This window comes from Oenanthe melanoleuca, unplaced genomic scaffold (assembly GCF_029582105.1).
Source record: "Oenanthe melanoleuca isolate GR-GAL-2019-014 unplaced genomic scaffold, OMel1.0 S001, whole genome shotgun sequence".
NCBI classification, from domain to species: domain Eukaryota; kingdom Metazoa; phylum Chordata; class Aves; order Passeriformes; family Muscicapidae; genus Oenanthe; species Oenanthe melanoleuca.
Genome location: NW_026612650.1, coordinates 2,763,764 through 2,834,933, shown reverse-complemented (window position 1 = coordinate 2,834,933; position 71,170 = coordinate 2,763,764). Strand labels below are relative to the sequence as shown.

At 47.4% G+C, this 71,170-nt stretch overlaps 3 protein-coding genes across 3 annotated transcripts; all 3 read right to left on the bottom strand.

The window, feature by feature from the left end:
* Positions 1–10,297: 10,297 nt before the first annotated feature.
* On the bottom strand, positions 10,298–11,274 carry LOC130266200 (olfactory receptor 14J1-like; the record flags this gene model as incomplete). The annotated part of the gene is made up of 1 exon (XM_056515569.1): positions 10,298–11,274. A coding segment is annotated over one exon (849 nt), but the record flags the coding sequence as incomplete, so codon positions are not given.
* Positions 11,275–34,280: 23,006 nt separating this feature from the next.
* On the bottom strand, positions 34,281–42,659 carry LOC130265967 (olfactory receptor 14J1-like). Its single transcript, XM_056515310.1, has 3 exons — positions 42,155–42,659; positions 41,769–41,794; positions 34,281–34,310 (listed from the first exon to the last, which is right to left on the bottom strand). The coding sequence occupies exons 1-3, from the start codon at positions 42,657–42,659 to the stop codon at positions 34,281–34,283; spliced, it is 561 nt and encodes a 186-aa protein (XP_056371285.1).
* A 6,327-nt stretch (positions 42,660–48,986) lies between these two features.
* Positions 48,987–65,192, bottom strand: LOC130266198 (alpha-1B-glycoprotein-like). The gene is made up of 8 exons (XM_056515567.1): positions 65,138–65,192; positions 62,081–62,119; positions 60,595–60,903; positions 56,959–57,257; positions 56,169–56,484; positions 54,727–55,020; positions 51,016–51,123; positions 48,987–49,569 (listed from the first exon to the last, which is right to left on the bottom strand). Exons 1-8 carry the CDS (start codon positions 65,166–65,168, stop codon positions 49,490–49,492), a joined length of 1,476 nt encoding a protein of 491 aa, XP_056371542.1. The 5' UTR covers positions 65,169–65,192; the 3' UTR covers positions 48,987–49,489.
* Between the last annotated feature and the right edge of the window lie 5,978 nt (positions 65,193–71,170).

The window sequence follows — 71,170 nt, the reverse complement described above, 5'->3', positions numbered from 1 at the left end:
CATATCCAGCCTGCTGTCCATCAGTGCCCCCAGATCCCTTTCTGCCTGGCTGCTGTCCATTCCCTCTGTCCCCAGCCTGTAATGCTGCAGGGGTTGTTGTGGCCAAAGTGCAGGAGCCAAGACTTGGTCTTGTTAAACCTCACCTTGTTGGATTTGGGTCCTGGATCCAGCCTGTCCAGATCAGTCTGCAGAGCCCTCTTACCCTCCAGCACATCTATACTCCCAGCCAACTTGGTGCCACCAAGGTTCCATGAGGCTGTAGAGTGTCACAATGATGTCCATGATTCCATGAGGCCTCCCAGTGTCACAATGTCCCTTTGGTCCCATCGGAGCCCTGCAGTGTCACAAAGTCCCCTGGATCCTTGGGCCCTGCAGTGTCACAATGGTGCCCTGGTACCCCAAGGTCCTGCAGGCCCTGCAGTGTCACAATGGATCCCTGGTTCCATGAGGTCTCTCAGTGCAGCAATGATCTCCTTGGTTCCACGGTGTTCCCAAGGGACACCTCGGTGTCAAATGTGTTTCCTTCATTCCATGAGTCCCTGAGGAGCAGCACTGGTCCCTTGGTTCCATGGGGCCCTGCAGTGTCACAATGGCCCCATCATCACACGAGGTCCTGCTCTGTCACAATGCTCTGCATGGTCCCACAAGGCCCTGCAGTGTCACTGTGGCCTCTTGGCTCCATGAGGCCTCCGAGTGCCACCATGAATTCCTTGGTGCTGCAGTGTCACAATGAAGCCCTGGTTCCACAAGATCCTGCAGTGTCATGAGGGACCCTTGGTTCCATGGGGCACCAGAGTGTCACAGTTGTTCCCTTAGTTCCAAGAGTCCTTGCAGTGGAACAATGGCCCCTTGATTCCATTGGCCTCAGGCTCTCAGAAGGCTCTCCTTGGTTCTGCAGTGGCACAATGGCCTCTGTGGTTCCACCAGGACCCAGACTGTCACAATGGACTCCTGGCTTCCATGTAGCCCCACAGTGTCACAGTGGCCCCTTGGCTCTGTGGTGCCAGGTTATACACAGTGTCACTCTGGTCCTCTCAGTTCCACGAGGCCCCACAGTGTCACAATGGCCCCTTGGTTCCACAAGGCCCTGCAGTGTCACAATCATCACAGAATCACACAGGCTGGAAAAGACCTTTCAGAGCATCAAGTCCAACCTGTGACCTAAAACCACCTTGTCACCCAGACCATGGCACTCAGTGCCACATCCAGTCTATGCTTAAACACTTCCAGGGATGGTGACTCACCCACCTCTCTGGGCAGCCCATTCCAATGCCTAATCACCCTTTTTGTCAAGAATATGTCCTAATGTCCAGCCTAAACATACCCTGGTGCAGCTTCTTGTTATGTCCATTTTTCCTGCAGCTGTTCCCTGGGAAAAGAGCCCGACCCCAGCCCGGCTGTGCCCTCCTGTCAGGGAGTTGTAGAGAGTGATGAGGTCTCAGCTGAGTGTCCTCTTCTCCAGGATAAACAACCTCAGCTCCCTCAGCTTCTCCTCATGGAACTTGTGTTCCAGACCCCTCAGCAGCCTTGTTGCCCTTCTCTGGACATGCTCCAGTCTCTCCATGTCCTTCCTAAATTGGGGGGCCCAGAACTGGACACAGCACTCGAGGTGCTGCCCAACCAGTGCTGAGCACAGGGGAAGAATCACTGTCCTGGTCCTGCTGGCCAGAACATTCCTGATCCATAGGAGTCCCAGGGGTTGGATGAGAGAAATGGTGGGGAGGTGGTGGGGACAAAGTGTGATTTGGTCGTGAGCCATGAAGAGTCTTGGCTTTCATGTCTATTCAGACTGCATTAGAAGGTCATGGGGGTCAACATCTACTGGACATTGCTGATATAAACCTGTAAACAGGAAAATAAAACAAAACAAAATAGATTTCTCTCTGCATTATGTTCAAGAGAGTATATTAGCTTGGAATACACTTTTGGAATCTTTCTAAGTAAGCACATATGAATTGAAAACTTAAATTATTCCCAGGGGCTTTTCTTGTTTGGGTGTTTTGAACAAATATTTGTGAGTCTTTCATTTAATTCCCGTCCTGAAGAGCTCAAGGAAGAAGACATCTCCAGAGTAGGAAAATTCATCAGAAACTTCCAAGTGGCTGAGGATCCATGCTCATCAGAGCAGAATGAACAGAAATGGGCACAGCTTTGTGGCTGCCCCAGCTCTGGCATGGGCCCTGGGCCTGGAGCAGGAGCAGCTCTGCAGGGCCCCAAGGCCAGGGCTGTTGTGCTGGCCTGGGCAGATGGGATGGCAGCAGGGGCTGCAGAGCTCTCAGGAGCTCAGGGAGAGGGGAGCAGGGCACACAGGGAGCCTCCTTTTGCCTTGGCCGAGCACCTTCCCAATGACCACCCCAAACGGCCACACCCACTGACCACCTCCACTGCCTGATCCTTCTGACCACTACCCATAGACCACCCAACTGAACAAACTGACTGACCACCCAACTGACCATACCCTGACTGACCACATGCCACTGAGCAAATCCACTGGCCATACCAAATAACCACACTCCCACTGATCACATTCACTGACCTCATCCACTGACCACCCCCATGACCATGTCCACTGACTGCACCCACCTACCACATCAACTGACCACTCCACGGATCACATCCACTGAGCACACCAACTGACCACACCCCAGTGACACACCAACTATCCACATCCACTGACTGCGACCCACTGACCACACCCACTGACCATCCCCAACAATCACCCCCAATGACCACACCCACTGACTGCACCCACTGATGGCACCCACTGACCAAACCCACTGCCCAGACGTCAATGCCCACACCCCATTGCCCACTCCCACTGACCACCCCCACTGACCAAACCACATGGACCTGCCCAATGACCACACCCACAGACAACACCCTTGGTTCACACACCACTGCCTACACCCCACTGACCACACTCGCTCACCGCACTCCCTGACCACTCTGTCACTGACTGCAGCCAATGACCCCACCCATTGACCACCATCCTTCACCAAATCAATTGACCACCCAACTGACCACACCTACTTACTACCCCCCCGACCTCCCAACTGACCACATCCACTGGCCAGACACCAATGCCCACAACCCACTTACCACAGCCACTGAAACACAACTGACTACACTGCCACTGACCACAACCACTGACCACAAAACTCTGACCACTCAAACTGACTATACGCCACTGACCACCTCCATGGACTACAACCACTAACCACACCTCTATTGCCCACACCCACACACTGCTCTCACTGACCATATCACAATGACCACCCACAGCCCATACCCACTGACCACCCAAACTGGCAAAACACACTGACCACTCTCCACTGATCACACCCACTGACCACGCCTTACTGACCATCCTCCAGCAACCATCAAACTGACTGCACCTACTGTCCACACCCCACTGACCACAGCCAGTGACCACACCTCAATGCCAACATCCTACTGACCACTCCTCACTGACCACACCCACTGACTGCACCCACTCATCCCCCAAATGACCATACCTCCACTGAGCACACCCACTGAACACATCCACTGACCACACCGAATGACCACCCAACTGAGCACCCCTCCATTGACCACAGCCACTGACCACACCTTCTGTCCACACCCATTTCCCATAGCCACTGGCCACATCCACTGCCCACATTCCCCTGCCCACCCAACTCACCACATTCCCTTCCCATGGGCCAGAGGACAAGGTCCAGCAGCTGTGCTGGTTCTGCAGTGCCAACACAGCCCCTGATTCCATGAGTTTCTGTACTGTCAGCAGCACTTCCTTGGTTCCAATGATGTCCTGCTGGGTCACAGTGGATGTTTGGTTTCATGAAGTTCTGCAGTGTCACCATGGCCTACCTTGTTCCATGAGCTTCCCTGGTGCCAAAATGGACTCCTTGGATGGGCAGGGTAACAATGGACCATAGGCTCCATGCAGCCCCACTGGGTCACCATGGACTCCTTGGTTCCATGAGGTTCTGGTGGTGTTGCCATGGTCTCCCTGGATCCACAGTGTCACAATGAACCACTGGATCCACGTGGCCCTGCTGTGTCACAATGGGCCCTTGGTTCCATGGGACCTCAGTGTCACAATTGACTCCTTGCTTCCATGGGGCCCCTCAGAGTCAAAATGGCCCCTTCATTCCATGAGGAATTCAAAAGCTTAGTAGAAACCTTGAGAATATCCAGGTTAACACACCTGTCTACATGCCAAAGAGGAGTTAAAGCTGTGAATGGAACCAGCAATTTCCATCTGCAACAGAGATCCAGTGTAAGGACTGGGACAGAGAAGTCAGCTGAAATACTCAGAGAATTCTGCTTACAGAGATCAGTTCTGCTCACACTATCCCTTGCAGAATGGTGACATCATTCCAGGCAGCCTCTACTGAGCATGTGGTTACTCAGTGGGATTTGTTGTTCAGGAAACATGCTCAGGATTTTCATTCTTTCCTCACCAACAGGAAAACTTCTGCTGGGCCTGTGTGCAGGCAGAGCCCTGAGGGGAGCAGGTGGGACATGGTGCAATGGGCTGGGACACCCGGATGCAGAGCTCAGGGGACAAGGTTCTGGTGCAGGGTACAGGGATGTCAGTCCTAGGTGGGCGATGTCAGATATGGTGAGGCTGGGGGTGAGGAGCAGGTTGTCCAAACAGGGTCAGCCAGAAAGGGACTCATTCTACTGTGTGCCCAGAACTCCTAAGGAGACATTGATCCTCAAGATCACTTGGAGAATACTTCTATCACCTCTTCTCTGAACTGTAAATTAAAAAAAAAAAAAAATTAATTAAAGAAAAAAGTAATGAAATGCATTTTGAAATATTCCTCCTTAACTGAACTCCAAACTGAATTCCATTCATCTACGTAAGCCCTGGAGACACTCGAAGACACTTGAAAGAAGACAAAGATCTCCTGAGGGATTTCTGTACTTTAATGATCACCACGGTGGATTTGGGGCTGAGTCCAGGACTCCCAGGCACTGAGAGAAGGTTGAAGTAGCTGCTCAAGGAGTCAGAAGCAAAACTCCAAGTCCCAAGGAGCATCAGTGGCCCCACTGAGGGCAGGGACTGCCAAAGGCTCCCCAGGGACTGGTGAGAGCAGATCCTTGAGGGCAGGATTGCAGGAGCCAAAGGCTGTGAGCAGGAACTGCAATGCTGAGCAAGGCCTGGGCTGGTTGGAGGCAGCAGAAAGGCCAAGGGCTGAGCCCAGGCCTGGCCCAGCAGGGCCTGTCCCTCACGGGTGGCTCGGGGCTGTTCCTGAGGCACTGGGATGGGAGGGGCAGCAAGGACAAATGGCACCAACCTGTGTGACACTGCAGATGCTCATGGAACCAAGGGCCAGTGTGACACAGCAGGGCCTCATGGAAACAAGAGGCCATTGTGAGCCTGCGGGGCTGTAACACTCCAGAACACTGAAATGCTGGGGGTGACCAAAGGTTCCTTTACTTGAGTTTGGTGCACAGGAGAAACCCCAGCCAGATATTCTCAAGAGGTGAAAATGGCAAAAATATTTTACTGGCAAAATATAGAAAGTCAAGGAATTTTAGAAAACAATTTAATTTAGCATTCAGATTATCATAAAAAACTTATCATGGCAGTGATTTCATAAACTTTGCCCATTAACCACAAAACCTTTAAATACTTTAGTAGTTGAGGTACTCAAAACTGTTTCATATAAAGAGCATTAAAAGAGCAAGAAAGAGAGACAGAATGAGAGAAGCTCTGTAGAAAGACACACATATTGTTACCATGTCCCACTGCTCTCTTCAGGGATCTGCCTGCACACAGGCCCAGCAGAAGTTTTCCTGTTGGTGAGGAAAGAATTGAAATGCCTGAGCAGATTTCCTGAACAACAAACCTCACTCAGGAACCACATTCCCAGTACAGGCTGGCTGGAGTGCTGTCACCTTTATACAAGGGACAGTGTGAGCAGAAATGATCTCTGTAAGCAGAATTCTCTGAGTCTTTCAGCTGGATTCTCTTTCCTTTTCCTTTCCCTTTATCTCTGTTGCAGATGGAAGCTGCTGGTGCCATTCTCACCTTTAACCCCTCTTTTGAATGCAGACAGATGTTCCCAGGTGTGTTAAGCAGTTGCTGCTCAATGTTCATGCAAAGCTTTTGTATCCTCATAGAACCAAGGACACACTTGTGACACAGCAGGGGCTCATGGAACCAAGGAGACAATTGTGACAGTTCAGAGCCTCACAGAAACAAGGCTCCATTGTGACACTGAGGGGAATTATGGAATCAAGGAGACCATTGTGACACAAGGCCACATGGAACCAATGGTCCATTGTGACAATGCAGATCCAAGGAGACCATGGTGACACTATGGGACCCCATGCATCCAAGGGGCCATTGTTACACTCAGGAACCTTATGGAACCCAGGGTCCAGTGTGACATAGTGGCACCATTGGAACAAGAGAACCATTGCTGACAGCACAGAAACTCATGGAACCAAGGGACCATGGGGAAACAGCAGGGCCACATGGAACTAAGTAGACCTGTGACATTTAGGAGCCCTATGGAACCAAGGGTCCATTATGGCACTGCAGAAACAAGGAGACCATTGTGACACTATGGAAGCTCATGGAACCATGCAGCCATTGTGACACTCCAAGGCCTCATTGAACCAGGGAGACCATTGTGACACTCCAGAACCTCATGGCACTAAGGGTTTATTGTGACACAGCAGGGTCCCATGGAACCAATTGTCCATCGTGACAGTGCAGATGCCAGGAGACCATGTTGACATTTTGGAAACTTACGGAGCCAAGGGTCCATTGTTACAGTCCAGAGCCAAGGAAAGCATTGTGACAGTACAGAACCTCACGGGACCAAGATTCCATTGTTATGCAGTGGGGCTTCATGGAACCAAGGAGCTGCTGTGACACAGCAGGGCTGCATGGAACCAATGTTCCATAGTGATACTTCAGATCCAGGGAGACCATGGCCATACCACGGAACCTCATGGAACCAAGGGTCCAGTGTAACACAGCAGAACCTCTTGGAATCAAGGCAATCATGGTACACTATGGAACCTCATGGAATCACAGATCCAATGGAACACTGAGGAGCCTCACTGAAACAAAGGACATGGTTTATGGGACAAAAGCTCATGGAAAATCTGGGGCATTGTGAGACTGCAGAGCCTCATGGAACCAAGGGCACCACTGTGACACTGAGGAACCCCATGGAACCAAGCAGCCATTTTCACACTGCAGACCCATGGAGACCATTGTTGACAGTAGAAAACCTCATGGAACTGAGGGGCCATTGTTATACAGCGAGGCCTCATGGAACCAAGGGGCCATTGGGACACTGGGGCCGTATGGGAACAAATATTCATTGTGACCCAGCGAGGCTGCTTGTAACCAATTGTCCATTGCCATACTGCAGATCCAAGAGACACTATGGCAGTTCATCAGCCAGGGGGAAGTTGTGACGCACCAAGGCTTCGTGGAAGCAAGGAGAGCATTGTGGCAGTGCAGAACCAAGGAGGCCATTTTGACAATATGGACCCCATTAGAACCAAGGGGCTATTGTGGAACATTACAAGGGACGTAATAGAGTCAAGGACAGCACTGATACGGAAATGTGCTGGATAGAAACTTCTGAACACAGTTTTGAGTATTCTTTATTACAACCTGGTGGAAACTCTGGTAATCCCTCATCCATTTGTGTGTACTGGGCATCAGGTAAACAGTGATTTATCACACACGCTGATTACACACTCATTAGCTATCCCCACTTCCTGTGACTTTATTTGACTTAGTGGTACCCATTATCACAAATCTTTATGTGGTTCATTGGTGTCTGTCTTCAACATCTGGCAAAGGTGGCTGTTCCTTGATCCCTGCTTTTGAATGATGGCAATTTCCTTGTTTTGCATAATTTCTGCTTTATCAGCAGTCTTTCAGAGCTGAGCTGGCATCCTGCTTGCATTTTGAATGACTTGTGTTTGCCTGAGTGACATCTTTGATCTGTTTCTCCAAGGCTATGCTCTTCTGTTTTACTGTCCTTGATAAAAGCAAATGTTCTCTTGTACTGTCCTTGTAACAGTGCTCACCTCACGTGAGACATGGCAGCAATTCGCTCCAACCCATGGGCTTGGGGTGGGCAAGTGTTCCTGAGGGAACAGGGGTGGGACAGCTGGGCTGGACCAATCTGAGGGATGTTCCATTTTGTGTCACATCATAATCAGCAATAAACTTAGAGACGTGTGGGGAGCAAAGGGAATAGGGGATTTATTTATTTCTTATGCTATTTTTCTTTGAGAACACCACCTATACTTCTGCCCTTGGGTAGTTAAACATTTTCCACTGATAGGAGATTTCCTGTGGATTTGTTTCCTTCTGTTTGTTGTCTTTGCTTTTTCTAGTTGGTTTGTTTGTGGGGGTTTTTTATTGTCGGTAGGTTTTGCTTTGTTTTTTATTTTTGGTCAGGTTTGTATTTTTCCCTATTTACTTTCTTCTGATGCATAAGTTTTTTTCTTCCTTTTCATGTTGCTTGGTTTGCACCAGATGGCAAGGCAAATTGACCCAACTCAGTCATCTTGCCCAATTCTGTTTTGCAGTCATCATTAACTGGATGAGTTTGGTCTCAGACTGCCTGTAAGTTGGGGGCATCCACAAAGGAATTGAAAGTGCATTTCATGCCATTATAGAGATAATAGAAATGTTCCCCATTGGTGGTCAAGGGCTGGTCACTGAAGGATGTCACCAGGGAGTGGCTGCCAAGGGGACTCTGTGCCTTGGATGACATTTGACCCTCACTGATCAGCCAAATTCCCACCCACCCCATGTTTCACTCCTGCAGCCCAGCTCTGTCCAGTCTGGCTCTGAGGAGAGCACAGCAGACCATGTTCCAGGCCTGGCTAAAGTCTGGGCACACAACATCCCCTTCTTTTCCCTCCCATGGGGGTTCTGCCATCCCTGCCTTGTGCTGCCAGTGCCTGGAATGGCTGCAGGAGGATTTGCCACATGCCCTTCCCTGCTGAACCTGACCAGGCTGTGACTCTCTCAGTGCCCCTCCCTGCCCTGTTTGCAGACTGGTTCCATGTCTAGCCTTCCCAAGTGCCCAGGACCCTCTGGGATGGCTCTGGCCTTTCCAAGGGCTTTGAGAGTGTTCTCGGAGTGACACTGCCCAGCCTTCTCAACATCCCTGACACTATAGGCCTTTTCCACATTCCTCAGTCCCAGGTCAGTGCCCAGAACACAGCACAGCCCTGACCAGGTGCTAAGAGTGGTTCAGAAGGGAGGCAGCTCTGATTTCTCCCCACAAACCCCTACCCCAGTGGTCTCTCAGTGCAGTCCATGGCTGTCCTGAGCATTTTTTCCTGGAGTCTCCTTGCCCAGGCTGTTTCTCTCTATGGAATCCTACCCACAGCCCAGCAATGAATTCATATGGTTTCCCAGAGTTCAGTGGCCTCAAGGCACCGTTTGTGCCACCAGAACTGTGCCAGCCCCGAGTGCTGATGATGGTGTTTGTGCTCACTTGGGTTCATCTCCCCACACACACACGATGCATTGCTGAAATCTCCTCAGTACAGAGCAAACTCAGACTGCTCACTGGTCACTTGGTGTCCCTCCATGCAGGGACAAACAACCTCCTGCAGGTGGGGCAGAGGCCAGTGATGGGTGTGGTGGTTGGAGGGGCTGGTGTGGGACAATTGCCCTGGGGCACCTTCCCAGGCTGTGGCCAGAACAAAGACACAGCCCAGGCCCTGCTCTGCTGCTCCCTCAGGTCCATGCCAGGAGCTCTGGCTGTGCCAGGACACTGCTGTGTGCCCCCTGCACGCTACCCCTCTGCCCCAGGCACTGGGCTTTGCTTTGCATTCCTGGAGCACATTGCTGACAGCAGCTCTGGAGGAGAGCAAAGCCTTTCTGCCCTGCCCTCAGGAGATGCCCTTTGCTGATGGAGCTGCTGTGCTGGAGCCCAGCTGTGTCCCAGCAGTGCCCATGGCCTGTCCCTGCCTGTGCTCACAGCACGGACACGCAGCAGGACAGTGACCAAGCTGCCAGAGCACTGTGGCCTTACAGCCACAGAAGGGCTGGCAAGGAGAGGGTGGAGTTGGGAAGAGCAGATGTGGGAAGAGCCAGGGCCATTGTTCCAGGCTGTGCTGCTGTGCTGGGAGACTCTTCACCTCCACCTCTGCCCACAGGCATTGCCCTGCAGAGACAGAGAAGGGCTGAGGAAGAATCCAGGACACACAGGTTAGGGCATGCGCTTGTTTTTATTTAAATGCATAGGGAAGAGACGTCTTGAACATATTTTTGTTTCAAAGGTAGATATTGATGTAGAAATGAAAAGAGTAATGTTACAATATTTTTTAAAAATCAGAGCAACATTAGAAAATGTAACGGAAGAAAAAATGAACAAATAAGGGGAGAAAATAGCTGAGATTGTAAAGAGTTACATTCTAAAGGCCCTGGTGCAGAAAAGAAGGAGTGCAACACTTCTGAAAACATAGAGTCATCAGTTTTCTTAGGCCACCTTTGAGCTCCTGGTTCCTCAGGCTGTAGATGAGGGGGTTCAGGGCTGGAGGCACCACCGAGTACAGAACTGACAGGGAAAGATCCAGGGATGGGGAGGAGATGGAGGGGGGATTCAGGTTAGCAAATACTACAGTGCTGAGGAACAGGGAGTCCACAGCCAGGTGAGGGAGGCAGGTGGAAAAGGCTTTGTGCCGTCCCTGCTCAGAGGGAATCCTCAGCACAGCCCTGAACATCTGCACAGAGAAGAAAACAATGAACAGAAAACAACCAAGTGCTAAGGAGCTATCAAAAGCAGAAACCCAAACTTCCCTGAAGTAGAATTTTGAACAGGAGAGGTTGAGGATCTGGGGGACTTCACAGAAGAACTGGCCCAGGGCATTTCCATGGCACAGGGGCAGGGAAAATGTATTGGCTGTGTGCAGCAGAGCAGTGAGAAAGCCACTGGCCCAGGCAGCTGCTGCCATGTGGGCACAAGCTCTGCTGCCCAGGAGGGTCCCGTAGTGCAGGGGTTTGCAGATGGACACGTAGCGGTCATAGCACATGACGGTCAGGAGAAAAGACTCTGCTGAGATAAAGAAGAGAAAGAAAAAGAGCTGAGCAACACATCCTGAGCAGGAGATGGTCCTGGTGTCCCAGAGGGAATTGTACATGGCTTTGGGCACAGTGGTGCAGATGCAGCCCAGGTCAGTGAGGGCCAGGTTGAGCAGGAAGAAGAACATGGGGGTGTGCAGGTGGTGGCCGCAGGCTACGGCGCTGATGATGAGGCCGTTGCCCAGAAGGGCAGCCAGGGAGATGCCCAGGAAGAGGCAGAAGTGCAGGAGCTGCAGCTGCCACGTGTCTGCCAATGGCAGCAGGAGGAAATGGCTGATGGAGCTGCTGTTGGACATTTCTTCACTCTGGGCATGGTGGGCAGTTAAAAGAAGACAGAGTAGTTGGGACAAGTTTCCTTGTGTCAATCCTATGCTTTTTTTTATATATTTACTCAAAATTGCATCTCTTTCATTCGGGAAATTTCTCTCACTTTGTTTTTTTATCTTTGAGCTCGGGGATTTGCTTTCTTTGAAGGGAGAGAAATCTTCATTAAGCATTGTTCTGAGCCTGAACACTGGGAGCCCAGGGGGAGCACAGGGGTACTTGTGCCCGAGTATAGTCAGACATGCTGGTCCCACACAGCTGCCCTTTGCTCATATACACCTGCCTGTATTTCAGAATGATTGCACGTAAAATGTGCTTGAAAAAATAAAGAGGACATTTTGAAAGATCCAATTTCAAACAAAATTCCTTTAAGCCACCTCCCTTTCCCTGTGTGTCTAGACAGGTTGTGATATCCAGGTTTGGTGTGGCTCTCAGCTGCCTGGGTTTGTGCCTACTTGGAGCTGTTTCTCTCTATCCAAGCCTTGTCCCTGCCAGTGCTCCCAGAGCCCAGCCCAGCCCTGGGGGCTCAGCTCTGCCATGCACACCCCTCCCAGAACAGGGCACTGCCCAGGGGCATCTCCTTGCCAGCAGGGCCTTAAGGGCATCTCAGACAAACTGAGATGCTGCAAGCCAAGGTGCTGCTGCTGCTGTCTGTAGGCACAAGAGGGTGAGGAGGCACTTTGTGAGGGAGATGTGAGGCAGATCTGCTGATGCCCAGAGGGACAGTGCAGGAGTCTCAGTGACACAGACACACCTGACAGCCGCTTTCCCTTCCTTTGAGGAGAAAGCTGAGAGCAGCCCTGACCATGCAGCACCATCTCCAGAGCAGGAGGAATCTTCTCTGATGGGGGTGTCTCCTTCCACTGCCAACTTCTCCCCACAGTCCATGGGGAGCTGCCAGGCAGGCTGAGAGCTGCCCCTGGCAGGTGGCACATGCCCTGGGCTGGCCAAGAGCCCTGAGGGCTGCAGGAGCTGCTCTGCAGGACAGCCCTGGTCAGCCCTGGCTGCAGCCCCAGCTTCAGCCCCTGCAGCCATCCCTGACAGCAGGAGCCATCCTGCCCTGTCCCTCTGACAGTGCCCAGGGCAGCCCCGCTCTGCAGCACATCCTCCTCTTCCTCTACCTCTGAGAAACTGGGAGAGTCCTGACATATCCCCCAGGCTGTGGGGTGAGCTGGCTCCCAGAGATCCCACCAGGAACACAAGGAATATTGCCCTGCACCCACAGACTCACCATATCATGAGCTGTAATGATGTTTCCCCAAGTGAAGTCTGCTCAATGTCTTCCCAGTCCTGATTGCCTCTAGCCTGTCTGTGCCTGGCTCCTGTCACCTTAGTGCTTGCAGGCAGTGCCCTCAGCCCTGCTGGGATGGGAGAGGAGCTGCTCCTCAGCAGAAATGTCTTTTTGAAAGTCTTTTTGCTTGCCAGTAGCAGCCTCTGTTCCAGGATCCCAGCCCAGCTCAGCAGCACAGACACAGCACAAGAAATTTAATGACTCTCTCAGGGCTTTGGTGCTGTTTACATCAGACTCAGTCCCTGAGAGAGTGTTCAAAAAACTTCTCAAGATTTTAAAGTCACAATCAAACTCCAAAGTTTCTTGAAGTTTTAATGAGTTCCAATGAGGAACACACCTGAGAAAGTGTCCCCAGGTTGAAGTTAGAGTAAAACACTGGTGGCAGTGATGACAGATGGGGACAAACAAGGGAAAGGTGTCTCTGATGCTGAGAAAACCTGGATGTGTTTCAGGAATGCAAAGGGCCAAGGCCTGAGCCCCAACCCCTGGCAAGGCAGATCCTGTCCCTCCCTCATTGCTCAGGGCTCTTCCCGGGCCACTGGGCTCTGGGGATGTGCAATGCCAAGGGCAGGACCATGGGGCGGCCCCCTGCCAGGCTGCTGAGCAGGGACAAGGAGGCAATGAGGCCCCAGCACAGCAAGGCTCACTTGTCCCCTGCTGGCCTCAGGCCCAGGGCCAGCAGCCATGGCCCAAGTGCTGCAGGAGTTGGCTCTGGCAGGGCCTTTCAGCTGCTGCCCATCCCTGTGCCCTCTGCAGCCCAGGCTGTCCTACGGTGTCCATGCCCTGTGCCTCTGTCCCTGCAGGCTGTCGTCATCCCCCGGCTGCCCCACCTCGCTGGCCCTTCCTTTGCTGACAGCTCCTGTCCTGCCTGCCTCTGCCTGGCCACACAGAGCCTTGGTCCTGATTCTAAATGATTTAACTCAAGTTGTACTGTGCCTGTGAATTTTCATCACAGGAACAAGGCATGCTAGGCCTGCTTTTCCAGGAGGGACAATATAAAGAGAAGAAGACATCTGGCCTAAGGGTGAGGTGATAGAAAAAACAAGGACATTTGATCTTGGGAATTTGGGCTGGGTTTTATGGAAATGTGTAAATTGTTATACACATGTGGTGACTGAATATAAACAACACACTTGTAGAATCAGTTTTCCACATAAGGTTAGGAGTTATCCCGGGTTAAACCTAAGGCATAAATAAATGATGTCCTCTTCAACAACAAATTGGTGTCAAGGAGTCTTATTCTGATACTTCAAGACTTGGCAGTGTGGCCTCTCAGAACTGAGGATTCAACTGTGACACCTTAGAACCTCATGGAACCAAGGGGCCATTGTGATGCAGGAAACCCTCATGGAACCAGGGACACCACTGTGACACGGTGGAACCTCATGGAAACAAGGGGCCATTTTGATACTTCCATGCCTCCTGCAAACAGGAGCCATTGTGACACCACAGGGCCACAGGGAGCCAAGGGGCCATTGTGACACTGAGGATGCAAGGAGACCACTGTGACACTGAGGAACCTCATGGAACCAAGGGCCCATTGTTACACTGTGGGACCCTGTGTACCAAGAGGACCATACAGACACTGTGGTGCTCCATGAAACAAAAAGGCCATTCTGATACTGCCTGGCCTCATGGAACCAAGGGGACAATTCTGACACTGTGGGGCCTTGTGGAACAATGGAGACTATTATGACACCGAATCACAGAATTAATGAAGTTGGAAAAGACCTTTGAGACCTTTAAGTCCACCTATGACCAAACATCACCTCATCAGCTAGACCATGGCACTGAGTGCCACGTCCAATCTTTTTATAAATGTCACCAGGTACAGTGACTCCACTACTCCCTGGGCAAAAGATTCCAGATCCAAATCACGTTTTCAGTGAAGAATTTTTTCCTGATGTCAAACCTAAATTACCCCTGGCTTATCTTAAGACTATGTCGTCTTGTTCTCTCAGTGGTGGCCTGGGAGAGAAGAGTGACACCCACCTGACTACAACCGCTGTTCAGGCAGTTGTACAGAGTCTCACTGGAGACCATTGTAGCCATTGGGGCCACTGTAGCATGGCAGGGCCTTATGGAATCAAGGGGACCACAGTGACAGTGTGGGGCTCCATGGCACAAAGGAGCCATTCTGACACCGGGGAACCAAGGAGAGCTTTGTTACACTACAGGGCACCATGGAACCAAGGAGACCCTGATGACTCTTTGAGGCCTCATGGAACCAAAGGACCATTGTGGCACTGCAGGGCCTCATGGAACCAAGGGCACAAGAGCGATAGTGTGAGCTCCAAGGGACCAAGAGGGCATTTTCACACTGCAAACCAAGGAGACCATTGTGACACTGTGGGGATCATGGAACTGAGGGTCCATTGTGACACAGCATGGCCTCATGGAACCATGGAGGCCATTTTTAGAGTTTGAGCCTTTGTGAAACAAAAGGGACATTGTGGCATTTCAGGGCCTTCTGAAACCAAGGAAACCTTGTGACACTGTGGGGCTCAACAGAACCAGGGGGCCATTGTGACTCTGTGGGGTGTCATGGAATCAATGTCTGTTGTGACACTTGGTGGCCCCATTGAACCAAGGAGTTCATTGTGACACTACAGGGTCCCATGGAACTAAGGATTCATGTAACAGTGTGGGACCCCATGGAACCAAAGGTCCATTGTGACACTGCAGGGCCTCATGGAATCCTGGAGGCCATGATAACACTTTGAGGCTTCGTTGAATCAAGGGGCTCTGCAGGGCCCCATGGAACCAAGGAGACCCTTCTGTCATTGTGAGTCCCCATGGAACCAAGGGTCCATTGTGATGCTGTGGTGTGGGAAATGCAGGCACAGAGAGCTCTCAGGGCCTTGTGCGTACAGGGTCAGAGATAGAGATGGATACAAGGTTTGACCTAAGACCCTGAAGAAGGCTTAGAGAACTAGAGCATTAAAGTGAAAGAGACATGAAACAAGAATATAAGTTTGTAGTTTAAATAAAAATATACAGAAATATATATTATATAAGCCAAGCATTATGTTAATAAGACAGTGAAAGATATTAACGTTTAGCAGTAGAACCTGTTATAAAGTTAGCTAAAATTTTAAGACATATCGATCTAAGTTTGTGAAATGTTTTATGGTTGGTTAAAAATGACGCATTGCAGCAGAGCCATGAAATGCAAAGCAATTAATGACTGGTATGAAAAGACACTAGCAAACTTTGTAGAAGTATTTGATTGGCTAAAAATTATATAAGGCATTTTTTTGTAACTAAGAATTAGGTGGCTTGTGATATTATGTCGTTGGATCTAACACCCTTAATGTCTCACCCTTTGATGAGGGTGATGCTGTGAGACAATAAACCATCTTTTACAACATCTCTCGTAATATTTCCATCCCATTACTGTGGTACAGAGGAGACCCCTGTGACACTGCAAGGCCTCATGGGAGCAAGGGACCATTGTGACACTGTGGAGCCCCATGGAAACAAGAGGCCAGTGTGACACAGCTGGGCCTCATGGAACCAAGGATCCAATATGGCACTACCATTGTGACTCTGCAGGATCCCAAGGAAACCAGGGGCCACTGTGACACTGCAAGGCCCCATGGATCCAAGGGAATAGGTAACAGGTCTGGTTGGCTTGGCCTGACTGCTCCAACTTCCTTTGGCATCTGGAGTGAGGAGAGAAAACAAAGGATTATTTTGTTACCAATTCAATGTGAATCAAACAAAAGCCATTTATTTTGCCTGTAAACATGGTTTATATTTACTTCCTCTCATGGGTTACACAGTCGCACATTATTTCATTGGTAGCTCTGCTTTGTCCATGTGTCTCTCGATTGGTAGCTCCACTTTGTCCATGAGGCAGGCACGCATCTTTTTCTTAATCTAACTGGTTGATATCATAAGTGTCATTTTACTCTGGTTGACACCCCTGTGTTTGTCAGCAACTTTCAGCTTCTTCTTTCTTCTTGCAATATCAGCTTTTTTATCCACTGAGATAACATCATGTGGAAGGTTAGGCTAGTTTATTTAGGGCATGTCCGTTTTCCTGTAAATATGATCCTATAATTCACCCTTCTTCTTTTTTTTGAACCAGCCAAACGTTCTTTATAGCATTTTCAATCATGTTCATAATTCCCCTAAGTATACATGGCACAATCATTAATAACAACACTATTACAATCAACACAGTATGTGCCTGGATGAGAATATCTATCAACCATCCAGTAATTCCCCAACCTTTAAGCCAAGTTTAGAGCATGTAGAGATTTGTCCCAAAACTGTATACTGTATCTTCACAGTGTGGGCCTAACTGATTTACATCTCTCTTTGTCCTTGTATTTTGTGTAATATTCCATATAATGTGATTCAGTTACTGCTTATGGTCTGACCTAAACATGATCAATTTTCCAATAGAACAAGGTCCGCCTTCGAGGTTACTTGGAATTCCAGCCCAGGCCCTATCTTCTCAAATCAAAAAGATTCCATTGGGTAATTTTAATCCCTGTGTCTTGTTGTCCCACGCATTGCTTTATACCTCGTTTCTGGGGCAGTAGCTGTTAGAATCATCCCTTCTGTGTCTATAAAGTACACTGCTAGGCTGTACAGAAACTTTTACTGATTTGTTATTGCCTTAGCTGCTTTGCCTGTTGTGCATTGCCTTTAAAATATGGACATCCATCCTTTGGCCATAAAGATTCTAACAAATTTAATTTTTGTTGCTCAATCCCTGTATGATTCAATTGCATTATTATTTGTCCATCCAGCAGGAATTCCCATCAATCTCAGGTTTCAGAGTTTGGCATGTTGCATTAGCTTGAGTCAGATTCATTGTTGCCCACGTTTTGTTTTTTACCAGGCCCCTAAATTGTGTAGCCTCAAACCATGGCATCCCAATCAGACAGGTCCTAAAAGGATCCTCCAGGGTGGCCATAAGAAAACAAAAGGATTGCTGTCCTGCCTGGTTGGCAAATGTGACCCATATGTTTTCCCTGGGGTTAATTTGCACTGCTGGATGTTCATTAGTTACTGTTACCCATACCCCACTCAAGAGCATCCTTAGCTGCCCATTGATTACCCACATTTTTGCAGCTTGTTGATTTCACTTAATAATGAATTGGAATCTGAATACACTTGCCACACTTCTTGGTTAGGGGTATTGCATCTTTAGCCAATCTCCCTGTAGCATGGGCTCAAATCAATGTTCTTATCCTTGGGCTTCTTGGATGCTCGTGCACTGTTAAAATTAGTAATTCAATAACTTGTTCTGCTACCTCTGATTCCTTTGTAATACATATTTTACATAAGGTACAAATCAAAAACTCACTATGTTTATACCATTGCTTTTTACACCCTTCACACTGATAGAAAATCCAACAGGCACAGTGGCAATTGTCCCTGCAACTAAATCCACTCATTTAACTTCTGGCTGACTGGTCCCTGGTGTCGTGCTTCTTCCAGTTATCCACAGTCTCACCTATTTTGCTGGGATCCATCTAGTGCCAGAATCACAATTGAAACATTTTAGACCTGTCACTGGATACTACTCGGAACCAGGGAAAAAGTAGCCTTGAGGCCTTGCCTTTCTCAGGCCTTTGCAAGGTCAAGGAATAATAACAATGACTATCTCACCTGCAGGGGGCGTGAGAGACGTGATGTTTTGCTTAAAGCATGTTTTCAAAGAGGTGTTGCCTTCTTTGACCAATGAGTATTTTTTATTTTGTTTTTCACGTACTACCTCATATATATATGTATAGTGTTTCTTTGAAAAAAGCTTTCTTCCTCTCTTGCTTCTCCATTACATGGGGAACTATGTTGCATTTTCCTGTTCGCTGCTCCTGTAGCCTTAAAATGCAACATAGACCTTGGTCACTATTTCCTTCTTGGATCAAAAGTTTAACAGCCACAGCAAATCCAGTAGCTGTGTATCTTTTTCCATAGCTTTTTCCGCAGTTGTGCCTGCTCTGGAGCAAGCCTCCATCATTTCCACCACTGTTGCAGTTCTGGGCATTTTCTACAGCTAAGGTCATAAGCAAGGCTTCTCTTACAGAGTCAGTAAGCAGACCTTTATCTAAAGCATTTTTCAGCTTATCTAGGAACTGCATGTATGGCTCTTCAATATCTTGCTGAATTTTCACATAAGAGGGAGTTGGTTTCCCAGCCTCTGATAATGTTTATAAGCTTCCCTTGCTAGATCTTGTGACTGCTGTAAAGCTTCTGAGTGCAGTCGTGCTTGTACGTGTGCATTGGCAAAAGATCCCTGACCTAGTAACGTATCTACAGAAATTCCCCTTAACAGATGCCCATCATTCCTTTCCAGATTGCTAACTGCGGCAAAGTGACACAAATCAGACCACCTTGTCCACCATATCAACTCTTGTACAGGTGTTAATATCAGTCTAGCTATCTGCCTGCAATCAAAGGGAGTTCAGTGTGATCCAGTAAAAACATGACTGTGTATAGGAGGAGATTAACCCATACTGCAAAGCTGACTGTCCAGCTTCTTTAATAATTTTCTGTTCTAGTGTGAACCGGGTATTTGCATGCCTTTATCCTTTCCCATCACTCTCCCCCCGAGTTGGACCAGATATACCACTGAAATAAATTCATACTAAATTATTGCATCCTTTATCAGTCCTTTCCAATCTTGGAATCATCGTTGTCCCTGGCTCCATCCATCTTTATGTTGTAAGTCCCGGTCAGCAAATCCATGGCTGCCATGTCGTCTTGTATGAATTGTTCATGCAGTTTTTGTTGTTGTTGCAACTCCTGCCATTTCTAAAATAACTCCTATGCCCCAAAAGGTGGATCACTCATCACCTGCCGAGTACACTGGCCAGTGGGTGATGGAGTTGGTGGAGGGAGTGGTGGGTACTTGCAGTGAGTGTGAGGGGCAGTTTGTGTTGGAGGGATTGCAGCTCCCTGTCCCTCGGGCTCAATTTCCATCAGCTCATTTTGTGCTGAGCTTGGTGCCTCTGAGGGATTAAAATGCCTGGGTCCTATGCTGGAGAAAAGTTCTGTAGTGTCTGTGATCCTCCTCCTTTTGCTTCTTCCAGTGCTGGTGCTGATGGAGGAGCAAAGGAAGGAATGCCAGGGTCATTGTCAAATACTTTTGTTGGATATACAAATTCAGCCCTAGAGCAGCAAAGGTTCCAGTGGCAGCACTGCATTCTACCTTCATTTCCTGGATTACAGTAATTATCAGTTTCTAAGTTGTTGCTTGTCCTTTTCCCTGTTTTGAACCATTACTTACTTTATCCCACAGGAGCTGTCCTATTTGTTCAAATGTCTCTATTTTAAATGCAAAATTCACTTTTGATTCACTTCAGGAGACACTTGTGTTCCCCGCTCCACAATAATAGTTTTCTTAAGATACCCTCATCATATTTAATCCCTTTTAGAAAGGATATGAAGGAGAAACTGCATTATTGCACTTTTGTCTTTAGTTAAATTCTGTCCCATCTCCTCCTCCTGGTTGCTCCCCTCACTGGGCACCCGTTCCAATGTACGTTAGTCAGTCCCAGGCTGTCCTCCAGCCTGCCAGTCTCAGCCCTGCTGAGCTGTCCTCCAGCCAGGCTCTCCTTCTGGGTTCTTCTGCCACCTTCTCTCTGACTCTGATCACATTAGGGTCACCATCAGAGGAGAGAAGATAAAGGACTGTGCACGATTCAATGTGAATCAAGGAAAAGCCATTCATTTTGCTTCCAAAAATATTGTTTATATTTACTTCCCCTCTTGGATTACACAGTCACTAATTTCACAGTCATTAATTCATTGGTAGCTCTGCTTTGTCCATGCATTTCTTGATTGGTAACTCCACTTTGCCTATGAGGCAACCATGCATCTTTTCTTAATCTTATTGCTGGATAATATAAGTGTCATTGTATTCTGGTTGACACCTCTATATTTGTCAGCAACACTCTGCTTCTTCTTTTTGACACATCAGCTTTTTTATGCCCAGAGATGACCTGATTCAAAAGGTTAGGCTGATTAATTTAGGAAATGTATGTTTTTCCTTTCAATATGGTCCTACACTGTGCTGCCCCTCTTGTGCCCAGCCCAGCTCTGTGTGGGGCAGAGGGAGAACAAGGGGCAGTTCCCTCCCAGCCCCAGCCAGGGACCCCTCCAGCCCCAAGGCTTGGGGCACTGTCAGCACCCACTGCTCCTGCCACTGCTTCTGCTGGCACTGACAGCAACACCCAAACTGTGGCTGATCCTGAGGGAGCAGCAGCAGTGCCTGGGTCTGATCCCTGACTCTGGGGCAGGGCTGGGCAAATGACCCCCACAGCAGCAGCAGCAGCAGCAGCACATGGAGCTGACTTTCAGCACAGCCCCTGCCACTCTTCCCTCCCGTGTGCAGTGGTGTCACAGGAGACCTTTCTTGGTCTAGCCCTCTGCAATCTCTCCCTAGCTTCCCCCACCTTTTCACCTTTTTAACTCCAAAAGTTTTCCAAAAGAATCACTACCCTGTTATTTAGAGTTAGAGACACAAGAGGGCAGAATTACCTCAGAAACAACAGATCTTCAGGCCCCCAAAAAAGAACAAAAAAATCCTAACAATTGTAGTTGTAATTACTGTTAATAACACAAGAGGGTAGTGTTACATCAAAGATATTGCAAAAGTCCACTACAGAAAACATAGAAAACATTACCCAAAACCCAAAATCTCCACCAGCAAAATTTAAATGACACAAACACAAAACATTTATCACCATATAACAATACTTCCTTCCACTACCTTACAATAAATAACAAGCACAATTTTCACAGAATATTTCAGTTATGGTTATAGCAGTGAGTTATGCTGTTAATAATACTGATAATACCTTGGTTCCTGTTACAATTACCCCCAAACTAGCGGCCACCCCATTCAGTCAACAGAAACCCCTTTGCTTCCAAATACCCTCCTCAAACCTGTCAGCTCTAGGGGTCGGATGTCTCTGACACGCTGTTACCCATGCACAGGTGTTGTAATTCAGTATTTGAGGTATAGGAAATTATATTAGGATCCTGTAACCTCCTTCCTGCAAACCCCAGTTCATGTCTTCCTTTCCGGTCCTGTGACCTTCCCCCACCGGGGGTCGGATATTCCGGTCCTTGTCCCCTCTGTGCCCTCATCCCATTGGCAGCTAGCCAAAGCCACTCCCATTCCCTTCTCCTGAATTCCTGGTTCGGGGAGAAACTCGCCCTCTTTCTGGCCACGCCGTCGCCCTGAAATAAACTGAGACTCTAAGAGCCTCTTTGTATCCTTCTCCATCCATGATGCGATACTGTGTCTGATCTTAAGTAATTAGGAAAAAGACACAGTGTAATCGCATCAGAGAAGATCTTTTTTTTTCCACATTTATTCCTTTCTTGTTCATACACTGATATCAGCAATATTATAGACTGAGAATGAAAACCGAATCAAGTCAGTCCTAATCAATTAGAGTTTATTCAGCAAGGGGCAGTAAGCAAAACTGCGCTGGGTGGCCGGGAGGCACTGCTCCACAAAGGGAGTGCAATTTCCCTCTCCCCCCATGGTCTTTTTATGCAGTTCTGATTAAGCTGACCTGTCCTTCCTTGGGGTATTCTGCATCTTCGAGGCCCGTTGCTGGGCGGGGTCTGTAATTCTGGTGGTTGCAGCAGGGGAGAGGTGCTGGGTTCATTTCTTGTTTATTCCTCCTAGTCTAGGGGAAAATCCTTAAAATCTGGTTAAACAATCGCTGGTTTTAGCATAAGTTATGCATACCATGCTCAGTGACTTGAAACTATGTGGTCAAAGTCTATGCCCATCTCATTCTCTGATGTATTCATTATTCCTTACTAGGAGTTTTAATGCTCAAAGTACTTATACTGTATCACAATCCCTCCTTTTCTCTTTTACCATTTCGTTAATTAAAACGTTTCAGTTCTCTATGACTCAGGGCAAGGGTTTCAATTACCTCTGGATCACTAGGTATTTGCTCATATTTAGCTCGAATAAGCATTAGGTGTGCTGCCTCTAGTCGTCTTTTTACAATTTTTATGATTTTATTAAAGATGAAGGGTCCAAAATTAATCCTAATACCGGAGAATGATTGGTCCTGCTATGGTTGACAACAGGGTAATGAACCAAGGAGAATTATTAAACCAAGTCTCATAGCAGCTTTGGTGGGCTTCCCTTTCTTTCTTCCTTCTCTCTAACCCCTCTCTTAGCTTGGCCATTGAATCCCTTACAATGTCTGTTTTATTCCATACATGCAACACCCTTCTCTTAAGGCAACACACAATCCCCCTTGTTGTAAAAGATTAGATCTAGACCCCTTTGGTTTTGTAACACTACCTCCAATAGTGACTGAACATCTTGCTCTAGATGGATCTATGGAACTATGGATCCCTCAATGTGGGGTAAGTCTGCATCTACAGCTACCCTTAGGGAATTGAATTCTTGGTTTTGTTTCACTAATGATGCTACTCTGGTGCCTGCCCCTGTTCCTCCTATTATCATTAAAGTGGCCACGGTTAAGGCTGTGAATGGTTCCCTTTTAGTCAAGTGATGTCCCTTAGTGTCTTGGAGATTGTAATCAGATTCTTCTGGGTGATATATAATTTTAGGGACTATCAATACCTGTACACAAACATTTGATGCTTCATTGAATAAGCTGAGAGAAATACAAGGAGTTATTCCTTCCTTTGAACATACCCATCTAGCATTTCTGGCAAGGATTAGCCAGGTAGTGGGGTTTCTCGGTTGCTTTGCTTTTGTTATTACCCCACACAGATGTTTTTTATCTTTCGTGACATTCCTGATACACCTCCCCTTTCCAGTTCCTGCTGCTAAAGTTATCCCTCGAGCTTGAGTACCTTTCCAATCACATTGAGGGGGGTTACTTCCATTTGCCAGCCTAGCCTTTTCAGTGACTCCTATTGTTTCATTGTTGGGGGTTGAGTGTTTTCCTATTACTGTGTCAATTTAAAGAATTTTTCCCATTATCATGCCAATGGAGCTGCCGGTTACACCTCGGATCTTTGATGGCTCTGGGCAAAAGGGGTAGGTGGGATCGGCTTGGAGAGGGGCTCTCATGCTCCCGGAGGGGATTTGTGTTTCCGGGAGCTGGGAGGAGGAGCCCCTCCCCGGTCTTGGAGCCACGCGGCCAAAGGCAGGAGAGCCAGACCCTCTGCCATCACCTGCCCTGCATCTGCCCTGCTCCAGCCTCCAGCCTCTGTGGACACAGCGAATCACCCGGACACCAATGGTGAGCGAGGAGCTGCCCGCTCCAGCTGCTCCCCCCTGAGACTGGCGCGGCCGCGGCCGCCCCTTCCCGCCTCCGCTCCCGCCGAGAGAGAGCGTGCTCACAGCTAAAGAAAGGACTGGAACTGAGTAATCTGTTCTGTTTTGTTAGTAATTTTAACAACTGCTGTTGTTTCTGCTGGTACAGTTACATATATTAGTAAAAGAGCTGTTATTCCTACCCCCTTATCTCTGCCTCAGAGTCCTTGATTCAAACGTTTATAATATTTGGGGGGGAGTGGAATTCAGGTCTCTGCTTCGAAGGAAAACTTCTGCCTTTCTTGGCAGACACCTGTCCTTCAAACCAGGACATTCATAAAAGGGGTTTAATATCAAAACAAAGCCAATAATGTTCAGTAAGGTCAGGCTTAGTGGCATTAAGAACTTGATAAGCAGCATACATAAGGCTCCAAAGAGTGTTTTGCTGAGGGTCTACAGTGGGGAGTATTATGGTCTCGTTGTCTGATGCCAGGGCGCTGTTACCTTTAGTGAAGATGTCATCTACTTTAGGCAAATTGTCATCACTAATTTTTGGGTTTGGGCCTATGGCATGATAGTCATGGGGCAAGGGTACCTTCTTAATGAGTATTAGTCCTCCTCTGTCGGTGCCTGGTTCCCAATACCACGCTCCCCAAGTCCTCCCAATCACGCACCCAGGGTCTTGTGGGTTTGTTATGTTTAAATAAATGAAATAACAATTACTACTTCCAAGTACTCCCCCACTATATGAATGCTTAGGTTTTTGGCAGCCTGAGGGGCCCCATCCCACTTGAAGGTATTTATCTTTGCCGCCCCAGGTTCCCAATCAGAGGCAACCGTCTCACAGCCCCAATAAGCATAATAATATTCTCCAGGTGAATTACAGTAACTTTTTCCTGGATTCAAGCTTGGGCACATATAAAACGCTTTTAGTTGGGCTTGTCTTTTATTTATAAATACAAGTGAGCTCAAGTGCGGTGTGAAGCTAGGGGCCCCTGGCCCCTCTCTAGGCTGAACTAGTTGTTGATCTTCCCATATGATTAGAGACCACCTGAAGGGTTGGTGGCTGTGTTCTCCTTGTGACAATTCAAAAACCATTCCCAAAATCACCAATCTAGTCTGCCGGAAAGGGTGGGGTCCTAGTCATTAAAGCACTGTTTCCTAATCTCTTTGTCTCCCCTGGGTGTTTGCCCTCCGGTCCCAATGTGGTGTCCGTTTTTTGGTTTCTTAGGGAATTAATATCCCAGGGGCATTTCTTGAAGGATTTTTGTGTTGTCCCACTTGGTGTGTTCCTGCCTCCACACTCTTACCTCTCTGCCTCGCCCGCCGACTGGGTTGTGGCCAGACACGAAGTGTTCCATCTTCTCGGCAGCAAAGGTAGGCTTCAGGAGGTCTGTAGCTTTGCCCCTTTCCGTTCTTATACGATTCCCAGTTTTTATCTTTTACTTGTGAATTACACTGGACCCACTGGGCCCCATTCAAGGGCTTTCGGCAACACCCTTTGATGATTTGTGCTGAAAATGCTGCTGGTTCATTGGAGTGATAACAATAGTTCTCAGGGTTCACTCCTTTTACAAATATTTCCCACCACTCTTGAGACTGTTCTACTATTCTCCCAGTAATTTGTCTTACCTTCAGGGTAGCCCGTGTGAGCTTCCTTTCTATTCCTTAACACCCTCTACAAACTCCCCTTGGGGGTCTGCTCCTTTGGCAGTGGGTCCACCACTGTTCCTGGCACACTTTACAGATAAAACATACAAAAGGATAGCAATCACAGCCCCATATCCCACAGTATGCTCTGAAATCGACAACAATGGGGTAGCTATATCCAGCCAATTCACCAACTCGGGTCTCTTGAATTAATTGCTCAGAGTTCATTAGTAATAGTTCTGAGTCTGGTTCCAAATTCTTATATTTTAAACGTCATTTTCAGGTCTCCAGGCGGGCTGGCTATCTTCCAGGGCTTCTCAGCATCCACCAGAATGGGTCCTTTTACTCGGATAGCATTGAATCCATCCTTTTTCAGCAGTTCTCACAGCTGTTTTTGTAGTAAGAAAAAGCAATATAGGGTCCTTCCCAATGAGGTGTTAAGGACATGTCTTTCCAGGCTTTGATTAACACCTTATCCCCAGGTTTAATTTGGTGGATGGCCATATCTAAAGGTGGGCACTGTGCTAGAAATCCCTTCATGTGTAATTTCTCTCTCTTAGCCATGAAACGTGTTATATATCAATTTATCTTTACATTTTCTAAACTCGGGTGATCTGCTGGGGCTTCCATGTAATAGGGCATCCCACAGAGCATCTCAAAAGGGGAGATCCCTACATCAGTTTGTGGCTGGGTCCTTATGTTTAACAAAGCTAAAGGAAGACATTTCATCCATGACATCTTGGTTTCTAACATCAATTTAGTTAATTGTTTTTTATTTCTCCATTCATCCTCTCAACCTTCCCTGAGCTCTGTGGGTGCCAGGGAGTATGACACTGCCACCGAGTCCCTAATGCTGAAGAGATATCCCCCACCACCTTGGACACGAAATGTGGGCCTCTATCTGAATCTACCGCCTCTATTATCCCGTAACAGGGGATAATTTCTTCTAGGAGCAACTTTACCACTGTTTGGGCAGTGGCTTGGGCAGTAGGGAATGCCTCCACATAATGGGTCAGGTGGTCCACTATTACCAGTAAGTACTTACATCTCCCTGTCTTTAGTAATTCAGTGAAATCTACCTGTATATGGGAGAAGGGTCGGTGTGCTAGTTCTCTTCCTTCCATCACTCTTTCTCTTAGTTGTTGCTTATTAACCTTCTGACAGGTCAAACATCCTTGAGTAATTTGTTTTACCAAATTATAAATTCCAATGCACATATATTTGATAGCAAATTGATCCACTAATGCCTGTGCTCCCCAGTGGGTCTTTTCATGGATTGCCTGTAGTATTTTAAAGGCTAGTGGTTTGGGAAGAACTTCCCTACCATCCGGTAGTTCCCATTTTCCTTCAGTTGTTTCTGATACCCCCCTTTGCTTTAGTTTGGCTTTCTCTTGAGTAGTGAAGCTAAGAATGCGTTTGGGGCCATGTATAAGGCAGTGCCTTTTTTGTAAATTATCACAGGCACAAGGTATTCGTCCATCCCAAAACCTTCCCAACAGGCATAGCAAGGCTCTTCCTCTAAATCTTTGCTGCAGGTTGCACACTCCTCTCTGGTCCATTCTTTGATCCTTAGGGGTAGCAGGGCTGCTCGCCGAGCTTCCTGGTCTGTCAGATTATTCCCTCTTACCGTAACACTCAGTCCTGTTTGGTGCCCTTTGATGTGTAGTACGGCTAGTCTCTCTGGCCCTCTTATAGCCTGTAGAAGTGGAACTATTAATTTGTCATGAATTATTCCCTTTCCTTGTGAGTTTTTCAGACCCCTTTCTTCCCAAATTTTCCCAAATGTATCTACTTACGCTGTAGGCGTACTTTGAATCAGTGTATATAGTTCCTTCCCTGTCCTGTAGTAGTTTTAGGGCCCTTAATACTGCATAATGCTTAATACATGCTTGAGCTGGCCAGCTGGGACTAAGGGGACCTGATTGTATAACTTCAAAAGTTCTCCCATTTATAATGGCATATCCTGATTTCCTTTTCCCTTCTATTACTCAGGACGAGCCATCCACAAATAATTTCTCCCCATCTTCTAACTCCTCCTCTTCTAAGTCTGGCCAGATTTCTGTTTGCTCCTCTATATTTTTAAGACAATTGTGGGTCAATCCTTCTCTAGGCTCACTGTATAAAAACTGGGCAGGATTTTGCAATGCAGTTGTTTCTAGCGTTAACTTAGGGGATGATACCAAGATCCCCTCATATTGTAGGAGCCTGTCATCCATGATCCATTTTTCTGCCTTCTGTTGTAGTACCCCTCTAATGTTATGCGGGGACATAACCTTAAGTTCACCTCCAAAAGTGATTTTCACTGCTTCTTTGACCAGTAATGCAGCAGCTACTATGGCTTGTAAACATGTTGGGCATCCCTGACTAACGGGGTCTAGAAGTTTGGATAGGTAAGCTACAGGCTTCTTACTCCCAGCCCACTCCTGAGCCAGGACTCCAAAGGCTGTCCCCTCATTGGTATTGCCAAACAGGAAAAAGGGCCTTTTCAGATCTGGCAAACTCAGTACCGGGGGGTTTACCAATTCTGCCTTAAAGTTCTCTAATTGCTCCTCATCTTCAGGAGACCACTTTACTAACCCTTCTTTAGTTAGTTTCTGATATAGAAATTTGACCTTGCCACTAAAATCTTCAATCCATTGTCTACAATAGCCAAACAGCCCTAGCAATTGTTGGACCTGTCTCTTAATTTTCAGGCCTGGAATTGAAAGGATGCCCTGCACTCTCTCAGGGTCCAGTTTCTTTGTGCCCTTACTTAATCTGTGCCCTAAATACTTTACTTCTTCCTCTACAAATTGCAGTTTGGACTTAGAAACCTTTAATCCCTGTAAGCTCAAAAAGTTCAGCAGTTTTATACTTTCCTGCCTGACTGCTTCCTCTTCCTTCCCCGCTAGTAATAAATCATCCACATATTGTACTAATCTCACCCCTTCCCCTAGATCATAGTTTAGCAAGATTTGCTCCAGTGCTTGTCCAAACAAATTCTGGGACTCGGTGAATCCTTGGGGAAGGATTGTCCACCTTAGCTGCTGTTTTCTGTGTGTATCCAGGTCCTCCCATTCAAAGGCAAAGTAATCCCGGCAGGTTTCCTTAAGGGGACAGGACCAGAATGCATCCTTTAAATCTATTACGCTGTACCATTTATCTTCTGGTCCTAGCTGGCTTAATAGGGTATGCAGGTTTACAACCACTGGGAATCTTTCCACAGTTCTTTTGTTTATTTCTCTTAAATCATGTACCAATCTGTATTTTTCGTCAGCCTTTTTTACTGGTAATATAGGGGTGTTAAAGGGGAACATACGGGGCTCCAGCAGCCCTTTCTTTAACAATCTCTCCATCTCTGGTTTCAAACCTTGTCTCCCCTCTTTGGACAATGGGTATTGCCTAATTCTTACGGGAACCTCGGGATTTCTGATTGTTACTTCAAAAGGTTCAATTTCTAATTTCCCCACTGTATCAGGTGTGTACCACACCTCGGGATTTATCTTTTCCCATCTGTTGTTCGTAGGGGGCATAATTTAATGTTCAGTTTATTCTCTGTAACTTCTAAACTAATTCCTAACTCAATCATCAAGTCCCTCCCTAATAAATTATAATCTGCTTCAGGGACTAACAATAGAGACCCCAGGCCTATTCTGGAGTCTGTTTCAAATGTTACATCCTCTATCACTGGCACTCTGAAGGGTTCTCCTTTAGCTCCCACCACCTGTACCCTTTTGGATGAGATTTTATAGCCACAGGGCAGGGATTGAACAGGTGACCTTTCCACCCCAGAATCTACCAAAAATTCAATTTCTTCTTGTTGGGGACCTACTCTTAATTTTACCAGAGGCTCTGATCTTTCTTGTGTCCCCAGCAAATAGAGCCCCCGACCTCCCTAATCCTCTTTAAACATCTTTTCGTCTGCCCCTCTTTTCCTACATTCTCTCTTCACATGTCCCTTCTTCCCACAATAGAAACAAGTCACTCCACCTCTTCCCTCCTTTTCTCTTCTCGATCTTTCTACCCCTTGACTATTCCTCTCTCTCCTGAAAGCAGTCGTCCTCTGCGAGGATGCTGCCCTCTGCCCTTCACGTACCACTGCCACCATCATTTTCACCTGTTTTATTTGAGCCTCATCCTCTTGCCGAACATATACTTTCTGTGCCTCCCTTAACAACTCCTCCAACCCCTGAGTCTGCCAGTCCTCTAGCTTCTCCAACTTCTTTCTAATGTCCACCCACGATTTTGTGACTAACTGAAATTTCAACATTGCCTCTCCCGCGGGGGTACTAGGATCTACACCTGATAATAACTGAAAGTTCCTCCTAACGCTCTCCAACCATTCTGTGGGATCCGCATCCTTCTTCTGGTGTTCATTGCAGGCTTTATTGATGTTCTGTTCCCTGGGGACAGCTTCCTTAATTCCCTGTATAATTATGGTCCTGAGATCCTGCATATGTGTACGGTGATTAACATCTTGTTTATCCCAATTAGGTCGTTGTAATGGCCACTTTTGATCTCTGGCTGGACCCTGTTGGTGTTGATGATCCCATATCCTCATCCCAGCAGCCCTAATCATCCGTCTCTCCTCAGCTGTAAACAGGATGCCCAAAATCGCCTGCATCTTATCCCATGTGTAAATGTTTGGACCTAAAAACTGATTCAACTCTTTCTGAAACTCCCAGAGGATCTTCTAAAAGATGTCCCATTTCCTCCTTGATCTCCCGGACGTCCCCTGTATTCAGGGGTACCACCACGTATCCAATCCCGGGCACCTGACTGCCCATGGGAACCTCCCGAAGGGGAAATAACCCCTGCCCGTCCCACTCCTTCTTTGTCTGACTCCTGGTTAACCTCTGCCTTAGTTCCAGTGTGCTCGAGTCTGAGCTTGAGTTAGAGTCCCTCGGATGTGCGGGGGCAGTGGGATCATGGGGTGGCAAAGGCGCAGGGAGGGGAGGCGGGCGGGGAACATAGGGTGGAGGCAGTACTAGCATTTCATCTTTGGTTTTGGTCCTTTTCTTCCTACCTTCCTTTAGTGTAAAAAGATTCACTCTAGTCTCGGTAACTCTCCATAAGGCAGCATATTCGCTCTCCTCTTGCCTGAAAAGCTCCGTTGAATTCACATAAATATTAAAAGCCTGACAAATCCAATCCTCAAAGGAACTGAAAATTGGCCAATAGAGGTGGTGTCCCCTAATCTGCTGACCACCCCATACCTCCATGCAATAGTGTATCATTTTTGCTCTGTCTTTCCCGCTCCTAGATGGGAAGGCATCCCAGGTCTTGATTATTAAACCTAATGGACTCTCTGGTGATATGTGGGGGAGCTTAACTTGGGGTCCCCCACCCATGGGAACAGAGGGCTTGCTTTTCCTCTGTCCCATCTTCCGGAGTGCCTTCTCACTCACACACCCCTGCTGCCCCCTGTTCGTGACCCAGCCCTTCGCAGGGTGTGGGAAATGCACTACTAAGGGGTCTGCACTGGCTTCGCCTGCAGTCGGGCGTCTCACTCAGCACACTCCAGGATACCCAACCCCAACTGAATGGATAAATAATGGATAACCGATAACAGCCTATACTTATGCGTCCTGCATCTTTGTCCGGATATTTGTGCACAAAGATTACCGGGTTTCCGGCTTTCTTTTGCTTAATGCCAAATTTAGGGTTTGTCGCTTAGGGTCCCGGAGGGCGTCTCTCGAACGGGGCTGCAAAATTGTGGGGTGCCTCCCCAAGGGAGAGCATCCCACCGGGTTTTCCCTATCCGAGTCACAGCACCAAATTGTTATAGACTGAGAATGAAAACCGAATCAAGTTAGTCCTAATTAATTAGAGTTTATTCAGCAAGGGGCAGTAAGCAAAACAGCGCTGGGCAGCTGGGAGGCACTGCTCCACAAACGGAACGCAATTTCCTTCTCCCTCCATGGTCTTTTTATGCAGTTCTAATTCAGCTGACGTGTCCTTCCTTGGAGTACTCTGCATCCACGAGGCCCATTGCTGGGGGGGGGTTGTAATCTTGTCTTCTGGTGGTCGCAGAAGGGGAGAGGCGCCGAGTTCTTTTCTTGTTTATTCTTCCTAGCTGTCCCGGTTTAGGACAAATTAGGGTAAAATCTACAAAGGAGCTCCCAAAAACTAACCCCCAAAATCTCCTCCCCTCCCACGTACGGGTTCGGGAAGAACTTCCTCAAAGGTAAAGTGGAAAAAACCTGTTTATTTAGCAAAACACACAGGAAAAAAAACCAAAAACACTCCCCAACACGAGGAAAAGAACAGCCACGGGTGATGCAGAAAAACTTCACCCGTCCGAGTGGACGCAGCCGGTGCTGGGAAGGGCAGAAACACGTATTTCTTGTCATGATGGTGCAGCATCCGGGGTTCCTTGATGTTCAGGCCACCCAGGATCAGGTATTACTAGCTAATGAGGGAAAAATAGGTAAAGCAAAAACCACAGAAAAAGCGCAAAAGGTGGGGGATGGTGTTGCAAGCAGCAGCAAGTAGCAAGCAGCAGCAGCAAGCGGGGGCGGGGTTTGCCGGCTGGCCGGCTGCAGCTCATGTCCAGGGGGAGGGGGTAGTGCTGCCTGGCTAGACAAAACAAACTCTTCAGGCATGAGCAACACATGATTTGGGGATACAGAGCATTGCGACATCACCCCAGGACATTCCACCCCTTATCTCCATATCGTGAACAGGCTCAAGAACTTAATAAAATAAAAATAAATAAAAAAACAAAACAAAACAAAAAACTTCCATTTCACTTACTCAAGTCCATCAACACTTACACATTTCCTCTCATATCATTTAGTCCTTCAACACTTATATATTTCTTTTTTTCTCACCCCACAATCAGATCTCCTTGAGGTACGCATCGTGTTGTTCCATCTTCCTGCATTATCCACCACGTGTATCCTGGTCCTTGAGCAAAGACAATCCCATGAATGGGTTTGCCTGTACTCAAGGCAGGATTAACCCATACTGCCTTTCCTAACAGACCTCTAACATGGGCCACTGGGACTTTATCTCCATCCACTATCTTAAGGGAGTCAGACTGGGCAGGACCTGATCGGTTGATGGAACCTCTGGTGTTAAATAACCAAGTAGCCTTTGCTAGATGTTGTTCCCAGTTTTTAAAAGACCCCCCCACCCAATGCCTTCAAGGTGGTTTTCAGTAATCCATTGTACCTTTCTACTTTACCTGCAGCTGGTGCATGGTAAGGGATGTGGTACACCTACTCAATACCGTGTTCTCTAGCCCAAGTATTAATGAGGTAGTTCTTAAAATGAGTCCATTGTCTGATTCGATGCTCTCAGGGGTACCATGCCTCCAAAGGACCTGCTTTTCCAGGCCCATGATGGTGTTGCAGGCTGTAGCATGAGACACTGGGTACGTCTCTAACCATCCAGTTGTGGCTTCCACCATGGTCAGGACGTAGCGCTTGCCCTGGCAGGTCTGAGGCAGTGAGATGTAGTCAATCTGCCAGGCCTCTCCGTGCTTATACTTGGACAATCGCCTCCCATACCAGAGGGGCTTCACCCACTGGGCCTGCTTGATGGCAGCGCACGTGTCACAGTCATGGATAACCTGGGAAATATTGTCCATGGTTAAATCCACCCCTCGGTCTCGTGCCCACTTGTAGGTGGCATCTCTGCCCTGGTAACCTGAGGCATTATGGGCCCATCGTGCTAAGAACAACACTCCCTTGTGCTCCCAGTCAAGGTCTATCTTCGACAGCTTGATCTACCTGCTGATTATTTTGCTGCTTCTCATTGGCTCTACTTCTGAGGACATGGGCGTCTACATGGCGAACCTTCACAGGTAATTTCTCTAGCCGAATAGCGATTTCTTCCCACTCTTCAGCAGCTCAAATTGGTTTTCCTCTGCACTGCCAGTTCGCCTCTTTCTATCTCTTCAACCATCCCCACAGAGCATTGGCCACCATCCAGAAATCAGTATACAAATATAGTTTCAGCCATTTCTCTTTTTTTGCGATGTTAAGGGCCAGTTGGACAGCTTTGAGTTCAGCGAAATGACTACATTCCCCTTCTCCTTCGGTAGCCTCTGCGACCCGCCGTGTGGGGCTCCATACAGCTGCTTTCCATTTTCGATTCATCCCCACAACGCGACAGGAACCGTCAGTGAATAGAGCATAGCGTGTTTCCTCTGCTGGTAGCTCATTGTATGGTGGAGCTTCTTCAGCCCATGTCACTGGTTCTTGTTCTTCATCTGCGACACCGAAACTTTCACCTTTGACCCAGTTTGTAATTATTTCCAGAATCCCAGGGCAATTTAGTTTTCCAGTTCTGGCAGGCTGAGTGATGAGGGCTATCCACTTGTTCCATGTGGCACTGGTGGCATGGTGGGTTGAGGGAACCTTTCCGCTGAACATCCACCCCAGCACTGGTAGTCGGGGTGCCAGGAGGAGCTGTGCTTCCGTACCAATCACTTCTGAAGCGGCTTGGACTCCCTCGTAGGTGGCCCAAATTTCCTTCTCCTTTGGGGTGTAATTGCCTTCAGACCCTCTGTAACTTCTGCTCCAGAATCCCAGGGGTAGGCCTCGGGTCTCACCAGGCACCTTCTGCCACAGGGTCCAGGACAAACCATGGTTCCTGGCTGCAGAATACAGTACGTTCTTCTCATGTGGTCCCATCCTAACTGGGCCAAGAGCTACCGCATGGGAAATCTCCTGTTTAATCTGGGCAAAAGCTTGTTGTTGTTCAGGGCTCTAGTGGAAATCGTTCTTTTTGCGAGTGACCTGGTAGAGAGGACTCACAATCTGGCTGTACTCAGGGATGTGCATTCTCCAAAAGCCTTTGGCCCCTAGGAAAGCTTGTGTCTCCTTCTTGTTAGTAGGTGGGGACATAGCTGAAATCTTGTTAATAAAATCAGTAGGAATCGGACGCCGTCCATCTTGCCACTTCACTCCCAGGAACTGGATCTCACGAGCAGGTCCCTTAACCTTACTCTTCTTGATGGCGAAGCTGGCTTCCAGGAGAATTTGGATAATTTTCTCTCCTTTCTCAAACACTTCCACTGCTGTGTTCCCCCATAAGATGATGTCATCAATATATTGTAGATGTTCCGGAGCCTCACCCTTTTCCAGTGCAGCCTGGATCAGTCCATGACAGATGGTGGGACTGTGCTTCCACCCCTGGGGCAGTCGGTTCCAGGTGTACTGCATGCCCCTCCATGTGAAAGCAAACTGAGGCCTGCACTCTGCTGCCAAAGGAATGGAGAAAAACGCATTGGCAATGTGAATGGTGGCATACCACCCTGCTGCCTTGGACTCCAGCTCGTACTGCAGCTCCAGCATGTCCGGCACGGCAGCGCTCAGCGGTGGAGTCACTTCATTCAAGGCACGATAGTCCACAGTCAGTCTCCATTCTCCATCAGATTTGCTCACAGGCCAGATGGGGCTGTTGAAGGGTGAGTGGGTTTTGCTGACCACCCCTTGGCTCTCCAGCTCACGGATCATCTTGTGGATGGGGATCACAGCATCTTGTGTTGTCCTATATTGCCGGCGATGTACTATTGAAGTGGCAAGTGGTACTCGTTGCTCTTCTCCTTTCAGCAGTCCTACTGTAATCGGATTCTCGGACAGTCCAGGCAATGTGTTCAATTGCTGGATGTGCTCTGCCATCATAGCTGCTATTCCAAATGCCCACTTAAGGCCTTTTGGATCCTTAAAATACCCACTTCGAAGGTAATCTAATTTGCACAGCTGAAATTTGGAGGAGGTCCTCCTTAATTTCCTCCCTGAGCCTCTTATGATTTTCCTCTATCGTGTCCTCTAAATTTTGTAATCGTGTTTCCACGGCGGCAATTCTGGCATGGGTTGGGCCATGCACAGCATCTGCGTATGCCCGGAGCTTCTTTGCCATGTCGAGCACTGTTTCATATATCTCTTCCCGCTTCATTATTGCCAAGGCAGATGCATATTCAGATGGCCCGAGTCGCACAAGCTTTCTCCACATTACCAGGGTGCATGGTACCAGGTCTGGATTCCTAGTTGTTGTATCATCCAAAAAAATAATCTCCACCACCGCCATCTCCCTCAGACATTGGATCTCTTGCTCTATGATTTTCCACTGGGTCTACTGCATATACAGGTCATCGGCACACAGATGTCTTTGTGCCACGCTATCCAGAACAGGTGCCCAGAGGCTTTGAGGGTTAGCCTCCCTCATCATTCCTTGATCGATGACCGGATCATGAGACAGGGATCCCAAATGTCTCGCTTCAGTGCCATCTAGGATGGTAGCCTCGCCTGCCACATCCCAAAGCTGGACCAGCCAACTAATTATGGATTCATCAGGTCATCTTGTATAATCTTTTCTTAAACCACGAAGATTTTTTAGGGAAAGAGACTCATTATTTGTTTCTGATCTCACACCAGTTGCTTTAACTCTTGATTTTATATCAGGAGGCATTGAGGGTCCTTCTCCTGCATCCTCATCATCATCCTCCAGTGGCCGATCGGTCTTCTTTGTGCACTTCCCACTCCTTGTACTAGTAGCCACAGCCATTGGTTGAAGCTTACTTTCTAATTTCGTCCCTGTCCTCGAGCCTGGGGTGTTAACTACAGCCTGAGTAGCTGGCATAGTAGCTATGTTATCTCCCTGTTCCCTTTCCTTTGTTTGTTGTTCTACACTATCTAACAGGGTACGATAAGCATAGGCCCGAGCCCAGCTCACTGTAGTGAATTTTTTCCTTAGGGTCATCCTGACACTTCTCTCTCAGGTATTTTGCAACCTCGACTGGATCCTGAATCTGTTCAGATGGGAAGTCCCAGACTATAGGGTCAGAAAATTGTTTTAGAATTTGGCCCATATTCTCCCATTTCCCATTCCTCTAAAATTCCTTCTGCTTGGCTTTACTTCTAAATCAGGAGTCTCACCAGCCCCTCTGGAAATCTCAGCCTTCATTTTATATAAGCTGCAGAGAGTATAGAAAAAACGTACTAAATTAAATACCAGAAAGATGGTTTCCTTAACATTCAGGGAGAACTGAACATTTTCTAACAGAGATGTAAATGATTCAGAGGAGAAGAAGGAAAATAAAGGCGAATAGTCCTCTTTGCCTGCTTCTCCTCTAATAAATTGAGTGCAGAACACAAACCATGAATTATACATCCCTGAAGTAGATTCTAACATTCTTATAAACATCCTGCAAATCATTACAAGCAAGCCTAGCCCAATAAATATTTTGGTTAATATCCCTTTAATGCAAAAACTACGTATTAGGGACAACACCAGGGCTATCTCTGGATAAAAGAACAAGCCCAAAGACCACGGGCGTATTAACACTTCAAAAAGCCCTAAAGACCAAATATACAGGCAGGCTTCCACTCCAAAAGCCATTATGGATTCGATAAACACACCAATACCAACACAACCAATTGAAAAAAAATATTATTAGAGTAAGGTTTTTTTCCACTTTCTCTGGTTTCCCCGTACGGGCCACCAAATTATTTGTCCAAGTTTAGGACAAAACTGGAGGGGAAACCTCCAAAGGAGCCCCCCAGAGAATAAGTCCCCCTCACAATTCCTCCCCCCACTGGGCTCGGAAAGAGTTTTACTTGGGGGGAAAAGTGAAAAAAACCTATTTATTAACAAACACAAGAAAAACACTTCCCAGCACCAGGAAAGTACAATCTCAGATGACAAAAAACGATTTCACCAAAGTGAGAGACGGTCGCCGCTGGAAAGGGAGAAAAAGCTTCTTTGGCAAGCTCCGGAGGCAGTCTCTGATGTTCTGGTCCCGTCCGGAGCCGGTACAGATCTTCGAGATGAAGGAGAGAAGAGGGTGGGGAGGAGGGGAAAGCAGCAGCAGCAGCCGAGCAACAACAAGCTGGGGCAGAAAGCAGTGGGGCAGCAGCAGCAGCAGCAGCAGACAGGGGTGGCTAGCAAGCGGGACAGCAAGCAGCTGGGGCAGCAAGCAGCTGGGGCAGCAAGCAGCAGCAGCACAGCCCCAGGGCCCCACGCCCCCCCAGGTGGGGGAGAAGCAGCACCGGCTGCAGCTCCATGCAGACAGAGAGGTGTGGGGGCGGGAGAGGAGCAGACACAACACCAACCTGGGACACTGTTGCAGATGGAAGCTGCTGGTGCCATTCTCACCTTTCACCCCTCTTTTGAATGCAGAAATATGCTCCCAGGTGTGTTAAGCAGTTGCTGCTCAATGTTCATGCAAAGCTTTTGTATCCTCATGGAACCAAGGACACCCTTGTGACACAGCAGGGGCTCATGGAACCAAGGAGACAATTGTGACAGTTCAGAGCCTCACAGAAACAAGGCTCCATTGTGACATTGAGGGGAATTATGGAATCAAGGAGACCATTGTGACACAGCCAGGCCACATGGAACCAATGGTCCATTGTGACAATGCAGATCCAAGGAGACCATGGTGACACTATGGGACCCCATGCATCCAAGGGGCCATTGGGACACTCAAGTACTTCATGGAACCCAGGGTCCAGTGTGACATAGTGGCACCATTGGAACAAGAGAACCATTGCTGAGAGCACAGAAACTCATGGAACCAAGGGACCATGGGGAAACAGCAGGGCCACATGGAACCAAGGAGACCTGTGACATGTAGGAACCCTATGGAACTGAGGGTCCATTATGGCACTGCAGAAACAAGGAGATCATTGTGACACTATGGAAGCTCATGGAACCATGCAGCCATTGTGACACTCCAAGGCCTCACTGAACCAGGGAGACCATTGTGACACTCCAGAATCTCATGGCACTAAGGGTTAATTGTGACACAGCAGGGTCCCATGGAACCAATTGTCCATCATGACAGTGCAGATCCCAGGAGACCATGGTGACATTTTGGAAGCTCATGGAGCCAAGGGTCCATTGTTACAGTCCAGAACCAAGGAAAGCATTGTGACAGTACAGAACCTCACGGGACCAAGATTCCGTTGTTAAGCAGCGGGGTTTCATGGAACCATGGAGCTGCTGTGACACAGCAGGGCTGCATGGAACCAATGGTCCATAGTGATACTTCAGATCCAGGGAGACCATGGCCATACCACGGAACCTCATGGAACCAAGGGTCCAGTGTAACACAGCAGAACCTCTTGGAATCAAGGCAATCATGGTACACTATGGAACCTCATGGAATCACAGATCCAATGGAACACTGAGGAGCCTCACTGAAACAAAGGACATGGTTTATGGGACAAAAGCTCATGGAAAATCTGGGGCATTGTGAGACTGCAGAGCCTCATGGAACCAAGGGCACCACTGTGACACTGAGGAACCCCATGGAACCAAGCAGCCATTTTCACACTGCAGAACCAAGGAGACCATTGTTGACAGTACAAAACCTCATGGAACTGAGGGGCCATTGTTACACAGCGAGGCCTCATGGAACCAAAGGGCCATTGGGACACTGGGGCCGTATGGGAACAAATATTCATTGTGACCCAGCGAGGCTGCTTGTAACCAATTGTCCATTGCAATGCTGCAGATCCAAGAGACACTATGGCAGTTCATCAGCCAAGGGGAAGTTGTGACGCACCAAGGCTTCGTGGAAGCAAGGAGAGCATTGTGGCTGTGCAGAACCAAGGAACCATTTTGACAATATGGACTCCAATAGAACCAAGAGGCTATTGTGGAACTGTAGAAAGGACATAATGGAGTCAAGGACAGCACTGATACGGAAATGTGCTGGATAGAAATTTCTGAACAAAGTTTTGAGTATTCTTTATTACAGCCTGGTGGTCACTCTGGTAATCCTTCATCCATTTGTGTGTACTGGGCATCATTTAAACGGTGATTTATCACACATGCTGATTATGTCCTCATTAGCTATCCCCACTTCCTTTGACTTTATTTCACATAGTGGTATCCATTATCACAAATCCTTATGTGGTTCATTGGAGTCTGTCTTCAACATCTGGCAAAGGTGGCTGTTCCTTGATCCCTGCTTTTGAATGATGGCAATCTCCTTGTTTTGCATAATTTCTGCTTTATCAGCAGTCTTTCAGAGCTGACCTGGCATCCTGCTTGCATTTTGAATGACTTGTGTTTGCCTGAGTGACATCTTTGATCTGTTTCTCCAAGGCTGTGCTCCTCTGTTTTACTGTCCTTGATAAGAGTAAATGTTCTCTTCTGTCTTTGTCACAGTGCTCACCCCACATGAGACATGTCAGCAACCCCCTCCAACCCATGGGCTTGGGGTGGGAAAGTGTTCCTGAGGGAACAGGAATGGGACAGGTGGGCTGGACTGACCTGAGGGATGTTCCGTATTGTGTCAATCATATTCAGCAATAAACTGAAAGATGTGGGGGAAGCAAAGGGAATAGGGGATTTATTTATTTTTTATGACATTTTTCTTTCAGAACACCACCTACACTTCTGCCCTTGGGTAGTTTAACATTTTCCACTGATAGGAGATTTCCTGTGGATTTGGTTGCTTCTGTTTGTTGTCTTTGCTTATTGTAGTTGGTTCGTTTGTAGGGGCTTTTTATTGTGGGTAGGTTTTGCTTTGTTTTGCTTTTTATTTTTGGTCGGGTTTGGTTTTTTCCGTATTTACTTTCTTTTGATGCATAAATTTTTTTCTCCCTTTTCATGTTGCTTGCTTTGCACCTGATGGCAAGGCAAATTTACCCAATTCAGTCATCTTCTCAATTATGTTTTGCAGTCATCATTAACTGGATGAGTTTGATTACAGACTGCCTGCAACTTGGGAGCATCCACAAAGGAATTGAAAGTGCATTTCATGCCATTATAGAGATAATAGACATGTTCCCAAGTGGTGGTCAAGGGCTGGTCACTGAGGGATGTTACCAGGGAGTGGCTGCCAAGGGGACTCTGTGCCATGGATGATATTTGACCCTCATTGATCAGCCAAATTCCCACCCACCCCATGTTCCACCCCTTCAGCCCAGCTCTGTCCAGTCTGGCTCTGAGGAGACCATGTCCCAGGCCTGGCTAAAGTCTGGGCACACAACATCCCCTTCTTTTCCCTCCCCCGGTGTTCTGCAATCCCTGCCTTGTGCCACCAGTACCTGGAATGGCTGCAGGAGGATTTGCCACATGCCCTTCCCTGCAGAGTCTGACCAGTCTGTGACTCTCCCAGTGCCCCTCCCTGCCCTGTTTGCAGACTGCTTCCATGTCTGCCCTTCCCAAGTGCCCAGGACCCTATGGGATGGCTCTGGCCTTTCCAATGGCTTTGAGAGAGGTCTCACAGTGACACTGCCCAGCCTACTAAACATCCCTGACACCAAAGGCCTTTTCCACATCCCTCAGTCCCAAGTCAGTGCCCAGAACAGAGCACAGCCCTGTCCAGGTGCTCAGGGTGGTTCAGAAGGGAGGCATTACTGATTTCTCCCCACAAACCCCCACCCCAATGGTCTCTCTGTGCAGTCCATGGCTGTCCTGAGCACGTTTTCCTGGAGCCTCCTTGCCCAGGCTGTTTCTCTCTATGGAATCCTAACTACAGCCCAATAATGAATTCAGGTGGTTTCCCAGAGTTCAGTGGCCTCAAGGCACCGTTTGTGCCACCAGAACTGTGCCAGCCCCGAGTGCTGATGATGGTGTTTGTGCTCACTTGGGTTCATCTCCCCACACACACACGATGCACTGCTGAAATCTCCTCAGTACAGAGCAAACTCAGACTGCTCACTGGTCACTTGGTGTCCCTCCATGCAGGGACAAACAACCTCCTGCAGGTGGGGCAGAGGCCAGTGATGGGTGTGGTGGTTGGAGGGGCTGGTGTGGGACAATTGCCCTGGGGCACCTTCCCAGGCTGTGGCCAGAACAAAGACACAGCCCAGGCCCTGCTCTGCTGCTCCCTCAGGTCCATGCCAGGAGCTCTGGCTGTGCCAGGACACTGCTGTGTGCCCCCTGCACGCTGCCCCTCTGCCCCAGGCACTGGGCTTTGCTTTGCATTCCTGGAGCACATTGCTGACAGCAGCTCTGGAGGAGAGCAAAGCCTTCCTGCCCTGCCCTCAGGAGATGCCCTTTGCTGATGGAGCTGCTGTGCTGGAGCCAAGCTGTCTCCCAGCAGTGCCCATGGCCTGTCCCTGCCTGTGCTCACAGCACGGACACGCAGCAGGACAGTGACCAAGCTGCCAGAGCACTGCGGCCTTACAGCCACAGAAGGGCTGGCAAGGAGAGGGTGGAGTTGGGAAGAGCAGATGTGGGAAGAGCCAGGGCCATTGTCCCTGGCTGTGCTGCTGTGCTGGGAGACTCTTCACCTCCACCTCTGCCCACAGGCACTGCCCTGCGGAGACAGAGAAGGGCTGAGGAAGGATCCAGGACACACAGGAGAGGGCATGCACTTGTTTTTATTTAAATGCATAGGGAAGAGACCTCTTGAATATATATTTTTTTTAAAGGGTAGATATTAATGTAGAAATGAAAAGAGTAATGTTGCAGTATTTTTAAAAAAACAGAGCAACATTAAAAAAGTAAGTGAAGAAAAAATGGACAAATAAGGGGGGAAAATGGCTGAGATTGTAAAGAGGTACATTCTAAAGACTCTAGTGCAGAAAAGGAGTGCAACACTTCTGAAAACATAGAGTCATCAATTTTCTTGTGACTCCTTTGAGCTCCTGGTTCCTCAGGCTGTAGATGAGGCGGTTCAGGGCTGGAGGTACTACTGAGTACAGAACTGACAGGGACAGATCCAGAGATGGGGAGGAGATGGAGGGGGGCTTCAGGTAGGAAAATACTGCAGTGCTGATAAACAGGGAGAGCACGGCCAGGTGAGGGAGGCAGGTGGAAAAGGCTTTGTGCCATCCCTGCTCAGAGGGGATCCTGAGCACTGCCCTGAAGATCTGCACATAGGAGAAAATAATGAACACAAAACAAGCAAGTGCTAAGGAGGTAGCAAAAGCAGAAACCCCAACTTCCCTGAAGTAGAATTTTGAACAGGAGAGGTTGAGGATCTGGGGGACTTCACAGAAGAACTGGCCCAGGGCATTTCCATGGCACAGGGGCAGGGAAAATGTATTGGCTGTGTGCAGCAGAGCAGTGAGAAAGCCACTGGCCCAGGCAGCTGCTGCCATGTGGGCACAAGCTCTGCTGCCCAGGAGGGTCCCGTAGTGCAGGGGTTTGCAGATGGACACGTAGCCGTCGTAGCACATGACAGTCAGGAGGAAATACTCTGCTAAAATAAAGAAGACAAAGAAAAAGAGCTGTGCAGCACATCCTGAGCAGGAGATGGTCCTGGTGTCCCATGTGCATGGCTTTGGGGACAGTGGTATAGATGGAGCCCAGGTCAGTGAGGGCCAGGTTGAGCAGGAAGAAGAACATGGGGGTGTGCAGGTGGTGGCCGCAGGCTACGGCGCTGATGATGAGGCCGTTGCCCAGGAGGGCAGCCAGGGAGGTGCCCAGGAAGAGGCAGAAGTGCAGGAGCTGCAGCTGCCACGTGTCTGCCAATGGCAGCAGGAGGAAGTGGCTGATGGAGCTGCTGTTGGACATTTGCTGTGTCTTGGTATGGGGACCTGTATGAAAAGTAATCATGGAATAGTTCAGTTTGGAAAGGACTTTAAATATTCCAGCCCAGCTTGGTGGCACTTTCCCCCCACTGCCTGCCCAGGGCTCTGCTGCCTGGAGCTGTCCCTGCCAGCAGCTGCTTCCCTGTGCCGAGGGCTGAGCCCTGCCAGTGCTGCCAGAGTCCAGCCCAGCCCTGGGGGCTCAGCTCTGCCCTGCAGACACCTCCCAGCCCAGGGCATTGCCCAGGGCCAGCTCTGCCTCTGCAGGCTCTAATGGCAGCATCAGAGGAATCCTGAGGATGTTGGAAAAGAGACACTGGTGCTGCCTATAAGGGCCCCTGTACTGATTTCTTTTTTTGCCTGGTTTATTCAGACTTGAGAGAAATTGCTTTTATTTTTCTCAACCTGAACAGACAGATGAATATCAATGTGCAATTTCCCATCCAGACAACCTAGAGAAGAAGATTATAAAATCAGGATTTTCTCTTTTATGCAGCCTCTGCCTTGCTGTGCTCCCTATGTAATCTACTTGGAAATGTTCTGCAGTTAAATGTCATGCTGGGAGCAGTCCTGAACAATGCAGCATCCCCATCACACTTCCAAGAGCACTTCCAAGCCTTACCAGCTGTCTCCTTCCACCCAGACCTTGTCCCTCAGTGCTGTGAGCAGCTCCCAGTGCTGGCTGAGAGCTGTCCCTGGCAGGCAGCAGAGTCCCTGCCCCAGCAGAGCACCCTGGGCTGCAGGACCCTGCTCTGCAGGACAACCCTGGGCACCCCTGGCTGCTCTGTACAAGAATCAGAGAATGTACTCACAGAGTCTGCAGGCATTGGGATGTTCCAGCTTTAGGAGATCGCTCCAGGTGCTGCAGCTGCCTTGTCCTGCAGCCAGAGGCTTCCTGTGTCAAGGGCTGGGAGTGATTCTGCCCCAGTCACTTCTGAGCACTATCCCAGCCCTGACTCATTGAAACTCTCTGTGTCTCTTTGCTGTGCCTGGGGTGGCTGCAGGCAGTGCCCCAGCCCTGCTGGGCTCTGAGAAGAGTTGCTCAGGAAGACCAAAGTGTTTTTGAAGCTCTTCTTGGTTGCCAGGATCTCACTCTGAGCAGGAGCCCAGCCCAGCTCAGGAGCACAGACACAGCACAAGGACTTTAATGACCCTCTCGGGGTTTGTGCTGAGGCCCTGAACATCAGTCCCTGAGAAGGAGCTGAAGAAACCTCTTAAGAACTCCGAGTGAGAATCAAACTCCAAAGTTTCTTGAAGTTTTATTGGGTCCCACTGGGGAATATGAGTGAGAAAGTGTCCCTAGGTTCCAGTTAGAGCAGGAAATTGGAGGCGGAGATGACAGGTGGCAACAAAGAGAAATCAAGTCTTGGTGCCCTGGGGCACAGCAGGGTCTGTGCCACCAAGGGCTGTGAGGAGACACCTTGTCCTGAGGCACTGCGGCCTCCTGGCACAGCCCCAGCAAGGCTGGGCACTGTCACCCCTTGTGCTGCCCTCAGCATCTCCCCACATCCCAGTGGCCTCAGGGATCTGCTGGGACCAGTCCCTTGGGAGCCTTGGTCAGGAATGGCCCAGGGGGCTCCTTCATGCTCCCAGGTTTTTCCAAGGACTCTGGGTTTTGCTTTTGCCTTGGAGTCTCTGAGAGCTTTGTGCAATCATGGCCTCCAATTATCTCCTTTAATTAGACCCTTGGGAGCCTTTCTCAGTAGCAACACTCCGTGGGGCTCATTAATGCTTCAAGGTACTTCAGGTTTTTTAAGGTACTTTCCTTTTTCCTTTCCCCTACGAGTCTCAAAAATTTTGGGGCAATCATGGCTTCCAATTCTCTCCACCAAGGAGTCCAAGATGAGCCTGTGTTGGGGATGGACCTCAGTGGGACCCATTAATGCTTTGAGACACTTTGGGTTTTTCTTCTGACTTGGACTCCTGGAAAGGTTTGTGCAATCTCCTCTCAGGCCTTGAGGTTCCAGGGCTCAGCACCAAATGCAACACAGGGTTATTTGGGATCAAGCAAGTTCTGATAAACCATGGCTCTGCCTTGATGTCCCTCTTGTCTGGTGCTGTTCATTAGGAAGGTTTGCTGCTGCATTTATGGAGAAATATTTCAAAGAGCTTCTAAGAAATATGTATTCCTATTTTAAAGGGTGTATTTCATTACTGTTTCTCTTTAGAGCAGAGGTGATTGCAGCATTTTGTCATTGATATTGATCCAGGGTCTCTCCTCAGGAAGTCTGGCCTGCTCAGAGATGATGTGCCTTGAGGTCTAACCTAGTGTGGACAATCTTGCTGCACATTACCCAGCTCCATCCTGTCTGTCCTCTCTCACCTGGGACCTGCTTTGCTTGGAGATCTGGCTGCACTCAGGCAAACAAGAATTTTCTTCCTTTTCTTTTTTTGAAGCAATTGAAAACTCCTGAGATTCCCCACTACAAACAGACACCCTCCTCAAGTGTCTGTCAAGATGCCACCATGGAGATTTACATTCCCAAGGGAGAGCCATGAAAGATGTGTTTTAGACCTTTGGACTCCTTGGTTCCACAAGGCCTTGTTGTGTCACCATGGACTCTTGGTTCTGTGAGGTTCTGTCACAATGGATGTTTTTTCCATGGAGTCCCAGAGTGTCACAGGAGTTTCCTTTTTCCTGTGGTAATTAGCAGCAAACCCTACTGACAGACCCAAATGCCTGGGAAGAAGGAGGAATGGGGACATTTGGAGGGATGGTTTTTGTCTTCCCAGGGCACAGTGACGTTGGGTGGGGCCCTGGAGATGGCTGAACACAGGCCTGCCCCTAGAAGGGGTAAGAAACAACTCTGTGCATGGCCTACAAGAGCAGAGAGGTCCGGCTGAAGGCTGGGCTTAAAAGACTGTCACCAGCACAGGAAACATCAATGTGAGAGGAAAGATGTGTGCTAATGTCTTCACAAATCATTTGGTGAGTGAAGGGATGGGTGTTAAGGTCTGTGAAAAGGTTCATAACTTTTCCACTGACTTTGGGCAGCACATTTTTTACTGGGACCAGACAGCTTGGCTCCTGAAACAGACAAGGGTCTGCACAAGGCTGAACTTCTGAACTTCGGGGGAAAATGCCAGGTTCAAGAGGGAATATGGAGGAGGCAGGCCAGGAAGGCTGTACCTTCCTAGTACCTCAGCCAATGGTGAAAGGAAGAGGGCAACAGGCAGAGAGGAGTTTAGGATAAAAGGAGTTTGCACCCTCTGAAACCTCAAGAGAGAAAACTCCATGGGTGTGTCCACAAGGGGGCAGCACTCCTCAAGGGGCGGGGGGGTGCTGTGTCTGCAAAGGGGCAGAACTACTTGGGAGAGGGACTGCAGTACCGGGTTTTTTCCACAAAGAGAGCAGCACTTCTCAGCAGAGGGGGGAGCTGCAGTACCATGGTGTGTCCACAAGGGGGCAGCACATCTAGGAAGAAGTACCAGGCTGTGCCCACAGGGGGACAGCATTGCTTCGGTGGTAGGCAGCAGTACTGGGCTGTGTCCACAGGGGGCAGCACCGCTCGGAAGAGGGGGATGCTGCAGTACACCAATCTGCGTACACAAGGAGCAGCACTGCTCGGAGTGGGGAGGGGGGGGTGTGTTAGTATGATGCTATGTCCACAAGGACATAGCTAAGAATGAGGGGGCTGCTGCACCGGCTTGTGTACACAACAGGGGAGCACTGCTTGGGGTGGGGGGGCTGCAGTACTAGGTGGTGTCCACGAGGAGGTAGCACTGCTCAGGGCACAGGGTTGCAATACTATGCTGCATCCACAAGGCTGCAGCACTGCTCGGAGGAGGGGGCTGCATTACCGAGCTGTGTCCACAAGCAGGCAGAACTGCTCAGGGAGGGCAGGGACTGCAGTACCGTGCTGGGATAACACAATGGGATAACACTGATCGGGAGGTGTTGTGGCTGAAGTACCATGTTCTGTCCACAAGGGGGCAGCACTCCTCGGGGAAAGTGGGGGCTGCAGTACTGTGCAGTGTCCACAAGGGGGGAGCACTGCTCGGGGTGGGGGACTGCAGTATTTGTTGTGTCCACAATGGGGCATCACAGCTTAGGGAGAAAAACAATATGCAGTATTTGGTTCTGTCCTACAGGCGACTGCATTGCTGGGAGTGAGGGGTCTGCAGTATGAGATTTTGTCCACAAGGGGGCAGCACTGCTTGTGGAAAATGGGGGCTGCAGTGCTGAGTTTTATCTACGGCGGGGGGGAGTCTTCAGGAAGGTTAGGGGCTGCAGTACTGCGTTTTGTCCACAACTGGGCAGCACTGCCTGGGGGTGAGTGGGCTTCAGTAAGATGCTGTGTCCACAAGGGGACAGCCCTTCTCAGAGGAGGGGGATGCTGCAGTACCAATCTGTGTACACAAGGGGCAGCACTGCTCGGAGTTGGGGGATGGGGGGGGAGGAGTACGATGCTATGTCCTCAAGGGGGCTGCACTGCTAAGAATGAGGGGGCTGCTGCACCGGCTTGTGTACACAACGTGGCAGTGCTGCTTGCACTGGGAGCGGGGGAGGCTGCAGTACCAGGTGGCGTCCACAAGGAGGTAGCACTGCTCAGGGCACAGGGTTGCAGTTCTATGCTGTGTCCAAATACTGAAGTACCTCACTCCTTTAAGCAGTGCTGCTCCCTTGTGGACAGAACCCAGTACTGCAGCCCATACCCCACCAGTGCTGCACCTTTCTGAACACAATATAGAAGTGCAGCCCCCTCCCCCTCAGGCAGTGCTGCTCCCTTGTGGACAGAACCTGTAATTACAGCCGCCCCCCCCCCGAGCAGTTCTGCCCTCTTGTGGACACAACCCAGTACTGCTGCTCTTACCCCCTCAGAGCAGTGCTGCTCCCTTTTGGACACAGCATGGTACTGCAGCCACCTCTCCCCAGGCAATGGACATGCTAGCAGATCCCATCCCAATAAATCCCAGGCCCAGCAGATCCCAGATCCCAGCAGATCCGAGGCCCAACAGATCCCATCCCAGCAGATCCCATCCCAGCAGATCCCAGACCCAAAGATCCCATCCCAGCAGATCCCCATGGCCAACCCCCTCATTAGCATCTAATTTGCATGAAACTGCCTCAATTCCCTCCCCTAACAACCCCAGGGACCCTCCCTGTGTCCCTAATTTGCATCTAATTTGCATAAATGATGCCTAACCGTCCCAGGACCCACCAAGGAACCTCCCAGTTCCCCTCATTAGCATCTCATTAGCATAAACACGCATTAATATTCCCAAACCTCACACATCTCATTAGCATCTCATTTGCATAGGAACACCTTCATTTCTCTTAAAAACTCCCCAAAAACACTTCTAGCAAAAACATCCCACCCACCCCCTAATTAAAATCTCATTAGCAGAAACACCCCAGATATTCCCAACAGCCTCACCCCTAATTAGCATCTCATTAGCATAAACACACCAATAATTTCAATGCAGTCCCCTAATTATCCTCTAATTAACACTAACACCCCTGACTTCCCAATAGCCACACCCCCAATTAGCATATCATTTGCATAAACACACGATGCCAAACCCACTACCCTCATTAGCATCTCATTTGCATAAGAACATCATCAATTCCTTTCTTGTGCCCCTAATTTACATCTAATTTACATAAATCATTCCTAGTATCCGCAGAACACCACGCCCCTCACTAGTATCTCATTTGCATAAAATGATTTCCCCCGTAAGTCCGAGTCGGCCAATCAGGACACAGTGCCATCGAATCCACCAATCGCCATTGGCTGCCATGGCCTTGCCCCACCCACTGCAGCCATTCTGGGGGAGTGGTCTTTTTCTCGGCCGTTTTGGGGCATGACTTTTGTTTTGTCGGCCATATTGGGGGTGTGGCCTTTGAACTGGCAGCATATTTGGGCATGGTCTGGATGCCATTTTTGGGGATTCGTCTCAACACATTGTCGGCCATCTTGGGGGCGTAGTCTCAGCATTTTGTCAGCCATCTTGGGGTGTGGTCTCAGCACATAGTCAGCCATCTTGGTGACATAGTTTCAGCATTTTGTCAGCCATCTTGGGGGCGTGGTCTCAGCATTTTGTCAGCCATCTTGGGGGCATAGTCTCAGAATTTTGTCGGCCATCTTAGGGGCATGATCTCAACATTTTTTCAGCCATCTTGGGGGCATAGTCTCAGAATTTTGTCGGCCATCTTGGGGGCATGGTCTCAGCATTTTGTCAGCCATCTTTGGGGTGTGGTCTCAGCACATAGTCAGCCATCTTGGTGACATAGTTTCAGCATTTTTCAGCCATCTTGGGGGCGTGGTCTCAGCATTTTCTCAGCCATCTTAGGGGCGTATTCTCAGAATTTTGTCGGCCATCTTAGGGGCATGATCTCAACATTTTTTCAGCCATCTTGGGGGCGTAGTCTCAGAATTCTGTCGGTCATTTTGGGGCGTGGTCTCAACATTTCATAAGCCATCTAGGGGGCGTGGTCTCAGCAGCACCGGCGGCCACCTTGGTGGATGTGGCCCGGCTCAGGCGGCCACCTCGAGGTCCCCCATGGGCAAAGTCCGGGTGTCGTCACCAGGGCTCAGCCCCTGCCAGAGAGAACTCCCTGGATTTGGGTGAAAATCCAACATTTTGGGCAAAAAGAGTAATTTTTGAGAAGAAAAGAGCAATTTGGGGAGCACAAAAATGGATTTGGAGGAAATTGAGGATTTTTGGGGTGCAAAAAGGAGATTTTAGGAGATAAAATGGGGATTTTGGTGTTGGGTTGAGGTGGTTTGGAGACAAAACGAGGCAGTTTTGGGGGAAACAGGAAATTTGGAGCAAAATTAGTGATTTTGGGGGTAAAACAGGAGTTTTGGGGATAAAATGAGAATTTGTAACTGTAAAATCAAGGTTTTGGGCTCAAAATAGAGGATTTGGAGTAAATCATGGGAGATTTGAGGGGCAAAAATGGAAATTTGTGGTGATTTCGGGCTGAAATTTGGGAGTGTGGGGGTGGATGGGTTTGGTTTGGGAGGAAAATGGAAAATTTGTGGTAAAAATGAGAAATCTGGGGGGAAATGTAGAGACTTGGGGGAAATAGGGAATTTGGGATAGAAATGGGCAATTTGAGTGCAGAAGGGCAAAGTTTGGGGCAAAACAGGAAATTTTAGTCAGAAATGAGAAATTTGGGGTGAAAATGTGAAATTTGGGATCAAAATGCAGCCAAAATGGCCGATTCTGGGATAAAATTTATAGATTTGGGTTAAAATTGGAGGTTCCAAGGAAATTTGGGGGTCAAAATGAGCAATTGGGAGTAAAAATGCTTAATTTGGGCCAAAAGGGTCAGTTTTGGACTGAAATTGACTATTTTGGGGGCAAAATGGGCAATTTTAGATTAAAATTGGGAATTTGAGGTCAAAACAGGGAATTTTGGAGTAAAATGGACAATCCTGGTACAATGGGCAATTTGGGAGCAAAAAGGTCAATTTTTGGATAAAAAGGGAGAGAACTCTGAGGTCAAAATGAGAGATTTGAGGCTTAAAATGAAAAAAATTGGGTCAAAATTGGAGAGATTTTAGGGGAAATTTGGATCAAAATGGGAATTTGGAGTAAAAATGGGTGGTTTAAGGGCAGAAATGTCAATTTTTGGACCAAACTGTGAAATTTCGGTCAAAATGGGCACTTTGGGGAAAATTTTGGGGTCAAAATGAAACATTTGGAGCAAAATGGCCAATTCTGGGGTAAAATGTAGAACTTTGGATCAAAAAGAACAATTTGGGGACAAAAGGGTCTTTTTTTGGTCTAAAATGGGTAAATTTGGGTTAAAGTGGGGATTTGGGGGCAATTTCGGGAGCAAAGTGGGGAATTTGGGAATTCAAGCGGGAAATTTGGGGTCAAAATGGGCAAAATTTTTGGCAAATTTTTGACAAAAGTCGAGAAATTTTTGTTCAAATTGGTAATACAGGAGGAATTTTTTTTCCCTACTTTTGGACTGACGGGAAATTTTGGGGTTAAAATGGGAGATTTGGGGAAAATCTGGGGGCGAATTCCTCCCCTCTCCCATACTGACCCCTCCTCCTTCGGTAAATCCAAGCAGCCAATAGGAGCACGAGAAGCAGCGAGTCCACGCCCATGACGCCGCCAACGAGCAAGGGGAGGAGATTGAACTGAGCTGAGGCTGAGAAACCCACCCCCCAAAAAAACCTGGGTCAGCAAAAACACCAAAAACACCAAAATTTCCCCCAAAATACCCCAGAGTCAGCAAATAACCCAAACCCCCAAAATTTTCACCCAAAAAACCCCTTGAGTCAATGAACACCTCCAAAACCTAAAAATTTCACCCCAAAATAACCCGGGGTCAACAAAAACCCTAAAACACCCCCCTGGTTCACCAAACTCCCCAAAAAACCCACAACTGAATCCCCTAAAAAACCCTGGGTCAGAAAAAATCCCAAAACCATCCCAAAAAACCACTGGGTCAATGAACACCCAAAAAACCCCCAAATTTGCCCTCGAAAATCCCCCTGGGTCAGCAAATACCCCCAAAACCCCAAATTTTTCCCCAAAAAACCACTGGGTCAGCAATAACCCCAAAAACCCCTATTTTTTTCTGAAAACAGCCCCTGCGTCAGTGAATACCCCAAAAATTTTAAAAAATGCCCTTCAAAAAATCCCTGGATCAGTGAAAACCCTAAAACTTCTCCAAAATGCCCCCCTGGGTCAACAAATACTCCAAAAACCCCAAAACATCCCCAAAACACCCCTCTAGGTCAGAAAATACCCCAAAACCCCCAGAATTTTCCGCCAAAAAAAACCCTGGGTTGGTGAACACCCCAAAAACCCCAAAACTGCCCCAAAAATTCCTGGGTCAGTGAACACCCGAAAAAACAAAAAAAAATCACCCCCAAAAAAACCGTTTATGGTCAGCGAATATCCCAAAACCCTCAAAACTGCCCCCAAAAAACCCCACTGGATCAGCAAATATCCCAAAAAATCCCAAAATTTCCCTCCCAAAAAATCCTGAAACAGCAAACACCCCAAAATTGCCCCAGAAACTCCCCTGGGTGAGAAAATATAAAAAAAAAACCCAAAACGTTCTCCCAAAAACCCCAAAACTATCCAAGAAAAAACACCTTGGTCAGCAAATACCCCAAACCCCCGAAATTTCTCCATCAAAAACCCAAAAATTTCACCCCCAAAAAATCCTGGGTCAGCAAGTTCCCACAAAACTCCGAAGCTACCCCAAAAAAACACTGTGTCAATGGGCACCCAAAAACGCCAACATTTTCCCCCAAAATAAACCCAGGTCAGCAAATACCCCAAAAATGCCCCAAAAACCCCAAACTTTCCCAAAACCCTCATGGTGACCCCAAATTTCGGACACCCCAATTCAGACCCCAATTCTGGCCTCGTTTCACCACCCCACACCCCAAATATCTGGGGGTTTTGGGGCTTCAATTTTGGAGAAATTTGGAGGTTTCGGAGTCAAATTTTGGGGAAATTTGGGGAGAAATTAGGGGATATTTGAGTTCAAATTTGTGGAAATTTGGGGGTTTTGGGGCTCAATTTTGGGGAAATTTTGGGGAAATTTTGAGGAAATTTGGGGATTTTGGGGCTCAATTTTGGGGAAATTTGGGGTGGAAATTTCAGTGCTTTGGAGGCTCAATTTTGGGGAAGTTTGGGGGAAAATGGGGGTTTTAGGGCTCAATTTGGGGAGAATTTTGGGGGGTTTAGGGCTCAATTTTTGGGGAAATTTTTGGGGAAATCTGGGAGGGAAAACTGGGGATTTGGAGACTCAATTTTGGGGGAAATTTGGTGGAAATTTAGGGAAATTATGGGGAAAATTTGGGGATTTTGGGTCTCAGTTTGGGGGTAATATGGGGATTTTTGGGGTCACAATTTTGGGGAAATTTAGAGAGAAATTTGAGGGGCTTTGGGGCTCAATTTGCGGAAAATTGGGGGGAAATTTGGGTATTTTGGGGATATTTGGGGACATTTGTGGAAACTTGGGGGTTTGGGGGACACAGTTTTGGGGGAAATTTGGAGGGTTTGGAGCTCAGCTTTGGGAGAAAATTTGGGGGTTTTGGGGCTCAATTTTGGGGCAATTCAGAAAGAAATTTGGGGGATTTTGGGATTAATTTTCGGGAAATTTGGCAGTTTGGGCTCTCAATTTTGGGGGAAATTTGAGGGGTTTTGGTAGTTCAGTTTTGGGGAAATTTGGGGAGAAATTTAGGGATTTTGGGGCTCAATTTGGGGAAAATTTGGGGGTTATGTACGCTCAATTTTGGGGCAATTTGGGGTGAAATTCAAAGGGTTTGGGGGCTCCATTTTGGGAAAAATTGGGAGATTTTGGAGGGTAATTTCTGGGGAAATTTAGAGGTTTTGTGCTCACTTTTGGGTCAATTTGGGTGTTTAGGGCTCAATTTTTGGGAAATTTGGGGGGAAATTTTAGTGTTTTTGGACTCAATTTTAAGAAAATTTGGGAGGACATTTGGGGATTTTGGGGGCTCAAATTAAAGCTAATTTGAGGGATGTGGGGGGCTCAATTAAGATGGAAATTTGGGGGCTTTGGGGTCTCAATTTTAGGGTAGTTTGGGGGCTCAATTTTGGAGTAATTTGAGGGGGTTGGGGACTCAATTTTGGGTCTCAGTTTTGGGGGAAATTTTGAGGGTTTTGGGATTCAATTTTCAGAAAATTTGTGGTGGATTTGAGGGGAAAATTTGGGATTTGGGGGCTCAGATTTGAAGGATATTCGGGGATTTTGGGGCTCAATTTTAGGGAAATTTAGGTATTTTGGTGGGCTCAACTTTGGGCGGAAATTTGGTTTTTAGGGGGTTCAAATTCAAGGTAATTTGGTGGTTTGGGGGTTCAATTTTGGGTCTCAGTTTTGGGGGAAATTTTGAGGGTTTTGGGATTCAATTTTCAGAAAATTTGGGGTGGATTTGGGGGGAAATTTGGGATTTTGGGTCTCAGTTTTAGGGGATATTTGGGGATTTTGGGGGCTCAGTTTTACGGTACGTTAGGGATTTTGGGGCTCCATTTTGGGCGAAAATTTGAGATTTTTGGGGGTTCAAATTCAAGGTAATTTGAGGGGTTGGGAGACTGAATTTTGTGGTAATTTGAGGATTTTGGGGGCTCAATTTTGGGGTAATTTGGGGAGGTTTGGGGCTCAATTTTGGGTCTCAATTTTTTGAGGAAAATTTGTAGAGTTTTGGGACTCTATTTTTAGAAAATTTGCGGTGTATTTGAGGGGAAAATTCGGGATTTTGGGGCTCAATTTCGGGGGATATTTGGGTATTTTGGGGATCAATTTGGGGCAGAAATTTAGTTCTTTTTGGGGTTCAAATTCAAGATAATTTGGGGGGTTGGGGGCTCAATTTTGTGGTAATTTGGGGGGTTTGGAGGCTCAATTTTGGGGCTCAATTTTGGGGGAAATTTGGAGGGTTTTGGGACTCAATTTTTAGAAAATTTGGGGTGGATTTGGGGGGAAAATTTAGGATTTTGGGGCTCAATTTTGGCTGGAAATTTGGGGATTTTGGGAGCTCAAATTAAAGGTAATTTGGGCGGCTTGGGGGCTCAGTTTTGGAGAGTATTTGGCGATTTTGGGAGTGCAATTTAAGGTAATTTGGGGCTATGGGGGCTCAAATTAAAAGTCATTTGGGGATTTGGGGGGCTCAAATTAAAGCTAATTTGGGGTAATTTAGGGGCTCAGTTATGGGCTAAATTTAGGGGTTTGGGGAGCTCGATTTTGGGGGAAAATTGGGGCTTTTTTGAGGCTCACCGGGTACTCTGACAGCAGCGCTGAGTGGGGACAGCACCCAGCCCATATCCAGCTCCTCCTCGTAGCGGCAGCTGAAGTGTCCGGCTCCGGCCGTGGCCGCAGAGGGGACGGCGACCGAAATTTGTGGCCAGGGGCTTGCCTCGGTGGTCTCATAGCCGTCGCAGTAGAAGTGGAAGCGGCGCCGGACATGGCCGGAGGGGTCAGGGGCGAGGCAGGTGAGGGAAATTTGGGATTCGGAGCTGTCCGGAGAGGCCGAGAGAGGGGTCAGGAGGAGGATGGGCTGGGTGGGAGGGGCTGGGGGATACAGGGGGTGTGGTCAGTAGGAGTGGTCAGTGGGTGTGGTCAGTGGGAGTGGTCAGTTGGGTTTGGTCATTGGCATGGTAATTGGGGTGGTCATTGGGGAGGGCACTGGGTGCGATCAGTGTATGGTCACTGAGGTGGGTGTGGTCAGTGGATGTGGTCAGTGGATGTGGTCAGTTGGGTGTGGTCAGTGGAGTGTGGTCAGTTGGATGTGGTCAGTTGGGTGTGGTCAGTGAGTGTGGTCAGTTGGGTGTGGTCTGTGGGTGTGGTCTGTGGGATGTGGTCACTGAGGTGGTCAGTGGGTGTAGTCATTGAAGTGTGGTCTGTGGTGTGAGCAGTTTGGTGTGGCCAGTGGGTGTGGTCAGTTGGTGTGGTCAGTGGGTGTGGTCAGTGGGTGTGGTCAGTGGGTGTGGTCATTGTGTTCAGCTATTTTGATGGATGTGGTCAATGGGATGTGTGTGGTCAGTGGGGTGGGTAGGATCAGTGGAGTGGTCATTGGGGTGCGTGTGGTCACTGTGTGGGTTCAAACATTTTTATGGGCGTGGTGAGTGGGTTTGATGCAGTCAGTGTGTGTGGTCAGTGGGTGTGGTCATTGTGTTCAGCCACTTTGATGGATGTGGTCAGTGAGGTGGGTGTGGTTAATGGGATGAGTGTGGTCATTGGGGTGGTCTTGGGTGTACTCATTGTGTGGGTTCAGCCATTTGATGGGTGTGGTCAGTGAGTTGGATGTAGTCAGTGAGTTTGGTAATTGGGTGTGGTCGGTGGGTGTGGTCGGTGGGTGGGCGTGGTCAGGGGGCGTGGTCAGTTGTGTGTGATCAGTGGGTGTGGTCAGTTGGTATTGTCAGTTGGTGGGTGTGGTCAGTGGGTGTGGTCAGTGGGTGGGTGTGGTCAGTCGATGGATGTGGTCCATCGGTGGGTGTGGTCAGTGGGTGTGGTCAGTGGATGGGTGTGGTCATTGGGTGTGGTCACTGAGGTGGGTGTGGCCAATGGAGAAGTCAATGCACAGGCAGTGGTCATCACAGTGGGTGTGGTCAGTCAGGCGGGATTGACCATTTCTGTGGGCGTGGCCAAGCTAAAATCCAAAAATCTCGCCTTCCCACCCCAAATACCCCTTCCCTTTCCCCCAAAAAATCCCCACCTACCCCTCACCACCACAGTCACGGCCCGGCTGGGCGGAGCCTCCAGCCAGGCCCCGCCCACCTCTTCCTCCACCTGGCAGCTGAAATTCCCAGCGAAATTTTGGGAAATATTCAGAAAGATCAGCTCGGACCCGTTCCAGGTGATGACGTCACCAATGACGTCACCAGCATTTGGCGTCACCTTGGTGCCGTTGCGGTAGAACTCGAAGCGCTGCCGGAATCGGCGCCGGGGCGTGGCGCAGCTCAGCCGCAGCCGGTGGCCCACGGCCACCACGCCCGAGGGCGGCTCCACAGACAGGATGGGGGCCAGACACAGATCGGAGGGGGAGGGAAAAGAAACGGGGAAAACTCTGTGGAACCCAACTACGGCCCCAACTTTGGCATCTCTTCAAATTCCTCCAAGCCCAACACTGAGGTTACTCCAAGCCCATCCCAGTGCCCAGAAAATCAGGGATTTAACCCCAAAATAAAATATTTATCCCCAAAATCACAGATTTATCCCCAAAATCTCAGGTTTATCCCCCAAATCACAGATTCATCTTCCAAATCACAGATTTATCCTCCAAATCACCAATTTATCCCCAAAACCACAGATTTATCCCCAAAATCTCAGGTTTATTTCCCAAATCACAGATTTATCCCCCAAATCACGGATTTATCACCAAAATCACAAATTTATCCCCAAAATCCCCAATTTATCCACTAAATCACAGATTAATCCCTGAAAATCCCAAATTTATCCTGAAAATCTCAGATTTATCCCCAAAATTACAAATTAATCCCCAAATTCACCTTCGACGATGACCTGGACGGAGTCGCTGGGGTAGGACGTGATCCAGCGCCCCTCGGTCATCTCCTCGTAGCGGCAGCTGAAGTTCCCGGTCCTGTTCCGGCTGGTCTTCTCCACCTGCAGCCAGACGCCAGCAGCTCCGGAACCTTCCTGGATCCCGTCCGTGACCTCGAGCTCATCCTGGAAGAACCCAAATCTCCGCTCGGCGGTGCCAGGTCGCACTGCGCAGAGGAAGACGAGGGGCTGCCCTTCCACGGTGACGCTGGAGGGAGTCACCGTCAAGTTGGGTTGGATTGGGCGATCTGGTGGGAGGAGAAGACTGAAAGTCAACGTTGGGCCTCAGTGGATATGGATTTTGGGATCCGTTAGACCAAGACCCAAAGTTATGTTCACTGGGGATGAATTTTGGGGGAAAAGATGCTCCAGTTGGGTGGAAAAGTCAAGGTTGGCTGGAAAATTCAATGTAGGACCTTCATGAGGGTGAATTTTGGGATAAAAACACCCACATTGAAGCAAAATCCAACATTTTGGTCAACGGGGATGAATTTTGGGATAAAAATGCTGAATTGGATGGAAAAGTCAAGGTTGGTTGGAAAAGTCAAGGTTGGACTCCATGAGAATGAATTTTGGGATAAAAATTCCCCTGTTGAACTGAAACCAAACTTTTTTGTTAACAGGGATGAATTTTGGGATAAAAAAGCAAAATTGGGTGGAAAAGTTAAGATTGGGCCTCAAAGGAGATGGATTTTGGGGTAAAAATGCTGAATTAGGTGAAAAAGTCAAGGTTGGTTGGAAAAGTAAAGGTTGGATCTCCATGAGGATGGATTTTGGGTTAAAAATGCCCCCGTTGGACCAAAATCCAATAACCATGTCAACAGGGATGAATTTTGGGGTAAAAAAGCAAAATGTGTGGAAAAGTCAAGGTTGGTTGGAAAAGTCAAGGTTGGACCTCCATGAGAATGAATTTTGGGGTAAAAATGGCCACATTGGACCAAAACCCAGCAATTTTGTCAACAGGGATGAATTTTGGGATAAAAAAAGCAAAAGGGTGGAATAGTCAAGGTTGGGCCTCAACGGGGATGAATTTTTGGGGTAAAAATGCTGAATTGGGTGGAAAAGCCAACGTTGGTAGGACAAGACATGGTTAGACCTCCCTGAGGGTGGATTTTGGATAAAAACGCCCAAATTGAACCAAAACGCAATATTTTGGTAAACAGGGATGAATTTTGAGATAAAAACACCTCATTGGTCAAAAAAGCCAATGCTAGGCCTCCCCGTTGGGCCGAAACCCAACATTTTGCTCAATGGGGATGAATTTTGGGGTAAAAACGCCCCAACTGGATGGAAAAGTCGATGTTGGGCCTCAACAGGGATGAATTTTAGGGTAATAATGCTGAATTGGGTGGAAAAGTCAATGTTGGCTGGAAAAGTAAAGGTTGGACCTCCATGAGAATGAATTCTGGGGTAAAAATGGCCACATTGGACCAAAACCCAGCATTCTTGTCAACAGGGATGAATTTTGGGATAACAATGCTGAATTGGGTGGAAAAGTCAAGGTTGGTTGGAAAAGTCAAGGTTGGACTCCATGAGGATGGATTTTGGGATAAAAACACCGCCGTTGGACCAAAACCCAACATTTTGGTCAACAGGAATGAATTTTGGGATAAAAAAGTCAAATTGGGTGGAAAAGTCCATGTTGGGCCTCAACAGGGATGAATTTATGGTAATAATGCTGAATTGGGTGGAAAAGTCAATGTTGGCTGGAAAAGTAAAGGTTGGACCTCCATGAGAATGAATTCTGGGGTAAAAATGGCCACATTGGACCAAAACCCAGCATTCTTGTCAATGGCAATTAATTTTGGGGTAAAAAAGCCAAATTGGGTGGAAAAGTCAATGTTGGCTGGAAAAGTAAAGGTTGGACCTCCATGAGGCTGAATTTTGGGATAAAAATGCCCCCGTTGGACCAAAACCCAGCAACCCTGTCAACAGGGATGAATTTTGGGATAAAAAAGCAAAATGTGTGGAAAAGTCAAGATTGGACCTCAGCAGGGATGGATTTTTGGAGCAAAATGCCCAAAAATTGAGTAGGAAAGTCAATGTTGGGTGGAAGTCAGCATTGGGGTTCAATGTGGACAAATTTTGGGTTAAAAACCCAAACGCAACAGTGGCCCAATCAAACCAAACCTAACCAAACACAACCATGGCCTAACCAAACCCAACCAAACCAAATCAAACCAAACCCAACCCAACCCAACCATGGCCTAACCAAACCAAACCCAACCCAACCATGGCCTAACCAAACCCAACCAAACTAAATCCAACCCAACCCAACCCAACCATGGCCTAACCAAACCCACCCAAACCAAATCAAACCAAACCAAACCAAACCAAACCAAACCAAACCAAACCAAACCCAACCCAACCATGGCCCAAACAAACCAAACCAAACCAAACCCAACCCAACCATGGCCCAAACAAACCAAACCCAACCCAACCCAACCATGGCCCAAACAAACCAAACCCAACCCAACCCTGACCTAACCAAACCCAACCAAACCAAATCAAACCAAACCCAACTCAACCATGGCCAAACCAAACCCAACCAAGTCCAACAAACTCAACGAAACTCAACCAAACTCAACCATGGCCCATACAACCCAAACCAAACGAAATCCAACCAAAGCCAACTCAATCATGGCCTAACCAAACCCAACCAAACTCAACCATGGCCCAACCAATCCCAACTCAACCCAACCATGGCCTAACCAAACACAACCAAAGAATATCAAACTCAACGAAACCCAACCAACCAAACACCAACCCACCCAACCATTCAACCATGGCCTAGCCCAACTCAAACCAACCAAAGCAAAACAAATCAAACCTAACCATGGCCCAACCAAACCAAACCCAACCCAAACAAACCCAACTCAACCCAACCATGGTGTAACCAAACCAAACCCAACCAAACCAAACCCAACCAAACTAAACCATGGCCCAAACCCAGCCCAACCATGGCCTAACCAAATCCAACCAAAGCATATGAAACCAAACCAACCAAACACCAACCAACCCAACCCAACCCGACCCAACTTAACTATGTCCTAACCAAACTCAAACAAGTCCAACCAACTCAACTAAACTCAACAAACTCAGCCATGGCCCAACCCAGCCCAATACAACCAAACAGAACCCAACCCAAACAAACCCAACTCAACGCAACCATGGCCTAACCAAAGCCAACCCGATCCAATCCAACCAAACCAAAGCAAACTCAACCTAACCATACCAAACCAAAGCAAGCCCAATCCGACACAACACAACCCAACCCAACCATGGCCTAATCAAACACAACCAAAGCATATCAAACCCAACAAAGCCCAACCAAACCAAACCAAAGCAAACCCAACCTAACACAAACCAACACAACCAAACTCGCCCATGGCCAAACCCCACCCAACCCAACCATGGCCTAACAAAACCCAAGCCAACCATGGCCCATCCAAACTCAGCCATGGCCCAACCATACCAAACCAAACCCAACCATCACCTAACCCAACCCAACCCAACCAAACCCAACCAACCCCTGGTTAGACCAAACCCCAACACTGTGATCAACATTTTGGGGCATCCCCAGACCTTGGACATTGATGAGCACGGCCTGGCTGGGCAGGGAGATGACATGGCCGCCACCATGCCGGAGCACTATGTAGGAGCAGGTGTGGAAGCCGCCATCTTGCAGGTCGGTGACGTTGAAGGTGCGGACGAAACTCCTCTTGGACGTCCGGACATCGGTGACCGAACCGGACATCCTGGAGAAGCGAAATCCTTGGATCCAGTCCTGGTTTGCCGGGCCCGGCACGGCGCAGAGGATGGACACGGTGTCGCCGATGAGGAACCGTGGCTTGGCCGGTGTCACTGAGATGTCGGGAGCGGGGGGAAGGAGGTCTGGGTGACAAAAAAGGTGAGAAAAGGACCAAAATTGCATCTCTAGAAGGTGGGAATGGAGAAGATGGAGAGGAACTACCCAGTTTTCCCCAAAATCCGGATTTTTTTTTTTGCTGGAAGAGGTTCCACCAGCCCGTTGGGTTGGGCTTGGACTGAGTCCAAAACTGGTGAACAATGGCCCAAAAATTCAATATTTTGGAGATGGGAATGAAGAACATGGAGAAGATGGAGAGGAACCACTCAATTTTTCCCAAAATCCCAATTTCTTTGACATGAGGAGGTTCCACCATGATCCTCATTGGGTTGGGTCAAAAGAGCCTAAAAATGACCCAAAAATTTGATATTTTCTGTGGCTGGAGGACATGGGAACTGAGAAGATGGAGAGGAACCACCCAGTTTTTCCCAAAATCCTAATTATTTTTGGCTGGAAGAGGTTCCACCATGACTCTGCGCAGGCTGGGCTCAGATTGAGTGAAAAAAAGCCAAAATATGGCCCAAAAATTCAATGTTTTGGAGATGGAATGGTGAAGATGAAGAAGATGGAGAAGAACCACCCAGTTTTTCCCAAAATCCAAATTTTTTTCACCCGGGGAGGTTCCATCATGACCCTGGTTGAATTTGGCTTGGATTGGGTCAAAAAAAGGTGAAAAATGGCTCCAAAATTTAATATTTTGGAAATGGGAATAGAGAAGATGGAGAAGACGGAGAGGAACTACCCAATTTTTCCCAAAATTATGATTTTTTTGACTTGAGGAGGTTCCACCATGACCCTCGTTGGGTTGGGTCAAAAAAGCCTAAAAATGATCCAAAAATTTGATATTTTCTGTGGCTGGAGGACATGGGAACTGAGAAGATGGAGAGGAACCACCCAGTTTTTCCCAAAATCCTGATTGTTTTTGGCTGGAAAAGGTTCCACCATGACCCTGGTTGGGTTGGGTTAAAAAAGTCTAAAAATGGCTCAAAATTTTAATATTTTGGAGATAGAAATGAAGAAGATGGAGAAGAACCACCCAGTTTTTCCAAAATCCAATTTTTTTTCACCCAGGGAAGTTCCATCATGACCCTGGTTGAGTTGGGCTTGGATGGCCCAAAATTTTGTCTTTAAGAGGTGGGAGTGGAGAAAATTGAGGGGTTTTTTTTCCCCAAAATCATGATTTTTGTCAGAATTTTGTGTTACCTGAAGGCACGGCCAACGGGAAAAGGATCGGGAGAGAGGCTGGAGAAAAGGAAAAAATGGGAAAAGTGAAAAAAATTGGGAAAACAGGGGAAATGGAAAGGAAAAAATGTGAAGGGAAAATTGGGGTGAAAAAGAGGAAAATGATAAAAAATGGGAAAAAGTGCAAAAGGGAAAAATTGTAGGGAACGAAAAGTGGAAAAGGAAAAATTGAGAATAAAAATAATAAAATTATTAATTAATTAATTAATAGAAAAAATGAAAGGAAAACGGAAATGAAAGGAAAATAGAAAAGAAATTTAAAATACAAATAATTTTAAAATAAAAATGAAATTAAAATATTTTAAAAGTTGATATAAAAAAATAAAAGGAAATTTCAAAATAAAAAAGATTTAAAATAAGTCTTTGTAAATTCAAAATATTAAATGTATGATCTAGAAGTAAATTAAAAGAAATTAAAAATAAAAATAATCAAAAATCAAAAGAAAATTAAAAATAAACTTTTATAAAATAAAATAAAAATTAAAGGCAATTCAAAAATTAATAAAAGTAATTTAAAAATAAGAATCGGTAAGATAAAAAAGGAAAGGAAGTTTAAAGTAAACTTTAATGAAAGAAAATAAAAAAAAATAAAAATTAAAAATTAAAAATTAAAAAGGAAATTTAAGTAGAAAGACAATAAAAAGAAGAATTAAAAAATGAAAATTAAAAATTAAATTTTAAAACTAAAAATAAAAAGGAACTGAAAAACTAAACTAATAGAAAAATTATTAAATGTAAAAGAAAATTTTATAACAAAAATAAATTGAAATTACAAGAAATTTAGAATTTTTAAGATTTAAAATAATAAATGAAAAATTAGAAGAAAATACAAATCAATAATTAAAAATAAATTTTAAAACAAAAGGAAACAAAAAGAAACTTTAAAATTACAAATGAACTTAATTAAAAATAAATAAAATAAAAATTTCAAGTAAAAAAAAGTGAAAATAAAAGGAAAAGGCAAAAAATGGGAAAAATTGGAAAAATTGGGGGAAATTTGGAAAAAAAAATGGGAAAATTGGGGAAAATTTGGAGAAAATTGGGGTAAATTTTGGAAAATTTGGGGAAAATTGGGAGGAAATTTGGGAAAATTAGGGGGAAATTGGGGGAAAATTTGGGAAAATTTGGAAAAATTGGGGGGAAAGTTGGGGGAATTGGTGGGAAATAGGGGAAAAATTGGAAAAATTGGAGAAATTGGAGAAAATTATGGAAAACTGGGAAAAATGGGGAAAAATTGGGGGAAACTGGGGAAATGGGGGAAACTGGGGAAATGGGATGAGGAGGAGTTGGGATAAAGAGCACAAAATGAGGGAAAAAAGGGAGAAATTGGGAAAAATGGGGGTGTAGGAGGAAGAGGAGGAGGAGATGGGATGAAGGGAAAGGAAATGGGGGGGAAATGGGAAAAATGTGAAAAAAAAAGGATGGGGAGGAAGAGGGTTGGGATGAAGGACATGGAAATGGGGGGAAAGGGAAAAAATGGGGGAAATTGGGAAAAAGTGAGAAAAATTGGGTGAAATTGCCAAAATTTGTGGGAAATTTGTGGAAAATTTGTGGAAAATTTGTGGAAAATTTGTGGAAAATTTGTGGGAAATTCGGGAAAAATTGGGGAAAATTGGAGAAAATGATGGAAAATTGGGGGAAAAATGGGGAAAATTGGGGAATTGCGGAAAATGGGGAAAAATTGAGAAAAATGGGAGAAAATTGGGGAAAATGGGAAAAATTGGGAAAAATAGGGGGAAAAGGGAAATTGGAAAAAATTGAGATGGAGGAGGAAGAAGATGAATATTTGGGAAAATGGGCATGGAAATGGGGGAAAAAAGAATTGGGTTAAAAGGATGGGTAGGAGGAGGAGTTGGGATGAAGGACATGGAAGTGGGGGAAAGTGGGAAAAATTGGGGGAAATTGGGAAAAATCGGGAAAAATTGGGAAAAATTGGGGAAAAAGGGATGGGAGGAAGAGGGGTTGGGATGAAGGATATGGAAATGGGGGAAAAATTGGGAAAAATTGGGGGAAATTGGGAAAATGGGATGAGGAGGAGGAAGAGGATGAAAAGTTGGGATGAAGAGCATGAAAATTGGGGGAAAAAGGGAAAATAGAGAAAATGGGGGTAGAGAGGAAGAGGAAGTGGAGGAAGAAGAGTTGAGAGAAAGGGGATGGAAAATGGGGGAAAATTGGAAAAATTTGGGAAAAATAGGGTGGAGGAGGAGGAAGAGGAGAAGTTGGGATGAAAAGCAAAAAATGGGGGGAAAATTGGGAAAAATTGAGGAAATTGGAGATGGAGGAGGAGGAAGAAGAGGAGGAGGAGTTGGGAATGAAGGGGAAGGAAATGGGGAAAAAAGGAAAAAATTGGGAAAAAAAGAATGGAGAGGAAGAGGGGTTGGGATGAAGGGCTCAGAAATGGGGGAAAGTGAGAAAAATTGGGGAAAATTGGGGGAAATTGGGGAAAAATTGGGGGAAAACCGGGGAAAAATTGGGGGAATGGGGAAAACCAGGGAAAAGGGGGAGAAAATTGGGGGAAATTGGGGGAAAATTGGGGGAAATAGGGAAAATTTGGGGAAAAGGGGAAAAATGGGGTAAACTGGGAAAAAAAGGATGAGGAGGAGGAGGATGAAGAGGAGGAGTTGGGATGAAGAGCATGGAAATGGGAAAAAATGGGAAATTTGAGGGAAAATGGGGATGGAGGAGGAAGAGGAAGTGAAGGAAGAAGAGTTGGGGGAATGGGGATGGAAAATGGGGTGAAAATTGGCAAAATTTGGGAAAAATAGGGTGGAGGAGGAAGAGGAGGAGGAGTTGGGATGAAGAGCAAAAAATGGGGGAAAAAAAGGGGAAATTGAGGATGGAGGAGGAGAACGAAGAGGAGGAGAAGTTGGGATGAAGGGGAAGGAAATGGGAAAAAAAGGGAAAAATTCGGAAAAAAGGATGGAGAGGAAGAGGGGTTGGGATGAAAGAGATGGAAACAAGAAGAAAAAGGGAAAAATTGGGAAAAATCGGATGAGGAAGAGGAGGAGGAGGCCTCACCGAACAGCAGGATGAAGGTCAGCAGCCCCATGGCTGTGTCCCCTCCCTGTCCCTGTCCCTGTACCTGACCCCTCCCTGGTGCCATCCCCTCCCCCCACGTGACTCCAAAACTCTCTGAAAAAGGGGAAGTGGCCCCGAATCCGATGGAGAAATTGCGCAAGGGTGGCGTCACCGCCCGGAGGTGACTCAGGGGCGGCTCTTGCGACATTTGGGGACATCCTGCGGTTCGGGAAAAGGGGTTGGGAGGGACCCCGAGGGGATTTTTGGGGGAGGGAAGTGGGAATTTGGGGGGGGGGGGGTGGCACTGGTGGGGTGACAACGAGGAGGTGACACCGAGTGTGGAGAGTATTGTTCAAACTTGGTTAGCTGAGAGAGGACATAGTCAAGCAGAGTTACTGCAGATGGCCTAAGTAGAGCAAAGGCTAGCCCAGGGACAAAGGTCCTTGGGACAAGGGGGTTGTGCTGACAATGCTTATCGCAGCAAGAAAAAAACAGAACTAAAACAGGACTAAAAACCGCAGACATATAACAGCAAACCACAGAAATATAGAAGTAGTTAAAAACAGAATATTGCAAAAACTAACTTATGCAAGATGAAGATAACCAATAATGAGCTTGGCTTTTGTAATATGTATGAAGCTAATTAATAAGTGTATAAAAGCAGAACTGTTTTATCAATAAAGGAAGTTTTGGAGTCTTGCTGATAACCACCTGGTGTCCGCTATCTCACTTTCTCCGACAAAGGGTGACCCCGACGTCGCCCTCCTGATCAACAAAGAAAACGGGGGAGGACGTGCCACGGCGGAGAAAGTAGGAGTTGGGTCCTGATCGCAGCTGGGACGGTGCAAAAATCTGCCAGACGGACGGCACCCCCGAAGACCATAAAGGTGGTTTTGGGCCATACGTGCCACCGGAGCCTGGAGAGCTGCAACAGCGCTGACGACAGAGATGGATAGGCAAGTAGCATATGAATTATTTACTCGTACTCTACAGCAGTGCAATGTTCAGGGAATTGACTTAAAGAAAAACTTACCAGGGTTATTAGCATGGGGGTATGCAAAGGGTTGTTTTGTTGTGCCGCAGACAGTACATGAATTGTCAGAATGGCGTAAACTTGGTGATAAACTATGGGAGGCTGTGTTAGATGATGACAAGACAGCAAAGAAACTGAGTAAAATATGGAGAATAGTACATAATGCTTTGTTACAGAAGGTAGTAGAGAAAAGGGCAGCTGGGCAAGCTATTGAAGCACATAAAAAGAATTTGTCTTACGGGCTTGAGGAAGGACAACCATTGGCCCCAGGGGTAAGATCTGTGCGAATTCCAATTGCTGGGACAGCAGGGAATGGTAATGTTGACTCAGGGGACGACTCACCCACACCGTCTGCTCCTTTACTTGAGAAGCAGGAGTTGGTGCAAAGTAAAGATGATAAAGAACCACGGCCCCTGTCTCAGACACATGGCATGCAAAATCCAATTTCGGGTCCTGAAGGTGACTCGTTGGAGGGGATGGCGCGGCAAAGACGGGAGGCATGGAATAGCTTGGCACAACAGTTGGTGTTGGATGGGGATGGGAATGTAGTCCCTACCTCTGGATTTATGGCATTCCCTGCAACATTTACTCCTTTATATGACCAGCAAGGCAACCCAGCAGGGATGCAAGCAGATTTCCATCCCTTGGATTGGAAAATGCTAGCGCAATTAAGACAGACAGTGAGCCAATTTGGATTTAAGAGCGAGCCCGTAAGACAAATGTTGGATTACCTATTTGACACACAGGTCCTTTTGCCAAATGATTTAAGGGGTATCTCACGGTTGATTCTATCTGAGCATCAACTGATACTATTTGGGGCACATTGGCAGGCATTAGTTCAAGAATCAGTGGCTACACAGCGTCAGCAGGGTGACCCACTACATGGAGTAACTATAGATGAATTGATGGGGACAGGGAATTATCTCAGGACTGAGGCACAGCTGTTGATGGGAGCAGATAAAGCCCGAGATGCCATGAGTTTGTTCCGCAATGCTTTAGATAGGGTTAAGGAGCCTGGGGGTTTGCCTGCTTACATGGGAGTGAAACAAGGACGAGATGAGATATTTGGTGCCTTTGTTGATAGAATAGCAGCTGCAATTAACAAGGCAGGAACACCAGAATAGATGAAAGTTCATTTAATAAAACAGTGTGTAATACAAAATAGCAATCCAAATATTCAGAGACTCATAGCCACTTTACCAGGGAATTGGGGAACAGAAGAATTGCTGGAGCGAGCTGCTATGATGCCAACAGGAAATCAGGCATTTTTAGTCGATGCTATAAAAGAATTGGGAGCAGGTTTACAAAAACAGGCAGAGGCTACCCAGTCTCAAGTGTTAGCTGCCCTTGCTCCTCTCCAGGCCTCCACGGTCACTAACAACAATCCCCTGCACGGTAAGCCATCCGCCAAATGTTATCGATGCGGAAAAGGGGGTCATATCCGACGTGCGTGCCGAGCAGCAGGAGTTTGGTGCCAGACTTGTCACTCTGACACACACAATACAGCTGCCTGTCGCCGTAAGTCGGGAAACCGCAAGCAGAATGCGTCCGGCCGCGCTATGACACAAGTGGCCAGAGGGAGAGTAACAGCGCCACCGCCTGTCTCCAACCAGCGACAGCAGGGTCCCTCGGCTTGGACCTGGCAGTAGCAATAGATGTCACCCTGTATACCGATCGGCCAAGCAAAATACCAACTGGAGTTAAAGGTCCCATAATAATTAATGGACAGGCATTTGGAGCTTTGCTTTTGGGACGATCATCAGCATCTATATTGGGGCTTTTTGTTTTACCTGGAGTAATTGATGCGGATTATACTGGGGAGATACAAATTATGGCTTACACCCCTTACCCACCATTGAAAGTGGAGAAAGGTCAACGCATAGCTCAGTTGCTACCACTACCGCAGTTGACTGCTGGACTAACTCCAAAAACAGAAATTCCTCGAAATTCTGATGGGTTTGGGTCAACGGGACTTACTTTGCTAACTTTGGATTTAAGGGATCGGCCAAGGAAAACCGTCAAGATTACCTTCCAAGGGGATGAAATTTCCGTCCCAGCACTACTTGACACCGGAGCAGACACAAGTATTGTTAGCCCCGAGATATGGCCAAATCGCTGGCCTTCTTATGCATCTACACAGACAGTGACTGGAGTTGGAGGTTATACTTTGGCCAAAAAATCGCCGACAGTAACGCTGCATATAGACGGACAACAACTCAACATGGTTTTTTCCATTGTGCCGTTACCTCCTTCAGTTTGCTGTTTGATTGGCCGTGATGTACTTTCCCAATTGGGTGTAGTGCTGACAAACGTGCACCCTTTGGGGTAACTGCCATTGCTTGGACTTTCCCCCTTCCACTCACCTGGACAACTGAGGAACCAGTGATGGTTAAGCAATGGCCATTAAAAAGGGAAAGTCTTGAACAAGCTCATCAGCTGGTGAAAGAACAGTTTCAACAAGGACATTTAAAACTATCTACAAGCCCCTGGAATACACCCATTTTTGTGATAAAGAAAAAATCAGGAAAATACAGACTTTTACATGACCTGAGAGCTGTAAACAACCAAATGGAACCAATGGGAGCCTTACAGCCGGGACTTCCTAACCCGGCCATGATACCAGAAAATTGGCCTATTTTGATTATTGATCTTAAGGACTGCTTTTTTACCATCGCCTTGCATTCAAATGACACAAAACGTTTTGCATTTACATTGCCAGCCATCAACAGAGGTGAGCCAGATAAAAGATTTGAATGGACAGTTTTGCCACAGGGGATGCGTAATTCACCTACATTATGCCAACTATATGTAGATGCTGCTTTACAACCACTGAGACAGAAAATGCCACGGACAGTAATTTACCATTATATGGATGATATTTTGTTTTCACAAGACTGTGAATTTACAGATGAACAAGTAGGGATTATTAAATCCACCTTGGCAGACTTTTCACTGGTTGTGGCACCAGAGAAAATACAACGATCAAAACCTTGGAAATATCTTGGTTGGACTATAACTGAACAAAAGGTTAAGCCACAAAAATTACTAATGGATATAAAGATTTCAACCTTACATGAAGCCCAAAAACTTTTAGGAGACTTACAGTGGTTAAAGCCGATTATAGGCATTCCAAATACATTGCTGCAAGCCTTGCAACCGTTGTTAAAAGGAACAGATCCTTGCACTCCTGTTCACATCACCCCGCAACAGGAAGAGACACTGCAGCAAATTGTGAAATGTATAACAGATGGATTTGTATCCCGCAAACAACCTGATTGCCCAATAAATTTTACCATCTGGCATGGTAATGGACACTTATTAGGAGCACTTACTCAGCTAGAAAAGAAAACGGGGAAGCCAAGGATATTAGAATGGATATCACCACCTTTACAAACAAGGAAAACAATAACCACAAAAATTGAAAATTTGGCTATGCTACTTAGAAAAGGACGATTGCGCATTTTAGAAGTCACAGGACAAGAACCAGCAGTAATTTATCTGCCCATAGAGAAACCGACATTGGACTGGTACCTGTTGAATTCTACAGAGTTTGCTGAGGCACTACTGGGATCTGGAGCACAGGTGGAAACTGGAGCCTTAGCACCTAAGGCATTGCAGTGGATTGGAGGATGGAGTTGGATTACCAAGACGCTGCGGGAAGAAACACCCATAGCTAATGCCACAACAGCCTTCACGGATGCTGGGAAAAAGTCTCGCCGAGCGGCTATCGTGTGGAAAGAAAAAGCAGAATGGAAGCAACAGATTCTTGAAGCAACACCTGAAGATAGCCTGCAGACATTGGAGCTATTAGCAGTGACATGGGCCGTTACTCATTTAGATGGACCTTTGAATGTAGTGTCTGATTCTCTTTATGTGGTGGGAGTGGTATGTAGAATAGAGGATGCTAGTGTGAAAGAGGTTAGCAACAGGAGATTGTATGAGCTGTTTTTACAGTTAAAGAGAGCCCTAATGGAAAGAAAAGAGCCCTATGCAGTGATTCACATTCGAAGTCACAAATGGGATTTGGGTTTAGGAGAAGGAAATGCAAGAGCTGATAGATTGGTGATGCCGGTTGAAAACTTGCCTTTGATTAGTAAAACAGTAATGGCTAGAGAGGCACATAATGCATATCATCATAATGCTAAAGGATTGGTGAGGCAGTTTGGTATTAACGTTAGTGAGGCCAAGGCTATTGTTAGAGCATGCCCTATTTGTAGTCACCATAATGGGGGAGTAGGACTAGGATGTGGAGTGAACCCAAGAGGAATAAAGATCAATGAAATATGGCAGATGGATATAACACACCTACAGAGTTTTGGAAGATTGAAATATATTCATGTCACCATAGATACTTTTAGTGGGTTCATATGGGCCACAGCACAGGCAGGAGAAAAAGCTATTCATGTTATCAGACACCTTTCTAGCTGCTTTGCAGTCATGGGGGTTCCAGCTGAAATTAAAACAGACAATGGTCCTGCCTATGTCAGTGGTAAAGTCAGAAAGTGGTTAAAATCCTGGGGAATAAAACATGTTACTGGAATACCACATTCTCCCACTGGACAAGCAATTATCGAGAGAGCCCATGGAACATTAAAGCGATATATACTCAAGCAAGAAGATCAGGTTGATCCATATACAAAATTATCCAAGGCTCTTTACGTTATCAATCATTTGTGTGTTTTTGGGGAAAACAAGGATCCTGCAGCCATCAGACATCATACATCATACAGCACAGGAGGTACCCAGCCAGAGACCTGGGTTCGATACAGAGACCCTAAAACAGGGATATGGCAGGAAGCAGCAAAAGTTTTGTTTTGGGGCAGAGGTTATGTGTGTGTTTCTACTCCTTCAGGAACACTATGGGTGCCGGCCAGATGGACTAAAGTGGTACTGCAGAAACCTGTGAATGATTCCAGAGTTGGAACTGGACAGCAGACTTTGACGACTGAGGAATAGACTATTCTTTCAACAGGAAATAGAGGAACTAGAGGTTTTGCTGG

Excerpts from the sequence above, each read along its gene's own strand:
- LOC130265967 (XM_056515310.1), bottom strand. The coding sequence starts at position 42,659 with ATGTGCTACGACGGCTACGTGTCCATCTGCAAACCCCTGCACTACGGG. Across the intron at positions 41,795-42,154 it reads AGTAGTACCTCCAGCCCTGA|GGCAGTGCCTGTGGGCAGAG; the intron begins ACCGCCTCATCT and ends CTGTCTCCGCAG. Across the intron at positions 34,311-41,768 it reads GCCTGTGGGCAGAGGTGGAG|GTCACTCGCAAAAAGAACGA; the intron begins GTGAAGAGTCTC and ends CCTCTCTACCAG.
- LOC130266198 (XM_056515567.1), bottom strand. The coding sequence starts at position 65,168 with ATGGGGCTGCTGACCTTCATCCTGCTGTTCG. Across the intron at positions 60,904-62,080 it reads CCCGTTGGCCGTGCCTTCAG|ACCTCCTTCCCCCCGCTCCC; the intron begins GTAACACAAAAT and ends TTTGTCACCCAG. Across the intron at positions 51,124-54,726 it reads CGCTGCTGTCAGAGTACCCG|CCTCAGCTCAGTTCAATCTC; the intron begins GTGAGCCTCAAA and ends TGGGTTTCTCAG.